Source organism: Benincasa hispida, chromosome 9 (genome assembly GCF_009727055.1).
Source record: "Benincasa hispida cultivar B227 chromosome 9, ASM972705v1, whole genome shotgun sequence".
Classification (NCBI taxonomy): domain Eukaryota; kingdom Viridiplantae; phylum Streptophyta; class Magnoliopsida; order Cucurbitales; family Cucurbitaceae; genus Benincasa; species Benincasa hispida.
This window is the reverse complement of record NC_052357.1, coordinates 79,611,751-79,683,839: the sequence shown is the minus strand read 5'-3', so window position 1 is coordinate 79,683,839 and position 72,089 is coordinate 79,611,751. Positions and strand designations below refer to the sequence as shown.

Below are 72,089 nucleotides of genomic sequence, written 5' to 3'. Positions count from 1 at the left end.
ATTTTATCAATTTCAAAATAAATTAATAAAATAGAATATATATATAATATATATATATATATACATATAATAACTACTTTATTATATATACACACTATATGTTATATCAAATATAACATATAGCCTATAATTGTATATTGCGTATATTGCATCAAATATAACATAAACTCTAGATTTTATTCTCTCTTAACTATACATGGCATTTAATATAAAGCACATTTATATTAAATCCACTCATATGAATCCCATCCATATAAATGATATTTGGATCATATCCAAATATTTAATTCCTCTCAATATAGATCATATTTATATTTAATTACATGAATCTCATTCATATAATTGGTATTTGAATCATATTCAAATTTCTCTCATATATAATGTATCAAATACATTATAATTAACTATATCATATATAATTAATTTGAACACTTCAAATTAATCCAAAGATTAAATCCCTGTTAAGTTACAGTAGAGACCTTATGGACCTGTAAATTGAAACTCTAACGGTACTCGGATAATTAATTAAACTCTTTAGTTAAATTACCCAATATCCGTTAACTTTCGATCACTCCACTAAAGACCGATAACTACACTCTTTGTATTATAGATAAATTTTTGTGTCCATTGGATATAACCAATCAACAGTGCGATAACCCTTCACAAATTGCTCGTAAGTATAGTTAGGCCAAAATACTATTTTTCCCGTGTAGTTACATCTAACTCCTTGAGTACTACTGATTTCTTTAATGAACAATAAGTCATAGTCCCACTATGAACAAGTTCTCTCAGGCCAGGAGAGGGTGTGGCCACTATATTCAAGACCCGAAATCAGCAATTAAGGGAGCAATTTATCTACTTGCCCCCACATCGGGGAAGAAGTGAATTCCGTCTTGTGTAGCTGAGTTCTCAGCTCCCCAATCAGATGAATCCCCAAAATGGTAGGCTTGTTAAGTTTACAATCTAGCCAATCTCACCTATACGAATTAAAGGACCGCCTTCATGAGCAGAAGTTCACAACTCACTCAGGATTCAAGTCATGTCACCTATGATCATTCTAGTGAAATTTAAGTCTCTATTATTAACGGCGTTATATAAAGAGACTAATCATTTTGTGGTCCGGTCTTATATAAACTATTTGTATAGGATACCCCCACTCGCATGTCTCCACATGAATGATTAGGATCAGATCATTTGTAGCAATTTACAACACTTGTAACACCTACAAAACGGGTCGTATCCATAGTGTCACTAGGATAAGGTACCCAACCTTATCCAACCTTATCCATTTACTACAAACCGTTTAGGTTATTATTGAAACAAGATCCACTTGTATGTCTCTACATACTTTTTTAAATTATATGAAATAACCTCGGATCTTAGTTTATTGGATTGATTATATGCTTATAAAATAATACTTATTTTATTAATAGCAATATGTTTATACAGAGTTTACAAATTACAAGATTACAAGGAGATTTAGGACACTATTCCCAACATTTATAACCTATAGGTTTTACCCCTTCAGGTTGATCTACAAGATCTCATACTGAATTGAAGTACATAAACTCCATTTCGAGATCCATCACTTTGATCCATTCATCTTTGTCAATATCCTTCATTTCCTTCTTGTAAGACAATGAATCCTCAACTTCTCCATCAGCTACCATAGCCAGGATTTCTGTTAAACCCATATAACGAATAGAGGGGTTCGCAGTCCTCCCACTACATGGAGGTTCCCTCAACACTTAAGGTATATTTGACCTACTAGATGTTCCTACTTCAACAACTCTTGTTGAGGTAATAGGTTATTCAACAACTCTTGTTGAAGATTCAGTAGTTTCTTTGGAAATTTCATTCAACATGATGTTACTACAAGGCTTGTGCTCTTATGTGGTCTTCTTCCAGAAAAGTAGTGGTTGTCGATACAAACACTTTGTTTTCTTTAGGATCATGGAAGAAACTACCTCCCGTCCCTTTGGGGCCTAAAAATAGGCATAATCTTAAACGTGGTTCCAATTTCTTAGGATTAGCCTCAAGCACGTGTGCTGGGCAACCCCAGATTCTGAAATGATATAAACTAACTTTACGTCCATTCCATAATTCAAAGGTGTTCTGGTAATACTTTTGAATGGAACGTAGTTCAGGATATACGTGGTGGTCTCTATTGCATAACCCCAAAACGAGTCAGGTAAAGAAGCGTAACTCATCATAGACCGAATCATGTACAACAGGATTCGATTTCTCCTTTCTGATACACCATTCTGCTGAGGTGTACTAGGTGATGAGAGTTGGGATACTACTTCATGTTCTATCAAATTGTTCTGGAATGTTAGATCCATAAACTCTCCACCTCGATTAAATCGAAATGTTTTAATCGTTCTGTTTAATGCATTTTCAAATTCAACCTTGAATTCTTTGAAATTTTTAAATGACTCAGACTTATGTTGCATTAAATAAACGTGCCCATATTTGGAATAACCATCAGTAAAGATGATGAAATATTCAAAGCCTCCTCTAGCTCTGACATTCATCGAACCACAAAGGTCTGAATGTACGAGCTCGAGAGGTTCTTTGGCCCTGACCTTTTCCAGTAAAAGGTCTTTTAGTCATTTTGCCTTCAAGGCATGACTCACATACAGGTAAAGAATCTTCTTCTAACTCGCTTAAAAGTCTGTTCTTTACCAATCTCTCAATCCTATTGAGATTTATGTGTCCTAACCTTAGGTGCCAAGGATGGGCATTTTCTTTAGAAGAAATTTTAAGTCTTTTATGTTGAGTTACTGCAGTCTTAAACATCTCAGTGTTATGGAGTTTCTTAGTTGCTAAGGGTCTTAGCATTTTCCAGTTCAGTTGAACAAATATTGACACCATTTTTAGAAATAAATACTTTATTAACTAAAAATTTGTACAATAAGATCGTTCTAAAAGGCACTTTACAGAAATTGTTCCTCTTCAAGCCAGGAACTATATATACATTTTCTAATAAAAGAGATTTATTCTGTAAAGTCAACTGGAGACCTCCCACTACCACAATCGAGATGATGTGCCCAGTTCCATTCCGCATCGTTATCTCACCAGCATCTAGTTGTCGCAAGGAACTAATTCCTTGAAATGAAGAACAAACATGATTAGTGGCGCCAGAGTCTATAATCCAGGCAGAATCATCATTCTCCACTAAGCAAGTTTCCAAAACAAGTAAATCAAAATTACCTTGCTTGGCCTTCTTCTTTTCTGCTAAGTATTTGGGACAGTTCCTTTTCCAATGACCATCCTGGTTGCAATGGAAACAGAATCTCTTTCCAGTCTTGGGTAGTCTTCTGCCTCCCCGTGCAGCAACTATGCAGTTAGTTTTTTCCTTCCACCTTTCTTCTTCTTCCACTTTTTAGTGTCGAGGGAAGAAGTTACAGACTTAGTTCCAGAGGTCAAACCTCTTTGGAACTTCTTGAAAGATGAAACAACATTTGCCTCACCTTTCTTATCCTTGTTTTTATGCAAGGTTTGGAAAGTCTGTAGTTCATTGAACGAGGTGGTCAGGTTGTAGTCAATCCTATTTATAATAGCATTGCTATGGAAGTGAAGGAAACTTTCAGATAAAGATTTCAATATGAAACTAACCTGACTGCCTTCATCGATGGAAGATCCATTCATCTCTGCCACGTTGAAGTGGACCATCATGTTGAGAACATGTTCTTATACAGATGCCCCTTCTGGCATATGGGCATTGAAGATGTGTTTTAGAGCGTCATGCCTGAGCTGTGCGGATGGCTGTCTGAACATTCCACTCGAGGACTCCATGATCTCACAGGCTGTGAGCATGGGCTCATGCTTCTTGGCCAAGACTTCAGTAAGACTAGCCAAGATATACGCCTGTCTCTTATACACATCTAGATGTGTATAAGAGACAGTGCCTGAGCTGTGCGGATGGCTGTCTGAACATTCCACTCGAGGACTCCATGATCTCACAGGCTGTGAGCATGGGCTCATGCTTCTTGGCCAAGACTTCAGTAAGACTAGCCAAGATATACGCTCGAGCCTCTTATACACATCTAGATGTGTATAAGAGACAGCTACAATTCTGCCCCCAACTGTAGGGAAAAACCGATTGGGACATGAAACTAAAGTAACTCTATCCATTACTGGAGTTTGAATAAAGCGTCATGCAAATACTGTCTCTTATACACATCTAGATGTGTATAAGAGACAGGTTCTGCTCCAATGAGACAACCGTAGGGAAAAACTGATTGGGACATGAAACTAAAGTAACTCTATCCATTTCTGGAGATTGAATAAAGCGTCATGCAAAACTGCCATCCTTTAGGGGGACACCCACGATGTCACGAGGTGATGCATGAAACTTTACTTCAACCAAATCAGAGAGATCGTAGGATGTGTTGTCACACGTCCCACTCCTACTTACTATAAACACTCTCTCCATTCACCTTGATATTGATCTACACAAATGCCACCGTAGGGGGGACACCCATGGTGCCCCGAGCCTAAGTGTAGATCTCACGGTGTGAACTTACAGGGAGAAACGTGTAGAGGATAAAATGAAGTATCATATACTCCATTTTCCTCCCACTAAGTGTTTTACTTAGGGTTATTTAACTTAAGAAAAACCCGACTATTGATTTTTAACTAAGTGAACGTTTAATTTGCTCAAAAAACAACATTTGACTTTGATGATTAAACAATTTTGATTGAAGTCTTATTAAACGGTTTAATAAACTTTAATCAAACTTGCATGCATGTAACAAATCTATTTAATTCACCTTTTCAGGTAGGTTCCTAGGTAGGGGTGCGACGTTTCTGTCATCTTAAGTACCCAGCCTAGACAAAACCCACCTTAGAAAAAAGGTCCCTTATAGATACATTTTATTACACTTTTAATCTTTTATTAAGAATCAATTTAGTCCTATTAAACCAATCAAAAGATTAAAGCTAGATTTCTAATCTTATTAGAAATGTGATTTTAGGTCTATCTCAATCATGTTTTAAAATATTTTTTTTAAAAAAATGATTATAACCTAAGGTTCGCATGCAACTCTTTATTATTGATTTTAATTCTAATTTCATTTAGTTATAATGATTATAAATAAATGAAACAATTAAAAATCAATCATTGCAACCTTGACATACTTTAGTTAATCATAACATTTATAAATTAACCTAAGGTAGTGTCATGCTTCATGCAATCTCAATTTCATTACTAATATATATAAGAATTATATATTATAAAGAAATAAAAGACATTAATAACATACTATAAAAAAACATTCGTTCATACTTTATATTATAACCCTTATAATATACATGATGCATGTAAATGTTACTAATGCATGCATGTATATAATATAACAATTATATTATATTATGCATGAGCATGCTATATAATTAAATCATGCTCATTCAAATATTATAACACTTATAATATAAAATGTTGTATGAAAATAAATTCATAACCTATGGTGGGATTTAATTCTATATGACATACAATATGACATATATAATAATAAAACATACATCACATGTATATTTAAAATAAAGTTAATGGTTCGGGATAGGACACTAATAAAGCAATTAAATAGCTAATTATTACATTAATAAAAAGTCATCCGGTTCGAAACAAGTGAACTGGGCCTTGAACCGCTCGAACCAAGCCAAAAACTGGTCTAACCAGCAACCAAACCACCCTCGAACTACTCGAACCAGGCGAACCACAAGCGAACGGGAGAAAAATCTCTGCCACGCAGCATCACGACACTAGGGCATAGCGTCACGACACTACTGTGCAGTCTACTATTGTACAAAAACGTTCTCCCTCGTGACGTCCAAAAACAACTCCGAATCGCTAGAAAACCACCAAGAAGCATCACAAACGACTCAAGACTAAAAAATTATAGACTATATAGCAATTATGCCCCAAAAACATGGGCCCTTACAAACATAAAAGTCATAAATCTATGCCTTATCCCGAAAACATCCATCAACAAACCACATACATAGAAAGCCATTCATCACATCAATATTACAAAGAATGCAAAATTAAAAAAAAAAAAAAAAAATCCCACCATCACTATAAAATCTAATTAAAAAAATGAAATTTTGGGATCAAGACCGTGCTTTGATATCAATTGAATGATCCAAAGTGAGAGGAACCTTGAGCGGAAGCGGGGTCGTCCCAAATTCTATTTGTTTTGAACAAAAATGATTTTACAAAAAAAAAAAAAAAAAACAAGAACAAGATCATGTATTTACAAAATTAATACAACATGCCACAAAAAGAAAAGGAAGGAAAATAATTTAGGGTTTCAGAAACCCTTACCTTTGAAGACTTTCTTCCAAGATATCTTTCGATCTCCAACCGGCACTACAGGGGTGGAAACAGTTCGGTTCGATTCGGTTTGGTGGTCAAATCAAATTGAACCAAATTTTCTAATATGTGAAACTGAATCAAATTGATTTATCAGTTCAAACCAAACCAAAACCAAACCACATATATGCGGTTCAGTTCGGTTTCAAATTTGATTTTGGTATTTTTGAAAAATCTATGTTATATTTTTTTTAATTAAAAGACAGTTCGATTCGGTTCGGTTTGTTCATTTAAATTAAAAACGGTTTGATTTTAAATTCGGTCTTACTCTTTTATATATATATATTAGTTAAAAACTGTTCGGTTCGGTTTCAAATTCGATTTTCGAAAATTAAACCGAACCAAATCGAATTAATTTGGTTTCAAAATTTCTTCAAACTGGTCCGAACCGCATTTTCGATTTCACTGAGTTTTTTGTTCGGTTCGATTCAGTTTTTAAAAACGGTTCGATTTTTGCAGTTTGAATGGCTACCCCTAGGCACTACCACGAATGCAACCTCGGTATCCTCTGGGATGAGGGATCCAGGAGTGGTAGGCTCTGGCTAATTTTGGGATTGAGGGAAGGAGAAGATGAAGAATTATAGAGAACCCTTCTTCTGTAAAACCACTCACACTTTCTATCTTGCAAGAAGAAGGAAAAAGAAAATCCTATTTTTTAATACAACCTCCTTCTGTCATGTAAGTGATAGAGAAAAAAATGGGTGAGGGAGTTACAACTCCCTCCCCATAATTAATTTTAAAAATAAATTAAATAATAATTTATTTAATATATATTCATATGACAACTACTTTATCATATGATATATATTAAACTATATTTTATATCAAATATAGCATATAAACTATAGTTTCAATATTGTATCATATACAATATAACCTATAGTTTCTTTTCTCTCACTTATGGCATTTAATATAAATCATATTTACATTGAGTTTCAATTATATGAATCTAATTCACATACTTAATATTTGAATCATATTCAAATATTTAATTCCTCTCAAGCATACTTTATAATGTATCAAATATATTATAGTAATTATATCATATATAATTAAATAAACTTAATTATATCACATATAATTAATTCTCTCAATTAATTTAAACAATTCAAACTAATCCAAAAATTGATCCTCATTAAATTTCGTTAAGTTACCGAAGGGACCTCATGGACCTGTAGCTTGAAGCTACAACGGTACGTGAATAATTAATTAAATTCTTTAATTAAATTATTCATCATCCGTTAACTGTCAGACACTCCACTAAAGACCGACAGCTGTATTCTTTGCAGTACAGATATATTTATGTGTTCATTGGATATAACCAATCAACAGTACGATGACCATTCTCAAATTGCTCGTAAGTACAGCTAGGTCAAAATTATCGTTTTGACCCTATAGTTACATCTAACCCCTTAAGTACTATTGATCCCTCTAATGAACAAAAAATCATAGTCCAACTATGACTAAATCCCTCTCGGGCCAAGAGAGGGTGTGACGCCATATTGTTCAAGCCCTGGAATCAGCCTTTAAGAGAGTAATTTATCTACTTGCCCCGACTTCGGGGAAGGAGTGAATTCCTTCTTGTGTAGCTATGTTCCCAGCTCCCCAATCAGAAAAATCCCCAAAATGGTAGACTTATTAAATCGATGATTTGGGCACTCTCACCTATACAAATCAAAGAACCACCCTCATTGGCAATAGTTCACCACTCACTCAAGATTCAGGTCATGTTACCTATGATCATCCTGATGAAATGTAAGTCTCTATTATGAACGGCGTTATATAATAAGACTAAACATTACATGGTCCGATCTTATACAAACTCATTTGTATAGAATATCCCCACTCACATATCTTCACATGAATGATCAGGATCAGATCATTTGTAGTACTTTACAATAATTGTAACATCTACAAAGTAGGTCATACTCATAGTTTCACCAGGATAAGATATTCGACCTTATCCATCCACTTTAAACCATTTAGGTTATCACTTAAAACATAATTCATCTGTAGGTCTCTACATAGATGTTTAAGCTACGAGATAACCTTGGAACTTAGTTTATTGGTTTGTGATTAATGCAACAAAATTCGGAATAAAAAATCATATATTTTATTAAATAAACAACGAGTTTGTACATTACATTTACAAACTATAGGAGCCTACAAGATTTAAGGCATCAACCCCAATACTTCAACCCAAATAACTCTTGTTAAGAAATGAACCCGAACCAATCCAATTGGTTCGTTTATTCAAAATTTTGCTCTAAAAAAAGTAAAATGTAAATACGTAAAAATATTATTTAATTATTTTCATATATGGAATTAAATTAAAAACTCAATTTTAATTTATATAATGAAAATTTTATTTTCAAAGTGCTAAAAAAACTATTTTTAAGAGTTGTTGGAGATTTATTCAAAAAATAATAAAATTAAATAAAATCGAAATCAATATATGTATATATAATTGTATTATAAGTAACAAAAAATATATATATTAAACTTAATAATAAGTTCGAGTTGGTTCGGGCTGATTTGGGCTATATTAGGTGAACCCATGAACCAACTCAATCCATAGAATTTTTATTTATTTGAACCCAACCCAATTCAAATGAATTGATAATTCAACCCAAACCGTACGGATTGAGTTGAGTTGATCGATTTTTTCGGACCATCGAATTTTTTGAACACCCCTAACTGGGGATGACTTAGATGAAGAAGAAAAAATATGCAAGAAATGAAGAAATAAAGGATGAATCGAATTCGTGGTTGATCTAGAGGGAGGCCTTTTGTCCTCTTGGAGGAATACCCCTCAACTTGACTACTTTCAATTTCATCTCAATCATGTATGTATCATCTTCCTACAAAAAATTTTACCATTATATTATATATACTTCTTTGCTAAAATAAACATAACTTAAATGTCATAAAATTTGTATTGTAAGCTTGAAGTTTGAAGTTCAGTTCTCTCTATACATTTCAAAAAAGAAAAAAAGGAAAAAGTTATATGCTTCTTTTTTTATAAGAATTAATTTTACAATACATGGTTTCTTTTATATGCTTCTAAATTAAATCAAAGAAATGTTTTTTCTATATTAGGACAATTAAATCAAGGAAAAATCATGAAACAAATAGACAGAGATAGTAGTCTATCGCGGTATATCACAGATAACAGTGATATTTTGCTATTATTTGTAAATATTTTCAACAGTTTTGTCATTTAAAATAATTTCCCAAAATTACCCTTTTAATTTTCAAATTTTCTGCATTAGATGTGTTTGGTCTTCATATTTTGAAAATAAAATCTTTCAGTTCTCGGATTTTTAAGAATGAGTTTAAGAGTCTCTCCATCTAATTAAATGAAAATGAACAAATGATTGGACATTTTAATTACCTGCATCGCTTGTTGACAAAAATTTTTCAAAAAAAAAATTTCAATAATAAACATTCAAATCAAATATCAGCCATTTTCATTTGATTTTAATGTTTATTTGACTTATTTTTAAGATCAAGCCATAAACCATCTCCCATGAGATAGGATGTTCAAACTCCTATAGAATCTCCATATTTTTATAAGATTTTCTCCTATATTTCTCGAGTAAAAGTTCAATTCCCCATTCACACATATAAAATTAGAAAAATATAGGTTAAATTACAAATTTAGTCCCTCAAAAGTCAAAACTCAAATCGAGTCACTAAACTCATAATTTTATTATTATTATTATTGTTGTTGTTGTTGTTGTTGTTGTTGTTGTTGTTGTTGTTTTGACAAAAACCTTAAGGTATAATTCCTAATTTTTCTAATATATTTTCCTTTATAATGAATATTATAATAATAAATATATGCCCATTGCTTAGTGTCCCAAAGTCCTTTGTCATCCTTCATGTTGTCCATATGCCTTGTAATTATTCATGCTTGGTATCTATGTAAATCCACATTCTACTTGTCACTTTGCCTATAAATAGTGGCATTTGGTGGATCTTAAAATCACACATACATGGGTGAGAATTCCACTTCAAATTTCCACTAATTTACATATTATCCAATTTTATAATTTTATTTATTTTATGTTTTTAGTTATTTTATTTTATATTATATTTCATATATTTAATATTATTATTTTATATTTTCTCCATATTCGTGTTCCTATTGTGCTCCTCAATTTCACAACACGTTATTAGCACAAACTCCTATCGTTTTTCCCGCTAAAGAAACATGGATCATTTTCATATGTTGGGTGATTCAAAAATAAGCAAAGAAGATCTATGTTTGATAGACAGTGCAACTACACACACAATACTTACAAATAAAAAATACTTTTCCAAATTGATAATGCTGAAAGCAAAAGTAAATATAATATCAGGTTCTGCAAACTTGATCGAAGGTTTTGGAAAAGCAAATATTATTTTACCTAGATGAACAAAATTTACAATTGACAATGCATTGTTCTCTAGTCAATTAAAAAAAAATCTTCTAAGTTTTAAAAATATACGTTGCAATGATTATCATATTGAAACTAGGAGTAAGAATAATGTGGAATATCTATATATATCATATCCACTGTCTCAAATGAAAAACGTATATTGAAAGAGTTGCCTACTTTATCTTCCAAATTATATTATACTCATATACGGCTAATTGAAATATATGAAACAATAAACCTGAAGTCCATGAATCCAGACATATTTACAATTTGACATGACCGATTGGGTCATCCAAGATCTATAATGATTAGGAGAATTATTGATAACTCAAATGGACATCCATTGAAGAGCCAGAAGATTCTTCAATCTAATGAATTATCATGTGATGCTTGCTCTCAAGGAAAATTAATAATTAGATCATCATCAGCTAAAGTGGGGACTGAATCACCTACATTTTTAGAACGAATTCATGGTGATATATGTGTGAACCTATTAACCCATCAAGTGGACCATTTAGATATTTTATGGTATTAATAGATACATCCAGTAGATGGTTACACATGTTCTTATTATCAAGTCGAAATCTTTCATTTTTAAGATTACTTGCTCAAATAATTAAGTTAAGAGCACAATTTCCTGATTATACAATTAAGACCATTCATCTTGATAATGCTGGTGAATTTACATCTGAGACTTTTGATAATTATTATATGTCAATTGGGATAAGTGTTGAACATCCTGTAGCTCATGTTCATACACAAAATGGTTTAGCAGAATCATTTATAAAATATTTACAATTAATTGCAAGACCATTACTTATGAGAGCTAAGCTTCCTTTATCTGTATAAGGACATGTTATTTTTCATACAGTGTCACTTATACGCATTAGGCCAGTAGTTTATCATAAGTACTTGTCATTACAATTAGCTTATGGTCATGAGCCAAATATTTCCCATATGAGAAATTTTAGATGTGCAGTATATGTTCCAATTGCTCCACCACAACGCACTAAGATTAGTCCTCAAAGGTATTTGGGTTGATGCCCTAAAGTCTCGTGTCCTGTAGTTTGTAAACAGTTTGTACGAACACTTGTGTTGTTAATATATGATATTTACTTCACATCTTGTATTTTGCTCGGTTAAATATTTTATTTACTTTACCACAAACCAATAAACATAAAATCCCTGGTCATCTGTATGTGACTCAAGCATGTATGTGGTGACATACAAGTGGATCATATCTTGAGTGATAACCAAAATGGTCTATAGTATATGGATAAATGAGAGAAACCTTATCCTGGCAACGCTACGGACACGGCCCGCTTTGTGGAATGGTCACAAGTATTGTGACTTGTCACAGATGGTTTGATCCTGATCATTCGTGTTAGGGACATGCGAGCGGGGGCATCCTATACAAAGAGTTTGTATAAGACCTGACCACGAAGTGTTAACGTTTCATTATATAACATCGTTCATGATAGAGACTTCACTTCACTTGGATGACCATAGGTAACATGACCTCAATCCTGAGTGAGTTGGGAACTATTGCCATTGAAGGCGGTCCTTTGATTTGTATGGGTGTGAGTGGCCAGGTCTCCGATTCAAACCTACCATTTTGGGGATTCGTCTGATTTGGGAACTGGGAACTCAACTACACAAGATGGAATTCACTCCTTCCCCGAGGCAGGGGTAAGTAGATAGATGGCTCCCTTAAGGGCTGATTCCGGGGCTTGAACGATGTGGTGCCACACACCTTCTCTTGGCCTGAGAGGTGTTCACACATAGTTGGACTATTTGTTTATTGTTCATTAGAGGATCAGTGGTACTTAAGAGAGTGAGATGTAACTATAGGGGCAAAACAGTAATTGGTCCAACTGTACTTACGAGCATCTGTGAAGGGTCATCGTACTCATGATTGGTTATATCCGATGGACACAGAAATATATCTGTGGTAAGAAGAGTTCAGTTGTTGGTCCTTAGTGGAATCACTAGCAGTTAACGAATGGTGGATCTCGTGGCTAAAGAGTTTAGTCAGCTATCACGTACCGTTAGAGCTTCGAGCCACAGGTCCATTAGGTCCCTGGGTAGCTTGGATAAAGTCGAGAACCAGTGTTTGGTTAATTTGAAATGTTCAAATTGACAAGAAGAAGTTCAATTATATATGATATATTGGATTGGTTAATTATATGTGATATAATTGGCTAAATGTATGAGATACATTATTTTGGAGGAAATTAAATATAAATATGATTTATATCAAGTAGAGGAGAAAATACTATGTAGATATGTATATCAAACTATAGGATATAAATATATATGATTATATTTATTAATTAATTAATTGATTAATTATATGATAATTAACCAATTTTTTCCACGTTCGGACCTGGGTAGTGGCATCGTTGGTTATGGTAACCGATGGGTTAAAATTAAAAAAGTTTTCATTTTGATGGTGCATTCATAATTTTCGACCGCCCAAAAAGATTTCGTGAAACGACGCCCGAGAGGCTATACGATAATTGTTTCTCTATCTAAATGATCGTCTACTATAACAGCAGAAATGCACGTTATTACAATGCTAAGTTATAAAACAATGCAGGATATGTGATGATAAAAATATACAATATTGCGTCCAAAAGCATTAAGTTCACAATATTGCGATCGCATGCGTCCATCGCATGAAAACAGTTAACTTATGCATTTTTCTACAGAAAATACGTTGACACACAGGCAAAAAATGTGATCCAAAGAAATCAACGGCCGAGCGCAGTAAGAGATTGCGTTAACGGAAGGCTATGCGATCATTTGGCTCACGATTATCTGCTCAAGAAAGGTTGCCGCGTAGAGCCAGCAAGCATCTAAGAGTGAAAAGCGTAATAAATCATGATGGGACAGAAAGCTGATGACGGTCAATTTCGAATTAAGTTGACAAGCCGTTAATGAACTACTGTAGCAAGTACACTCAACTTTTCGGTGACAAATATTCGGCGCATCAGACAAATAATTAATGTCATCCCATCAGTGCAATCATAAGAGAGAAGAAGTCTTTTACCCCGAAGCTCTATAAATACCAAAGGCTATCTTCAGTGAAGGAGTTCATTCAATTAGATAATTTTTCCTTAGATAGAAGTAGCCTTATTTATAGTTTTCTTATACCTAGAAGACGGAGCGAGAGAAGGGAAGAGATGCCGAAAGATCATCCTGGTCAGCTCGAGAGTGAACCCAGGAGGCGTGGAAAAATAGAGAGGGGACTGACTCTTGCGAGAGCAAGTTTATCTTTTGAGCAGAGTAGAGAAGAACAGTGTAAAAGCCTTGGGACGCAAAAAATTGCTACTAGGCTCTTTATTCTTATTTCGTATTGTCATTTTGTATTTCGACTATATATCTATAAAATGGAACTTGCTTATCTACATCTGTTCACTCGCTTTAAAGCACGCATGAGTAGCTAAATCTATCGAATGGATTGAGAAGAACTTAGCTAACATGACTTAGGATCTTCATTGCATGCGATCATCTTGTCTTATGTTGCGCCCAATACCCATTTAGAGATACTCGAGAGAGAGTCTAAAGAAAGAACCTAAGACTTTAAAGAGCTAGGTTAGAATCTAGACTCGAGAGAGCAAGATTAGATCTGCATAAGCAAGAGATAGGGACTTAAAGATAAGCTCTATTTGCCTACATGCATCGCATGCACCTTAGAGATAGGTTATGGTAATATGCGATCGCCTTGTATATGTGTGTGTCAATTATCATCGCATAGACAAGAATAAAGGCTTATGTGTAGGTCCTATAGACATCATCACATATATTGCATGCGTTCTAGAACTAGAAGCCGTAGCATTTGCGTTGAGAGATGATTTGCTATTGTATGTGTGTAGCATGATCGCATAACATGAACGCATCCTAGGAAGTGTTAGCTGAACCCCTTCTCAACCTGTTTCCCCGCATATTCATCGCATCTTCCGTAATATTAATTCTTTTCTTAACTCCACCGCATACATTTTATACTGTAAACAACAACCCAACAACTCTTTGATTTATTGGTTACCGCAAAGTCATCTAAAAATTATTGTCGCATATTGTTTTTCTTAGTCCATGAGTTCGACCCTGGGCTTACCAGGAAACTCAGTAAGATTTATACTTGGGTTCTGCTAAGAAAACTTATTGCACAACATATTTTCATCACTGCAATTCCTTTCATTATTTCACCGCATAAAATAACGCATCAAGTTTTTGGCGCCGTTGCCGGGGACTTCGACAATACAGTGTGCTAACGGCAATTTTTCTAATTTCTTTGCAGCTTTCAATCTCTGGCGTATTACGACCCAGAGATTGAAAGATCGTTCCGACAAAGATTGAGAGATAACCGCCAACAACAACAATAAGAGAAAGATAATATGGCGAAACAACCTGGAAATGGAGCACTAAATGAAAATAATGTCATGGCGAATCCCATTCTATTGGCGAACGACCGCAATAGGCCTATTCGGGACTATGCGTCGCCCAACCTCTACGATTTCTCCCCAGGAATCATGAGGCCCGCTCTTGATGGATCGAGATTTGAAATGAAACTGGTGATGTTGTAGATGATCCAGACTACTGGACAGTTTGGAGGAAGGCTTGGAGAGGACCCGCACGCCCACCTCCGGAGCTTCATAGAGATCTGCAACACTTTTTTGTTCCCTAATATCTCCACCAAGGAAGTTCGAATCACTTTATTTCCATTTTCGTTGTGTGACCAAGCACGAAAATGGGCGTACTCTTTCGAACTGAGGGAGATTACATCATGGGAGCAAGTAGTAGAGAAGTTTATGAAGAAATATTTCCCACCAACGGAGAATGCCAGGAGAAGAAAGTTAATAACCAATTTTGAACAGGACATGGACGAATCGCTCAGCGATGCTTGGGTGAGGTTTAAGAGGCTGGTAAAAGATTGCCCGCACAACCGATTACCAAACTGCTTATAGATGGAGATTTTTTATCAAAGATTAAACTTTGCTTCGCAGACCGCTGCCAATGCGGCAGCCGCTAGAGATCTATTAGATAAAACGTATGATGAGGCCAAGAACATCCTTGATCGCATTTCTAAAAATCACGAGGACTGGAGAGAGAGCGATCAAAGATTGAGAATAAAGGATCGTGATGCGAACAATGGTGCTATTGCATCCCTTCAAAGTCAAATGACTGCGATGATGAACTTGATACAGGGAATTGCAATCAATAGTCCATCAACGCATAGTGGGCAAGTGAACGCAATCAACCAGACTACCGCAAGGTGTGCTACTTGCGGTGAAGGACATGCAATGGAGGAATGCCTATAAAACCCACAGTCAATTTATTTTGTAAAGAATAACTCGTTTTCTAACACGTACAACCCTGGGTGGAGAAACCACCCCAACTTTGCGTGGAAAAATCAGCAGCAAAATTTTCAATCAGTGGCGCAAAAAGAAGGGCCACCCGGATTTTTCCCGCGAACCAAAAGTCAAACGAGTAATCAAGCCAGCAGTTCGCAGGTGCCGCAATCTTCCTCTTTGGAAAGTTTGTTGAAGAAATATATTGAAAAGAACAAAACTGTGCTTCATAACCAAGCGACATCCATCCGCAACCTGGAAATACATATAGGTCAGATTGCGGGCGAACTCAAGAACAGACCGCAAGGGGCCCTGCCGAGTTCAACAGAACTCTCACGCAACCCAGGGGGTACGGGTAAAGAGCAATGTCAAGTGGTGACATTGCGGAGTGGAAAGACTGTAGCAGGGAAGAATAAGGAGCCTAGCTGGACTACTCCAATTGCGCTGGAACCAGAGATTGCGGTGACTCGAGAAGAAGCAAGAGAAAAAGAGGCGATAGAGCCAGAGATTTCGTCCACCTCAGAGCCAAAAGAACAAGGGACCGTAAGAATACAACTGTCACCTTTCCCGCAGAGACTCAAAAAGAAGAAAAATGATGAGGTACAGTACCAACACTACATGAATATGTTAAAACAGTTGCATATTAATATTTCGTTCACTGAAGAAATGGAGGAGGTGCCTACATTTGCAAAGTTTCTAAAGGATATGGTGACAAAGAAGAGAGGCATTGGTAAGTTCGCCACGGTGGCTTTGACGTAGAGCTCAAAATCTATAATCCCACCAAAAATCTGCGACCCTGGGAGTTTCACTATACCTTGCTCCATTGGAGGATTGTACATTGGGCAAGCACTATGCAATCTTGGAGCCAGCATTAACTTGATGCCTCTGTCAATTTTCAAGCGGCTGAATGTGGGGCAACTTGTGGGCCAACTTGCGCTCACGACAGTATTAACTTTATGTGCATAACTATATGTGTTGAATGTATATCATTTGTATTTCGATCACGGTGAGATCGGAGCGATCTAAACACGCTCATGGAACTCTCGGTATGAGATCCTTTAAAAGGAGATTAGGAATATATGTTGGATACGATTCCCCATCAATTATTAAATATCTTGAGCCCCTAGCGGGTGATGTATTTACCGCACGATTTGTTGATTGTCATTTTAATAAGACAAATTTTTCAACATTAGGGAGAGGAATTAAGAAGTTGGAAAAAGAAATTACATGGAATGCATCGTTATTGTCTCATTTAGATCCCCGTACAGATCAATGTGAAATTGAAGTTCATAAAATAATTCATTTGCAAAATATAGCAAATCAATTACCATATGCATTTATAAATGCAAAGAAAGTAACTAGGTCACATATACCTGCTGCAAATATTCCATCGAAAATTGATATCTCAATACAACAAATTGTCACTAATGAGTCTAGAACACACCAGAAGCATGGTAGACCAGTAGGTTCCAAAGATAAAAAACCTCAAAAATGAAAAATAATTAATAGTGAAAAAAACTTGCCTGAGGATGTAAATACCCATAAAGAAATCCTCGACATGACTAGTGAGAAAGGTGAAATACCTAAAGATAATAATGAGATTTCAATAAACTATGTCATGACAAGAAAAAGATGGAATCGAATTAATGTAATTATTGACAACATTTTTGTGTATAATGTTGCTTTTGATATTATATCTGAAAATGAGGATCCTGAACTGAAATCTGTTGAAGAATGTCGACATAGAAAAGATTGGCTTCAGTGGAAAGAAGCAATCGAGGCAAAATTAAACTCACTTTCTATACGTCGGGTTTTTGAACCAGTAGTCTGAATACCAAAAGGTGTTAAACTTGTGGGATACAAATGGGTATTTGTGAGGAAAAGAAATGAAAATAATGAGGTCGCAAGATATAAAGCAAGACTAGTTGCACAAAGTTTTTCACAAAAACCTGGTATTGATTATGAGGAGACATATTCTCTAGTGGTGGATGCAATTACATTAAGATATTAAATTGGCTCAACTGTGTATAAAAGTCTGGATATGCATCTTATGGATGTAGTCACAACATATTTATATGGATCTCTTGATAATGATATTTATATGAGAATCTCAGAAGGATTTAAGGTACCTGAAACATATACATCAAATTCTCGGGAATGATATTCAATAAAGTTACATAGATCACTATATGGATTGAAACAATCAGGATGGATGTGGTACAATTGCCTGAGTGGATATTTATTAAAAGAATGATATCAAAATAATCCAATATGTCTGTGTGTTTTTATAAAGAAATCACAATCAGGATTTGCTATTATAACTATATATGTTGATGACTTGAATATAATTGGAACTCCTGAAGAGCTTTCAAAGGCAAGAGAAGATCTTAAGAAAGAATTTGAGATGAAAGATCTCGGAAAAACAAAATTTCTCCTTGGTTTGCAAATTGAGCATTTAGCAGATGGAATATTTATTCATCAGCCGGAAAAATTTTGAAAAGATTTTATATGGATAAAGCACATCCATTAAATATTTCAATAGAAGTTCGTTCATTGGATATAAAGAAAGATATATTTCGACCTCAAGAAGATAATGAAGAACTTCTTGGTCCTAAAGTACCATATCTTAATGCAATTGGTGCACTTATGTATCTTGCTAATAATATAAGATCAGATATTACATTTTCTGTAAATTTATTGGCTAGATATAGTTCTTTTCCCTATAAAAAGACATTGGAACATAATTAAGCATATACTCCGTTATCTCCAAGGAACAATCGATATGGATTTGTTTTATTCAAATAAATTAATTTTTTATCTAGTTGGTTATGCAGATTCTGGATATTTATCTGATGCACACAAAGTTAGATCTTAAACAGGTTATCTGTTCACATATGGAGGAACTACTATATCATGGCGATCGGTGAAACAGGCTATAACAGTCACTTCCTTAAATCATGCTGAAATTCTTGCAATTCATGAGGCTAATCGAGAATGTGTATGGCTACAGTCAATGACTCAGCACGTTCGTGAAACGTGTAGCTTGTCTTCTAATAAAAAGCTTCCAACAATATTATACGAAAACAACACAACTTGTATAGCCTAAATCAAGGGAGGATATATTAAAGGAGATAGAACAAAACATATTTCACTAAAATTTTTCTACACTCATGATCTTGAAGAAAATGATGACATCACTGTACAACAAATTTGTTCGAAGGATAACCTGGGAGACTTATTTACAAAGGCATTACCAACTGCAACTTTTGAAAAATTGGTGCACAACATTTGAATGTTGCAACTCTTAAGTGATGTTTTCATTAGGGGAGTAAATATATTGTATTCTTTTAGGAGTATTATATGAAATATGTAATCTTTTTCCTTCACTAGAGTTTTTTCCCATTGGATTTTTCCTAATAAGGTTTTAACGAGGCATGTTTCATATATATATATATATATATAAATGGGCATCTAAGGGGGTATTATGAATATTATAATAATAAATAGATGTTCATTGCTTAGTGTCTCAAAAGCCATGTGTCACCTTTTATGCTTGGTGTCCATGTAAATCCACATCCTACCTGTCACTTGTAATTATTCATGATCAGTGAATCTTAAAATCACACATACATTTGTGAGAATTTCACTTCAAAATTCTACTAATTTATGTTTTATCTAATTTTATAATTTTAGTTATTTTATGTTTTAATTATCTTATATTATATTATATTTTATATATTTAATATTATTATATTATATTTTCTTCATGATTTCAGAATATCCTTCAATGTAGTTTTCCATGGACACCAAGCATTAAGATATTTTATGTTTTAAACTCCTGTAAGACAAATAGGCACCGTTATGTTATAAAAGAAGACAAATAGGCACCGTTACGTACTGTTTACACGGCTCAGTTTCTTTCTTTGTTTTCTTTTTTTTTTTTCCCCCACCCAAATATATACTAATATAATATATGACTTTGCTACGATCCCCTGAAACCACTTGTCTTCCTGTGAGGCAAAAAAATTCGAAAAATATAATGATAATAAAACTGAAACGAATTCATTAAAATAATTAAAACCCTTTTAACAAGTGTTGCACGTCGTCCTCAATTGATTTTGACGAAAGGAAGCTGAATAAGAATAATGGCAGCAACAAACAAATCTGGTGTACAAATCTTTGGTCCAGATGGGCTTTCGTTGTTAACCATTTTGGCCATTTCTGTGTTCGTGAGTGCCCCACTGTTGAGCCTAGTTCATCGTTGAAGCTTTGACTGCAGTGACTCTGTTCCCCATTGCCCTTTACTTTTTGACATTTCTGGTTGTTATTCCGCTATTTTTTCTTTTTCCCACTTTCCCTCTCTTTGTTATAGTTGAAACGAAGTGGGTTTCTGTTCTTGCACATTTTTTCTGCTTGTTGGTGTGACTTTGCATTCAAGAAACTCTCTCTGTTTCTATTTTCTGTTTAAATTTACCTCTAACAATGTGGGTTTATGTGGGTTTTCTTTATTAAGCTCGATGAACTTGATTGTGTCTTGGTTTGCTCTCAATGACCCTTTTCTTTGATTTCATCTGTTCGGAACTAGCCTTCGACTGTGATGGATGTGAACAGCAATAGAGCTTTGAAAGTTGTTGGAGGAAGTTTGTCTCAGATGGAAAGTGAAAATGGAGGGCAAGTTGCGGTTAATATTAGCAGCGTTGAAAATGGCTATTCTGTACCGAAGCAAAACAGAGTCGATTCACAGACCAAAGAGCCGATTGATTCGAGCATTGGCTATAGCTACGATTCACAACTCGCTCCCACTGCGAATAAGCCACCGAAAATCCCCAGTTCAAAAGGAACCCTCACGCCCAGAAGATCTCTTAGAAGACCAATCCTCTCGAAATCCAAGTCCAGATTTGGGGAACAGCCAGGTTATATCGATTCAGACGTGTTTGAGGAGAATCATGTGTCGTTGAGAGAACAAATCGGTTCAACTTCATCCAGAAGCTCTACTGTCAATACGCCGAAGGCCCAACCTGAGGAAGAAGATGATGCTGGTATCTTCGAGATTGAGCAGTTGAATAATAAGCACAAGAAAGTGAAGGTGAAGACAGTGATTGAGTGGATTGGAGTTTTTTGCATTATTGGTTGCTTGGTGGCTAGTTTGACTGTTAACCCTTGGAAGAATCGCTTCCTTTGGGGTTTAAGGGTTTGGAAATGGCTTTTACTTGCTACTGTGATTTTGTGTGGAGTGATATTTACTCGTTGGGTTATGAATGTGATTGTATTTTTGATTGAGAGGAACTTTTTGCTTAAGAAAAAAGTGCTTTATTTTGTTCATGGGTTGAAGAAGAGTGTTCAAGTGACCCTTTGGTTGACATTGGTTCTCGTTACATGGGGATCATTATTCGATCAGAGAAACCATAAAATTTCGAGTAGGATCACTGCAAAGATTTTGGATTCTGTTACATGGACTCTTGTAAGCCTTCTTATAGGGGCGGTCCTGTTGTTGGTTAAAACATTGTTGCTGAAAATACTTGCCTCCAAGTTCCATATGAATCGATTTTTCGACAGAGTTCAGGAATCCATTTTCCTTCATTATGTTCTACAAACCCTCTCAAGGGGTGTATTTATAGGGGAGGCTGGAACTACTTCCAAATCCAGCAGTGGTAGATTGAGTTTGAAGAGTAAAAAATCAGACCGTAAAGAGGTGATTGACCTGGGAAAGATTCACCAGCTGAAGCGGGAGAAGGTTTCAGCTTGGACAATGAAGGTATTGGTTGATGCAGTTACTAGTTCGGAGATGTCAGTCTCACAAATACTCGATGAAAGCTACCAAGATGTCGCTGATGGTGAGATTGCAGACGAGATGGAAGTTGCCAAAGCTGCCGCCTACAAGATCTTCAACAATGTTGCTCTTCCTGGAAACAAGTCAGAAACTTTCCTTTTTGCTTATGATCTTTTGTTCATACTCATGTTAATATTTTACACTTTCCCTTTTGTTAGGTTCATAGAGGAAGAGGATCTTCTAAAATTCATGATCAAAGAAGAAGTTGATCTTGTGTTACCACACTTTGAGATAGATGATACAAGGAGGATTGACAAGAAAGCTTTAACAAATTGGGTGGTGAGACCTATGTCTATTATTTATCTTGTCATATTGAGTCATCAACAATCTTACTTGAACAAGATCTATTCTATAGGTTGTACAACTTTGTTCTTGAGTTCTAAAGTCATATTGAGTCATCAAGCCAATCATACACATTCAAACCGTTGCTTACTTAGGCCCCATTGACCGAATCTAAATAGAAACGAGATAGAATCAGAGTGATTCCTTTAAAATTAAGATTCGTTTCGGATTTTGTTGTAGGTTACACCAGTCTGGAATCATTCTTATATTCAACAACAATGAGAAGCGTTCTCATTTGGTAATCCTCCAATAAGCAAACAATTTTTTAGAATACAATAAACACACAGTGTGCTTACGGTTAAGATGGCTGAAAATACTTAATTGAAGACCTTTTCTGTGAAAACCCCTCGTGTTTATGGCCAATCATTTAGTTCCTTTCTTCCTTGTTTTCAATAGTTTTCTGAATTGCTTTTCGAGAGCCGAAGTGTGTGGATAATATTCTATGGCATGTACTAACTTCTTTTTATGTAGGTGAAGGTTTATCAAGGGAGGAAAACTCTAGCACATGCCTTGAAAGACACTAAAACAGCAGTGAAGCAATTGAATAATTTAGTAACGGCGCTTATTATAATCGTAACAGCTGTTATTTGGCTTCTGTTGATGGAAATTGCTACTACCAAAGTACTTGTCTTCCTTCTAACTCAGCTTGCAGTGGCAGCTTTCATGTTTGGAAACACTTGCAAGACTGCATTTGAAGCTCTAATCTTTGTGTTTGTTATGCATCCATTTGATGTCGGGGACCGTTGTGTTGTTGATGGCGTCCAGGTAAGCTTCTTAACTTGCACTCAGTAAAGTCTTATGTATCTTTCTGTGTTTAACTTGTGGCAATCTGCAGTTGTTGGTTGAAGAAATGAACATCTTGACAACAGTCTTCTTGAAACTCAACAATGAGAAGGTGTATTATCCCAACTCAGTTTTGGCAACAAAACCCATCACTAACTACTACAGAAGTCCAGACATGGGTGAAACCATCGAATTCTCAATCGGTTTCACAACACCATTGGAGAGGATTGGGGTCATGAAGGACAAAATAAAGAGGTGGGTGGAAGTGAAACAAACAATGAAGATTTTGAATGCTTCTTTACGAATATATAGATCATTTTGCAACTAACAAAAAATCATTGTTTTGCAATATATGTGATTCTTATCAATGGCTTCTTCAGGTATTTGGAGAAGAATTCACAACACTGGTATCCAAATCATAGTGTGGTGGTGCAGGAGATCGAAAACGTGAATAAGATCAAGATCGCTCTTTATACGAACCACACCATGAATTTTCAAGACTGGACTGAGAAGAACCGACGAAGAACCGAGCTCGTGATGGAGTTGAAGAGGATTTTTGAAGAACTGAAGATCAACTACAATCTTCTGCCTCAAACAGTTCATCTCATCCAAGTTGAGGGGCATCACTGAAGTCTACAGGAGATGGTTAGCTTTTGTTAGCTGCTTTGTTAACTTAATTAGAGACATTATGTAATATTAACTAAAAAGAATCCTATATTAGTATCAGTTTAGGCAAGCTACTTCTGGTTATTAATGGGGAAACACTGTCCATTAGAATTGGAAGATATAAGTTGTAGAACTGTTGTAGTAGGTTTAGCTACTGATCTTATTTAGCCATGTAATAATATTTAGAATTGGTGATTAATAGTATTTAGCCATGTTATTAATAAATATATAATTTTATCATGTGGAATATCTTTTTCATTTGTTTTAATTGAAAGGAATTGGTTAACACAAATTTTGCTGGGAAATATCTCCTTTAGAATAACTAGAATGCCATTGGAGCATTTACTATTTCAATTATCAACAAAGGGTAATGTTATTTGTCACATTTAAGGTAACTCATGGTATTAAGTTACTTTGTTTAACTTTATAATAATTAGAAAGTCTGAACATATTTTCTGTTAATTATTTGAGAAATAGTTTGTGGTAAGGGAAAATATTTTTCTAAAACATATTATTGTTATTTTAGAGAATGAATAAGAGACAAACTATCATCTCAAAAGTCGATGATTTGATCTCTACAACGCAATATTTGAACTAAAAAAATTATTAGTATTATTTTAAAGGGTTTGAAGAAAGTGATGAAAATAGGTGAAGAAATTGAAGGATGGGGAGCAACTTATTCTTGCCATCATCATCAAATATATAATATAATTCACTCAAAAGTTTAAAAGAAAATGATCATAAATAGCACGTTTAAGTTTTTACCTTACAAAACTAGTATCTTTTTTAAAATTCATAAAAATAATTTTTCTCGGTCGATTTCAGGTGAGATCAACCACGAGATTTTATGATAGTCTGTGTTTTTTTATGTTAATCTCGGACAAAATAACATCGAGATTTTATATATTTGAACTTTCTCAATGAAATTTCAGACATAATTAACACCGAAATTTATATATATGAGCTTTGTCGAAAGAATCTCGGGCAGAATTAACACTGAGATTTTATATATATCCCAAATTTTACCCAATTTTTTGAAAAATTTGATCTTTCTAAGATTTAAAAATGTTGAATCAATTTGAAAAATCTATTTTGATAATTGAAAAACTCATTTAAAATTTTAGAAATTCATATAATTAGAAAAACATAATTATATTAAATATTTTGAAAAATATTAGGTAATAATTTGAAATAATATTTAGTAAACAAAACCAAATTTAGAAGAAAAAAAATTGATAATAATATAAGATTTTAGGAATGTTACAAAAATTAGCAAACGTAATCAGACAAAATGTAGGCTCAAAACAATTGATAAGTTAGTAAAAATTGATTTTTTAAATAATTCGTGGTGGTCTATTTTGTCTAAAATGGATCGAGAAAAACTATTTTTACGAGTTTTTAAAAAACATACTAATTTTATAAGATGAAAACTTAAACGTGTTATTTTTAACAATTTGTTAGGGTTAAAATAGCCACTCAAGTAAAGAGTCATTTATTGATGTTGGAGGGAGATTTGGAAATTCTAAGATTGATCGTTTAGACATTTCGCTTAAGATAGGCTGGAACGATACCATCTTTTTTCTTGTTTCCATTTTATAATTAAAATAAACTCATATATTCATTTAGTAATAAATAATATTATGCAATTTATCGAACGGAAGTACCAAAATTCATTTAGTAATAAAATTCTAAGGAGAGTCACTGAAGAGGCAAGTATATCGAACGGAAGTATCATTTGATCAGGGAGATTGTGCATCGCGGTGATGTGATAGTCACGAAGATCGCATCGGAGCATAAAGTTGCTGATCCATTTACAAAGGCTCTCACGGCTAAAATCCATTTAAATCCTCTAATATATAATTTAATTTATCCTCAATTGAAATCTATATTAAATTTTTTTCTTCAACGGTGATCATCCTAAGTATATTAAATCTTATATAATTTAAATTACATTAAATTTATATATAAATGATTTGACGATATGAAAGTGACATTGGAATAATGCATCATTCTAATATATTCTCATACAAAAGTTTAGAAAAACAAACGTTGCTATTTAAATATTGTTGAATTTCCTTGCAAGCTTTCTTGCAAGACAAACCTATTTGTATGTCCATTTTCAAGCATCTACGAGTCCAAATATTTCAACCAAAATTTCATGAGACAATAATGTTAAAAATTCTCAAATTAAAGTACCAAAATTTTAAACCTAGGAGCAGGAAATTTCTTTTAATTATATTCTATCGATATTTAATGTTCTTGTTGAAAACATGACATCCCCACCAAGGCTGTAGCAAACAATATCTTTGGCATACACGATACAACAAAACAGAAATGCAAAAGTATGCTTATTATTTCTATCAATTATTTTAAGACATGCTCCTGCCTCATTAAATGAAATGAAATATACAAGTCCAAACGTGTTTCACACTATTATTTCTTTTGTGTTACATATTTTATATATACCGTCCATTGGCCTTAAATGAAATGTAAGTCTAAACATGTTTCGTACTATTATTTATTTAGTATATATTTAATATGCGCATTTATTATATCACCTACATTTCCTAAGTGTTTATCTACCCGTAAATGTAGTAAACCAATTATCTTTATGAAAAGTATGTCCCATTTATTTACGTTTGTTGTTGTTTACCTATCATCCATAATAATAATGAAATGTTAAATTCACTTCGAATTTTATAATCTAAAAACGCAATCAGATTGAGGAATTGAGGATATTAAATGTAATTGCGTTTGAAATTTACGTGGGACCCACCAACTGTTATCGTTAGTGTTAATATTACCGTTACAGATATCGTTACCACTACAATATTAAAATTATGAATTTGTCATATTTATTGTTTTTGTTACTATGACCGTTTCTCCTAGCACTAGACCTAGTAGTAACAATAACGATAACAATAACAATAACTATACATATGACATATTATGTCTAGCAATAATAGTAACAATAACGATAACAATAAAAATAAATTTAACAAATTCATAATTCTAAATAAACGAGATAAAAAACAATCCAATTATGTTTTGCGGTTTAGACTTATTACGATTAATCCATCAATGAAATTTCATTACGATTACACCACTTTCTATTAAAGTTGAGTAAACATGACCTAAGATGGGAAAAGATACAAACAACGGGGGAATATCTAGGTATTTATAATATTCTCTCTCTAAAAACTACATTTGTGAAATATATTTTTTTTTTTTATTTTGTAATTTAGAAGAAGAGAATAAAGAATAAAGTTATCATTTAAAGGGAAGCTTAGCTTTCTAATGCGATCACAATGGAAGGTAATTGAGATCCGATCCATCCATTAGAAATCTGAATGATATAGACATACTAAGCTTGAATGATTAATGGGAGTTCTGCAGAGTGGGCATTCAGGTTTTTCATTGCACCATTCCATGATGCAGTTCCTGTTCATATTATCAATTTTGTATATTTTATTATTATTTATAAATAAATAAATAAAAGGAATTAGTGAGGGTGAAAGAGAAAGTACCAGCAGAATACATGGCCACAAGTTGTGGCAGTTGGGTGTTGGCGATTACTTAGACACAGGGTGCATTTGCTTATTCCACTGCCTGTATTAGACTGCAAAATAAAGCAGCATATCTTTTCAATATATTCTCTTTTCTTTTTGTATGAGTTTCAACTATACAAACTACTCAGTTTTAATCTGAAACGAAATAGGTTGGTTTGATCAACTTTAAAATGTAACTATTATATTCCTAAAATTTCCGAACTTTAAATATGTCAAATAGACCCTTCAACTTTTCATTTTGTGTTTAATAGGTCTTTAGCATATTAGTTTAAATTTTTAAAATGATAAATATGTCAATGATCTATTAGACACAAAATTACTCGTGACTTTTAGACAATAAAGCAATTGTTTCTAGATTTATTAGAAACTTTCTGAAGTTTAAGAAGGTATTAGACATAAATTTAAATGTTCGGAGACCTATTAGACACTTTTACTATTGCCATAAATCCCATTATCTTCCACTACTCCAGTACTCCTTGCATCTCGACGTGCATTTATTTCCCATAATGATTCACTCTAATTTAACCTTTTATTTTTCGGTAACTTATTTCTCATCCCCTCTGTTTTTCTATGTACAAAGTACTGCAAAATGAAGAAAAATTGAATATCCATGTCAGCGCAATTGAATCATAGTACCTCAGAGTGTGAAGGATCAGAGACCCAGTTTCCAGAGTCACCGTCGACCGATATTAAATTACCTTCCTCATTTAAGACAGGCAGACCACGACCTATCATAAGTAGACAGAATTAAATACCCATGTCCATGAAATTATTACAAGTTTGGGGGGAAAAACGAGTCGAATAATAATAATATAGGAATGGAGACAGGAACAATTTAACTTGGATCAAATATATTCATGCATTTGTTATTCTAATCTAAACGAAATGAATGAACATTGATGTATGAAATTCAAAAAATGGTTGTACAATCCATGGTATTACAATAAGCATCTCCAGATGTTTATAAGGGAAGAGTTAAGAAAATTGGAGCCCAAATCGGCAAAGACCCAATACATAATAACTGTAAAAGATGAATAACTGCTGTGTGGGTTGTTTTCGTGGGTGGTTTTTCTTTTGGCAGAACACAGTAAGTAAAAGAAAAATAGCAGAAGGCGCAAGTTTTCTCTGCCGTGAGTGTTATTTGTTGCAGAAGATGAAAACCTCAAGCCTTTGAGGTGTTTTTAGGTGATATTTGTGTGTTTGTTTTTTCTTCAATTGAAGAGTTTGAATGTTATTGTAAGAGTGGTTCATGAGTAATTTATATTAGAGAGAAAATGGAGAGAAATTATTCTTTGAGCATTGTAAATTCTTGGGTTCTTCTCTCATTCATCTTTTGTGGAACCTGCAACGGTAGCAGAGAACTGGATGTAACCCACTGGGTGAACTAGTATAAATTGGTGTCATCTCTCTTCCCTTAAACTCGATTTAGGATTGTTTTCTTGTTTGAAGCTTAAATTATTTTATCTATTGTTTGTTTATTTTGCTGTATATTGGAATTCGAATCTGATTTGGGATCATTAGATAATATATATTGTCTAAATTGGATAGCTTAATTTTGAATTGATATAGTATTATTTCCATCAACTAATTGATAAGAAAAACGAAGCTCCACATATCTCCACAATGGTACTATCTACTTTGGGCATAAACCCTCATGGCCTTGCTTTTAGAACTACCCAAAAGGCCTGATATCAATAGAAATAATTGTCCTTACTTATATATCCATGATCATTCCCTTCCATAACTAATGTGGGATTTTGTTTGCACTCCTAAGAGGAAGCATATGAGTATGAAGCAAAAAAATGAGAATTTTTACACCAGGAAATAGCATAATAAATGATAATGTAAAAAATGTCTCAAACAGATGATTCTTGTCCATGAAGACTCTTTGGTTTCTTTCCTTCCATAAACCCTAAAGGAAAGCACAGCTTAACCTTTTTTTAATAAGAAACAATTTCATTGATTGAATGAAATATCCAAAGATATCTAAAGGTACATAAGGAGCCCAATAGAAGGATATACAAAAGGTATTTCCAATAAAAGTAAGAAAAGAAAAATTATGACTATGTATAGCCAATATAAAAACAAAAAAAAAAGCATCATGAATGATAGTATCAATAATGTCCTTAGTTGTCTTGTTCTTATCCTGGAAGATTCTTTAAGTCCTTTCATCCTATATCACAAATAATGCAATACCACAAATGTTCTTTGTCAGCTTTGAAAGGTGTCCAACAAATCAATAAGTGAAGCCAATTCTGAGTATCATTTGGGCAAGCAAATGACCAGTTGAAGGCGTAAAAAGATTCTGATCAAATCCCTCTAGATGTGGGGCAATCAAAGAAGACATGTTGGATAGTTTCATTGTTGAATTGGCAAAGGTTGCACCAAAAGGGAGATTGGTTGATCCACGGCCAACGTTTTCATAACCTGTCCATAGTGTTTGTAACCTGTCCATAGTGTTGAGACAGGAATTTGAGATTTCCCAAATGAGGAATTTCACTCTTTTTGGACAGGGGCAACTCCAAAGTTTTTTGTTACAAAACAGCCGCTAATGTGTGTCTATTGGAGGAGAGGAAAGTATTTAAAGACTTTGTATTGAAGCCATTAGAATCAAGCTTCCTTCTCCATTTGTCCCTTCGGTCAGTGAGGTTCAGATTAGGAAGGAGATGGGAAAATTCTGCCCATTCCAAGATCTCATCATCTTGGAGGTGTCTCCTAAAATTTAGGGACTAATTGCATTGATCGGCACTCCAAACCTCCTCAATAGAAGCATTTTTCGAGCCCGCCAGCCGAAAGAGCTTGGGAAATTTCTGTTAAAAAGTGTAGTCTGCAATCCAAGAATCATGCCAAAAACCTGTAGATGATCCATTCCCGATGACACAGTGAATATACCCATAAACAAGATCTTTTTGTAGCAGACCATACTTCCACGGACTTCTAGCGAAAGTGTGTTTATATTCAGTTGCCATAAGGTCATAATATTGCGAACCATACTTGGCTCTGATCAGTATCCTCCACAGAGCCTCTTTCTCTAAATGAAAATGCCAAATCCATTTTGCAATGAGAGCCTTGTTTTGCTGTTTATTGTCTGTGATCCCCAACCCTCCTTCATCCAAGGGTTTCTTCAATTTGTTCCACTTCAATATATGGGAAAGCTTGCTACACTTCAAAATGGGAAAGCTTGCTCTCTCTATGACCGGACCACAAGAAATTTCTAAACCTCCTTTCAATGCCATCAATTATTTTGCCGGGAGCTCGATAAAGAGAAAAAGTAGATAGGTTGATTGGACAATGTGGCTAAGGAAAGCACAACTTATATGGAGCCACAAAAGAACTTTGACATTCTTGAAAGAGTGACCCAAGAGAATGGAGCTAAGGTGTGTAGTAACATCTCTTGGAAGCACCAAAGTCCATTTGAAAGCTCCACAAAGTTTACTCCATCAGTTTCGGGCAAATGTGCAAAGGAGAAAAAGGTGGTTACGAGATTCATCATTAGTCCTGCACATTATACACTATCTAGGAGATAAGGCCATATTTGGCATACGCTTTTGGAGGGCATCTTTAATGTTTATGGCCTTGTGAGCCAATTCCCAAAGGAATGTTTGATCTTCTTGAGGAATTTGTCTTTCCATATGCCTATAGCCAGAATAGACTCCAAAAAACTTGTTCCATCACCCATAACGCCTAAGAGAGATTTGGTGAAGAAGTGTCCATCAGGATTGAGAGGGCATTTCCAAGCATCTTCCAGTTGAGTGATAATGATTGGGCCCAAAACCATGCTTTGATCTCAGCCCATTCCAAAGCCTCATCATCTTTCAAATGCCTCACCAAATTGAGGTTCCAAAAGCCCCAACTTGCAATCCAAGTATCTTTGGCAGTGGCAGATTCTCGTCTAGAACTAATCTATATAGCTGGGTGTAACGCATGGACAATGGTTGGTTGGAGATCCATGGATCGATTCAGAAGTGTGGAGGCTCCATGGCCAATATGGTGCTACACTCTGCTAGTGATGTTTTTTAAAAAGATCGAGAATTTAAAGTTTTCCTTCTAATCTCCCAATTTCATTCTTGCCCCTCTTTATATAATTTTATAGCTCCACCCTGATAAGATACTACTACTCTCGAGGCTCAGCCCCAACCAGATTATATGACATCTACCATGAATTTCTCCAGTGACCCATCCCCACATACAGAGGGGACAAAAGAATATAAGCAAGATAGTGCCATGGAAAATTAACATACGAATATTTCAATAATAAATTGTATAACGTCAAGAGCCTGGTACCTGATGAACTAGGATTTGCTCCAAACGATGTCGGGTTGATTGAACTGGAGACAGATGATAAACTACTACGTCTTAAGCCTTCGGCAGCGATGATGCAAAGTTGAATCAGTAAAAACACTCCAAGTATTTGGTATCTAAGTCAAAATCAATTGGGAGAAAGTGAATGCTTCTGACATATGCATATCCATATTTTAAATATTTGATGCTAAACGCAAATTGCATTTTGAAACAAGTAACAAACATGACAAGTCATGAATAAGGGGAGAGATGGAAAAGTTAATGAAGAAGAGCAAAGCAACTGATATGAACTGTACTGGGCATCAAATTGTTATTTATGTTTTATTTAATAATTTTGATGTAATTTTAGTATTTTTCCAATTTTATCCATTTTATGACATATAAAGTAGGGGTATTTTTGTAATTTTGTTATGAATTAGGAGGAAAAATACAGAGTAGAGAAAGAAAAATAGCACATGCAAGGTTTACGTGGAAAACCCTAATCAGGAAGAAAAAACCACGGGAAGAAGAAATTTTTATTATATGACTGATACACAGAATACACAGTTGACTGCCAGTTTAAATAGAAAAAGAGAAACCCCAGGGTACAAGTATAAAGACAAAAATGCCTCTAGAGTAAAAAACCCTAATTTCAACACTCTCCCTCAAGTTGGGGCGTAAATGTCAATAAGACCCAACTTGCTCACACACGAGTCAAACAACTGTCTGGGCAGTCCCTTTGTTAGGACATCTGCAATTTGTTGGTTGGAAGGAATATAAGGAACACAAATGTTGCCACTATCAAGTCTTTCCTTGATGAAATGCCGATCAATCTCCACATGCTTTGTTCTATCATGTTAAACTGGGTTATTTGCTATGCTTATTGCGGCTTTGTTATCACAATAAAGTGTCACTGGACCAGTATGATCTTGGTCAAGGTCTCTTAAAACTTTTTCAAGCCAAATTTCTTCACAGATTCCCAGGCTCATGACCCTATACTCAGCCTCGGCACTACTTCTGGCAACAACACCTTGTTTTTTTGCTCCTCCATGTAACAAGGTTACCCCACACAAAGGTACAATACCCTGATGTCGACTTTCTATCTACTACAGACCCTGCCCAATCTACATTTGTGTATGCCTCGATGCATCGCCTTTCAGTTTTCCTGAACATCAAGCCTTTCCCTGGAGAAGTTTTCAGATATATAAAAATGCGTTCCACTGCCCTCGTATGTTCTTCGTATGGAGACTGCATAAACTGACTTACCATACTCACAGTATATAAAATGTCGAGCCTAGTATGGGAGAGATATATTAATTTTCCAATAAGCCGCTGATATCTTTCTTTGCTAACTGGAACATCTTCACTCATATCACTTAACTTTGCATTCGCTTCTATAGGAGTGTCAACTAGTTTGCAACCTGTCATACCTGTTTCCTTAAACAAGTCCAGAGTATAAAATTGAAATCCCTTCTTTCGATCGAGCTACTTCCATTCCAAGGAAGTACCTTAGTCTTCCAAGGTCCTTGATTTCAAATCCTCAGCCATCTTCGCCTTTAATCAGTCAACCTCTGAGGTATCATCTCCTGAAATGACAATGTCAGCAACATAAACAATCAAAATTGCAATCTTCCAGGACACTGACCTTTTAATGAAGAGAGTATGATCTAAATGACCCTAACTATACCCTTGTGACTTTACAAACGTAGTAAACCTACCAAACCAAGCCCTTGGGGACTGTTTTAACCCATACAAGGACTTCCTTAGTCTGCAAACCCGGTGGTTAAACTATTTCTCGAATCCTAGGAGAGGACTCAAGTAGACTTCTTCCTCCAACTCTCCGTTGAGAAAGGCATTCTTCACATCAAGCTGGTGAATGGACCAATCTTTATTAACACAACTGAAAGCAGAACCCATACTATGTTTAGCTTTGCGACTGGTGAAAAAGCCTCAGAATAATCAACCCCGAAAGTCTAAGTAAAGCCCCTGGCAACTAATCTGGCCTTGTATCTATCAACTGTTCCATCGGGCCTATACTTTATTGTAAACACCCATTTACATCTGACTGCTTTATGACCATTTGAAAGAGTGACTTGGGCCCACGTATGATTTTTCTCGAGAGCCCCCATTTCTTCCATGACTGCGGCTTTCCATTCAGGGCTTTCTACTACTGTGTGTATACTGTTTGGTATCACCACTGTGTCTAGATTTGTAGTGAGAGCCTTGAACTCAGGAGACGGGTTGTTGTAGGACAAGTAACTCTGCAGTGGATATTTTGTACATGATCTGGTACCTTTCCTTAGGACAATCGGGAGGTCAAGGGATGCATCTCTGTCTTTACTTTCTTCGGACTTCATACTNATATTTTGTACATGATCTGGTACCTTTCCTTAGGACAATCGGGAGGTCAAGGGATGCATCTCTGTCTTTACTTTCTTCGGACTTCATACTGCACTCACCCTCCTGCTCAAACGTCTCATGTTCTGTCATTTTCCCACTTTCAACGGTGTTGAAAGCAGGAGTGGGAGACATTTCTTTTCCAGGTTCAATAACATTCTTTGCTGGAACAAACAATCATCATTTTCTACCTCGATTACATCTTTGCTGTCATTGTCTTCCCTGTTGTTGCTCTCAACATTTTCAACACAAGCATCAATTTTATCACATTTATTATCATGATCAAGGATAGGACTATTAGTACCTGGAACTGATCTCCGTTCTGACTCATGGACTGGAGCCGGAGAAATAACAGGCGGCGCTATTTCCTTCCTGAGATTCCTCCTATAGTATGTGATCCATGGGACTTTCGGGAGAATGGATTCATTGGTACTGATATCAAGGATGGGTTCAGGCAAGACAGATAGACTCGGACCCCAATTGGTTTCTTCACTAGTATTTTCCCCCTAAAGAGTCATTGGGAAAGAATGAATGATCTTCAAAGAATGTCACATCCATGGAGACAAAGTATTTTCTTGAAGAGGGATGATAACACTTGTACCCACACTGATGAAGTGGGACCCCACAAAGACACATTTCTGAGCCCTAGGGGTAAACTTGGTTCGGTTAGGGCCATGAGTATAGACAAACACAACACAACCAAAAACTCAGAGGGGTACATCAGAAAGAAGTCGAGTATTTGGGTAGGACTCTTTGAAGGAATCTAAGGGGGTTTGGAATTTTAAAGCCTGGGACGGCATTCAATTTATTAGATGGGCTGCTGTCAAGATAGCATCACCCCATAAATAAGAAGGGAAGTTGACAACATAAGGGATCGAGCAACTTCGACTAGGTGACGGTTTTTCCGTTCGGCCACTTCATTTTATTGAGGGTTGTACGCACAGGAACTCTGATGGACTATTCCTTTTGAGATTAGGAACTCTCTTAAGGAATTATTAAGGTATTCCCGACCATTATCACTCTGGAGAATAGCGATTTTGGCATTGAACTAGGTTTCTATAGAATTGTAGAATTGTTGAAAGACCGATGTAACTTCAGATTTGTCTGTCAGAAGGAAAACCCAGGTTAGCCTAGTATGATCGTCAATGAAGGTTACAAACCAACGCTTCCTAGTGATGGTAGTAACAGGTGACAGACCCCAGACATCGCTATGGAATAAAGTGAATGGTTTAGAAGGCTTATAAGGCTGAGACTTGAAAGAAACACGAGGTTGTTTGGTTTGGACACATACATCGCATTTTAACTTAGAAATATTAATATTATGAAAAAAATGAGGAAAAAAATAAGTCATATATTGAAAATTAAGATGACCCAGGCGATAGTGCCATAACATATAGTCAGTTTCAAAAACCGAAAAATGAGATGAAAACAAACTAGCCCTATAACATATCCTAAATGAGGCTTCTTCAGTGAGGAAATAGAGTCCCCTGTCATGTCGGGCAGTGCCAATCGTCATCCCCGAGTTCAAATCCTGAAAAACATCAGCATCAGGTGAGAAGATAACACGACATTTCAAATCTCTCGTACTTTTACTAATATATAAAAGATTGTAAGAAACTTTTGGCACATGCAACACATCTGGGAGGATTAAGCCCACAAAGGGCGACACCCGTCCTTTTCCAGCAACGGGGGCAAAGGACCCATCGGTAATCCTGATCCTTTCATTTCCAGCACTAGGTTGATAAGAGAGAAATTGATCGGAGGAACCAGTCAAGTGGTCTATGGCCCCTGAATTTAATATCCATTATTTATTACCAGTTATACTCACAAGGCGAAAGGAGTGGAAATTACCTGATTGGGCGATTGCACTTACTCCAACTGTAATGGAAGTGCTCTGAGTGGTTTCCTGATTCTGAGGCTGTGTATCTCCAGTTACTGATTCACCTACTAGTGCCCGACTTGACTGTCGTTTCTTACCATTCGGCGGACGACCATGGAGCTTCCAGCACTGATCTTTCGTGTGTCAGGGTTTCTTGCAATGTTCACACACTGGGGTCGGCTTACTGTTCTGTTTATCATGGACAGGGCCTGATGTTTTGAAAGCAGCGGAATTTGTTGGTGTCACAAGTGTATTGTTCATGGCCCTCAACCTATCTTCCTCTAGGCGAACTTCAGAACAGACTTCCATTAAGGATGGTATAGGCCCAGTCCCCAATATACGACTAGCATCAAATTTAGAGTTTAGTCCGGCAAGAAAGTCATACACGCGGTCGGTTTCCTCAGACTGATAATGTAAAATTCTTCACATGAATAGTTCCAAATCATTTCACGGCACAAATTCATCTCTTGCCACAGGAGAGAGTTTATTAAAGTAAGTTGTAACATCCATTGTCCCTTGTTTGCACTCATGGACTTGCTTACGTAGGGTATATAAACGAGAGGCATTCTGTCTCCTGGAGTAGAGTTTTTGGACTGTCTCCCAAATATCACAAGCTGTGGCTACATATAATAAAGGTTTTCCAACCTGAGGTTCCATACTTCCAATTAGAATCGATCTCAACAAGGAATCCTCTCCTTTCCAAATTCGTTCTTGGGGGTCACCCGTCCTTCGTTTTGGTATTTCACCTATCAGATACCCAAATTTGTGACAACCCTCAAGGGTCATTTTAATGGATTGGGACCAAGAGAAATAAATATCGCCATTCAACTTTTTACTAGAAGAGTTGTCTATAGCTCCATAACATAAATTTGAGAAGTAGGGAACGAAGTTACCGAATTTCCAGGATAGATTGGTTGATTTTGGTTTAGATCTAGTTGGACATTGGATGTCGATCCCAGGGCTTCCCCAATAGCAGTTATCTGCTGCTGGAACATCTCGTTCTGTTGTTTAATCTGCAACTGCAACTGAGTAAACTGACCTTGGATTATACTCCCTTGGTCTTGGTAGTAAGATGATGATTCTCCCCCTCCAAACTCACCCATGACCGACGAAGACTACCCCAACCTATTGCTCATATCCGGTTGAAGTATAGAATCCCGAAAGCCACTGATCTGATCTATTCTCGGCTGAATCGGCTGGTAAAACACATAGCGGCTGATCCCTTCGATCGTGGCTCCCTTGTTTGGTTGTGGCTGAGAAAACCCAAAAAAGTTTCCGTCGATTTGAGGGCTCGACTGAAGGCGACTGTTCTGCGACTGAGGGGGGAAGATCAGACGGGTCGACTGTTTTGCGGCTGAAGGGCGGGTCGATTGGCTACGGTTGGGTTGCGAGGGTTGGGCCGCGCTGACTGCGACTGCCGCGATGGGCTTCGGCGGCTGGGTCTGATCGCCGATCTGTAGGTCGAGTCGGTTGGTCGTCCCGACTTCGAACGAAGCAGTTGGAAGGTCTGCTGGCTGGTCGGCTCAGATCGACTGGTCGGAGCGGGTTGGATGATCGTCACGCTGAAGATGGGGAAGAATAGATTGAAAATATCTGTCAATGGCGTTTTGGATAACACTAGTTATATTTGGGCTATTGGTTTGGGATTCTCCTATTGGGTTTTCCTCAATAGCGGTCAGGGTTTCGTCTCCATGCTCTGATACCATGATGAAAAATACAAAGTAGAGAAAGAAAAATAGCACACGCAAAGTTTACGTGGAAAACCCTAATCAGGGAGAAAAAACCACGGGAAGAAGGAATTTTATTATATGACTGATACACAGAATACACAGTGACCACCAGTTTAAATAGAAAAAAGGGAAACCCTAGGGTACAAGTATAAAGACAAAAATGCCCCTAGAGTAAAAAACCCTAATTTCAACAAACTATGATGGGCCATTAGGGGTTTGTTTGGGAGTCTATTAAAGACTTGCCTATAGGTTGTCCTAATCATTTGAGTTTTATGATGAATTGAGTTTTGGCCATTGTGCTTCTTTCAAGTTTAGCCAAAAGAGCTTCAATTTTGCAATTCATGCATTGAGTTGCATGTCAAGAACATTCAAGTGGGATTGATCATCCTATCTTGTGGAGCGTTCGAATCTTGGGCCAAGGAATTTGTATTTTGTCGATATTTGATCTTAGGGAGGTCCATGTCTAACCCAATCCTTAGGATTGAATTCGAATCGATTAGGTTGTTTTAGTGATTGAGAATTAGGGGCTTTCATGCAAAAGGGTTTGTAATTTCAATTCACTAGGTTTTCGTATCAGCACCAGTGCAGGGAAGGGCAACAAACAAACATTGTCAGCTAAAAGAAGGTGAAAGGAGAAAAATGAGAGAGAATTAAGATCTAAACATAATATTTGGACTCAAATATCTCAGAATTACTATGAACTCTTTTTTTTGGGGATAGAAAACTAGTTTTAGTGAACAAACTCAAGATAATAACAGACTGCTACTCAAGAAAACTCCGAATGAAATTCAGAAACATAAATTTGAAAGCATGAGTCAGTTTGTGTTCAAAACCTGGGTCTTTGATTAGATGGCTTTCCAATGAACACATAGCGAATGCCTGCAGCTCGTTTGGATATATGATAATACAATCCTGCAAATTAAAATTCCAATATTAGCCCCAAAAAAATCCTCAAAACTGTTTACATGAACATCAATAATAGTATCTGAATCTCTACAACTAGGAATCACCTTCAAAATAGAAAAACATGAGGTTTGTACGAAGAGCCAATTGCAAAAATTCACGAACTAGAGGCAAAACCTGTGAGGCATTATAAGACTATTATAATTAAAATAAAAAGATGTGAGGGGACAAACAAGTAAAGAAAAGAAAAGGCAAGTCAAGTCAAGGAAATAAACCAGATCTAAACAATGAACTTTAAATTCTTTGATTTCATTCCTAGAATTAATTCTAAAGAACAAGAAATAAACAATGATATAGTTAACATACTATCCAAATAAATATTTCGGAATATAACTCAAAACTGACAAAAACACTAAATTGTCATATCCTACATTAATTTCAACAACCCCAAAATATCGAAACGAATAGATACTAGCTTCAAATTTACAGACTCCATGAGCAACATATGATGAAAAGTGTACCGAAGGCCAGCATCGAACTGTCTGCAGCCATAATCGATTAATTTTTGCCCTCAATCTCATTACGTAAGAAGCAGACCCTGGGGTTGAAGAAGGTTGAAATTCCATGGTTACTAAAGACTGAGAAGATGCATCTCCTGATGCATTTTCTCCATAGAACTCGTCAGACAGTGAATCAGCAAGCATGATGCCACGAGAAGCTACTCTAGAGCTGAAAAGCAAAAAATTATTGTAAGTACATCAAGTGGACCTTGCGGCATCAGAGATCACTAAAGGCAAACATAGTTACAAGTTACAACGGAAAATCAGGGATATTTGTGGTAGGTAATGAACCTAATTCTTTCAGCAATATACGGGACTGCTGTCTGGTATACAATGAAAAGAGCACGTCTTGCTGGATTTGGAGGAAGTCCATAAGGTCCAGAAACCTAGAAAAATAATTCAAAAAAACAAATATATATGTATATAAAAACCCGGTAAGTAGTAAATTTACTTAAATCGATATAAAATAAAATCGTTAGCTACAATTTAGTCAGAAACTCTATGCAGAAAAAATGTTATTAAAATATACATATACATCCTAGTTGTAATTTGCTTGAGATAAGCTATACCAAATACCCATGCATAATTATAGGAGTCAAAACTTTATCCACCTGATTGATATCACAATACTCTTCACCAAGTGTTTGCTGTCCCGAGCCAGTTGTTAACACATAATACAACATCTGTCCTAGAAGCTTTGTCTGCAAAGGAAAAAGGAAATAGGGATTTCAACATCCTTTTAAAATTGCCGATAAAGTTATTTTATCGTAATGCAGGAGCAAGAAAAATTCCCAAAATTTCCTGAACTCTTCTGCAGTAAAATGAAATAAGGAAAACAACCAGGTCTGAAGGACCTCGATAATTCTTCAAACATAGAAACTGAATGTGCTCTACAACTAACACCAGTTCCTTTTCCATTGTTTCAGCATCACTCACCACCAAATATATCTTATAATTGTAACTACTGTTGATAGTAGTAAGTCTTACCCTTCAAAGCTAACTTTCGAAAATACAATACTACAGAAATTGAAAGGAAACAAATCTAGAACTTACCTCACTCTGATATGCCACGGCAAGCCGAGCGCCTATAATGAAGAGAAAACAAAGGTAAAACAAATTAAAACCAAACTAAACTCGTCCTTAATTTATAACATAGAACTTAACTATGCATAAAAAATTAATATATATTACTTCACACTATTAAACTAAATGCCAGTCCTTAATTCCAAAGAAACTACACCTAACTTATCTCTACTACAACAACAACCCAAAAAAAAAAAAAAAAAGGTTATCAATTAGAAAGTAGAATAAACAAAAGATAACCGAGAATCCGAAAACACATAATTAATAATTGGCTAAGCTAAACAACAAATAGAAAGCAGAAGTTTCAATTTCGATTTTGATATCCAATTACCGAGAAAACTTAACAATCAAATTGGAAAGGAAACAACGGAGGTAAAGGTTGAACTGGCGAGAGCTAGAGTGTGCGTAACAGACCAAAGAGGTGGCGGAAAGCGTCGCGACAAGCATCATAGACAAACGAGGCGTACTGATCGTCCTTTTCTGCTGCTCGCATAATCTCCGGCTGAGCGGCAAGAGGAAAGCGGTGAGGTCCGGGCGGGTGGGAATGGGAGGGACCTGCTTCTGAGCTGGGACCTGAGTCCCCTGATAGAGAAGCCTCCATTTCTGTAGCCATAGCCAGTAACTGGACTCGTAAATGGCGTTCTACAAGATCATGATTCCAGCTCCCTCTTCCCGAGAGAGGCACTGAAACGGAAGAGCAAGAAGTAGTCAAAGCATGGGTTGAATGAATTTTTTAAGTCGGGTTGGGAAGATTATTAATAAATGACAATAGTCGGTCCCTAACCCTTAAAGGGAACAACGAGAATCGCCATTGTTGTATTCTACTAAGTTGATTTTATAATTGCAGAAGGAACACACAAAGAAATCGATGGATGAAAAACTGGAAAACATGAGCAAACCTGAAATGTCGATTTGGGAAGAAGAAGAAGATGCCGCCGGTGGTGAAGGGCGGCTTAAAGTTAAGACCGCCGATTGAAGGTTTTTTTAAAAAAAAAAAAAAATTAGAGAATAGAGAATAGAAATTAAGCAATTGTAAATAAATCGAAGGGAAAAAAGTAATGGCCATGCAGGTTTCGAACCTGCGAATTCAATACAAAACGGAAGCCAGTTCTGTAACGACGTCGTTTCCTTAATAAAAATAGGAAAGAAAAGATAAAAAACGCCGTTGCCGGGGATCGAACCCGGGTCACCCGCGTGACAGGCAGGAATACTATTATTATATTAGTATGTTTTGTATGAATAATTCTGAAAGATAATGTTTTCCGCTTGTGTTTTGACCTATGAATTGTATATAAAATTGTTGACGTGATTTATTAAATTTGATTTTTTAATTATGTCAATGTTATTGATTCCTTTATTAATATACAAACTAGGTATATTAAATTAATACATATCAACATTTATATTCAGTATAAAAGATATATGCCAAAATGAGTAATATTCAACTGTGTTAGCATCCAGGAGATTTGTTGAATCTTGTTTTATCAAATAAATAAAATATATATAAAAAGAAACATATATTTAGGTATAAAAAGATAAGATGTTTCATCTAAACTCTTTAGATAAATTAACACAATTGAATAAAAAGAAATTGAACAAATTCAAGATCATTAATGGTATAGTATATAGTTTAGACCGTTAAAATATTCTCACTTACTTTTAATGCTGTCTCTTATACACATCTAGATGTGTATAAGAGACAGGCGTATAGAGATCACCCTCTTATGTCGCTCCATGCAAGATCTGTTTTTACTCTCCAAGTTTGGTTCTCTTTTCCCCTCAAAATAACCTTCAAAAGCTTTTGCCACTAAATTTGAATATAGAAAATTGTTTGACTATTAATGTGTTGGTTAAATAAACAAATTTAAACATAAGTAAAATTTGGAGAATAGAGTTAGAAAAAAAAATCATAAATAAAATGAAAAAAATATAGGTATAGATTGAAAGGAAGAAGGTGACAACATGTATGATTATAATTCACAGATGTGTCATGAATTTTTGTTACATTAGATTTTTTTTTACATATACACATATACAATTTTCTTTTTATCTATGAATTCAACGACAAAATCCACTCAAATTATTTTAAATCTCATCAATAAATTTAGTGATAAAAACAAACTTACAATTCGCGTTTAATTATTTTAAAAGTTAACCCTAAAAATATTGTTTTTAGAATTTTTAATAAACTCGTGTTTAATTATAATTTGACGAACACTCTTTCCTTTGAATTATTTCTTAACCACATAATCATTGAAATTTGATATTTTTCATGTCTTGGAAATTTTTTATGTAGCCTAATGTTTTAGGTACATATTAAATAGAAATTACGAAAATTCTATAGCCCCCATAATTTTATAAGCTCGTAACAATGCAAATATTCTGCGATAGCATTCGTTTGGTGGAAAAACATCTTCTTATCTACCACACCCAAGACACTGGAAGCTGAAGATTCAGAAGGCCACCTACACCGTCACCGGAAGAGTAACAAAAACCACCATGGCGGCGGCTGCAGTACCGTCTACCACCACCACCACCACCATCCACATTCGTCGGAGCAACTTCCTATCTCCGACTGCAAAAACCACCGCCATATCCTTCAACCCCATCACTTCCCACCCAAAGCCGCTCAAGTTCATCATCAGAAACTACAACGAATCATCAGCGGAGACCGCCACAACGGAGACGACGACTGAACCGGAGGCAGAAAGCTCACTCAAAGCCTCCGATGAATCGCCGTCTCTGATTTCGGCTCTCAACGTCGAACGAGCCCTCCGTGGAATTCGTAATGTTATCATCCCTAATCTCTCTGCCCATTTTTCCAGATTTTTCAAGTTCGCTTAAATTTCTATGAAACTTCGTTCTGGTAATGCAGCAATTACAGATGTGAATCACTACGGAAGACTCGGACTCCGAAGAGGATGTCCATATGATCAGGTAATTTAATTGAATTTAATCAATTTGCTAAAATAGAAACCCTAATTCCGCGACAGTCATCCTTGATCTTCATCAGCCCTAATTCGTTACAGGTTCCGATTGCGTATAACATCAAGGTTGAAGAACTAAAGAGTCAGGGATTAGAGGAAGAAGAACTCAACCAAAAACTCGAACTCCTAAAAGTCAGTAGAAACCAAAACAAAAAAGCCCTAAATTATGTTACGAGATTGGATTGTAATTTGTAAGTAATTTTGAAGAATAATTACAGGAATCGTACATGATATTATCATCTGTTGAAGAGAGAAGAATGTACGATTGGAGCTTGGCCAGAATCGGAGAGCCAGACAAATATTCATGGCCTTTCGAGGCGGATATAACTCAGATTCAAACTCAATTGCCGCCGCCGAAGGTAATCTCCATTTGCCCCATTTTTTTCCACAATATCACCGTAGGGAATTTGTAAAAACAACATTGATGTTGGATTAGCAGGAACCAGAAGACGAAGGACCGACGAGATTGGTGGGTTACTTCTTCTTGGGGTGGTTCGTTCTGTCCGCCGTGTTGTCTATTGCTCTGAATCTCTAGAAATCGCCATTAAAGGCGTCTGTAAATTAAGAAGAGAGCTTTGCCTTGAGAAGAAAGAACACGAGAATGAAGAGCCCAGCCCGCCAATTATTTGAAGGAAATCGGAATTTGGGCCCTTTAATGTGGGCCTTTATAAGATGGGCCTTCTGAACTGTAAGTTACATTTGTCCACGTGGAGCCCAAATTTCTAGCCCATAATGTTTCTTATCCATAGATACTCTTTGGAAAAATGATTTTATATAAATAGTTGTTTCTTGATGAATCCTTCTGTGTCGATGATTACTTACTACTGTAGTTTCGGATAAAAGTAAAGGAAATTTGGGATTTGTTGCTTCATTTTTACTATAATTATGAATGTAACATTTTCTTTTTCTATGTTTACTTGACATTGCGAGGGTGTCATAATTTGAAGTGATAGACATTTATTTATATATATTTTACTCGTTAAGCTAAAGATTTATTACAAATAATCATAATGATTATTGGTATACATAGTTGGAATGATCTCTCCTTGACATGTCAAGTGGTTGCTATGGTAGAACTAATATGTGTCGTTTTTGTACGAGCCTAGTGATTCTTCACTCGACCTTTAAGTAACCTTCTCTTTGACTTCGATTTAAACTCCAACTTGTCTTAAACTGGCTTACTCGATAATTAGTTGCATGGCCTTGTGAGCAAAACCTTGAAACTCAAGCTTTCTTGGAAGGTTTGAGGCGATCTGGATGGAGTGGTCCGATCATAACTCCTCGCTTTGAGTGGAAAATAAAATTGTTCATGCTACTACAGTTTTGGCTTCCTCTAGAGATTGTTCTTTAATTTGGAAAGAGATTGTTTCAAATAGTATTCTCCCCCTTATTCTCAATAAGGAATGTCGAGAGCAGTGGTTTGTGGCTGTTGTTTGTTTAACTTATTATGTTCTCTTGTCTCAAAAAATAATAAAAAACAACCACTTTGAATTATCAACTTTGAACATTGTTTGAGACTAAAGAATTAGGGAGAAAAATAGAGTTCATCAAAATTCCTTCCTCTTACTATTCGTCATTACAATTGATCTCAATCGTTTCTTTTACCAGTTACATCGTTGCTAAAGTTGTTTACTAATACAGTAAGGTCAAACAACGAAAACTCAAACATTTGGAATAGTACTATTTGTTTTAATTCCAAACTAATTCAATTATAAGAATCAGTTTGATATGATTTTTCAAATAGTGAAAATACGTTTTTAGCCCATGAATCACAAATTCTTTAAAAAGAAAATAATAAACCATGATATTTAACGATCACAAAGTCTAAATATTGTCCATTTGGAGAATAAGTTCATATGACTTTGCTTTTGATTTTACTTAAATGTTTCATACCAATAGAGATAATCTTAAATGTCTATATATATACGATCGATAAATATAGGAGTTTGGTCACATTTTCGAGATTTAAAAATATGAATATTAAAAGTGATATTCACAGAAGGGTTTGTAGAGGTGTTGGTTAGTGGGTTTGAAGATGGAAAAAGAATCTTCTAAGTTGAGACAGAACAAGTGTGTGTGTAAGTTCTTCCAACCTATCATAGTTTTTTTTACTTACCTGGTTTAAGGTTAGCTGTCTTCTTCAATGCCTCAGGCTCCACACAACATGTCTCTACCATTTCTAGTATTACTCCACTTTTCTTTTTTTCTCTCTCTATTTAACATGTGAATTGCATTTTCAATTATCATTTCTCCATCTCTCTTTCTTACCATTTTACTTTTTGCCTAAACTCATTAAAACAAATAATAAATGCCGGTTTCACACCGAATTTGGAACTTAGAATAATGTGATGGTGATCTAAAATTATGTGGTAATTCAAAACTTCATTATAAATCACTATGCATTGTTTCAGATTTTAATTTCATTTGAATTTCTAAAGAATTTATACTCAAATAGTAATCTTGGGAATGTTTATGAAAAATAAGAATAGTAGTGTACCATAACTTTTGAAAGAATAAGTGTACTTTTGACATTATGACATAATTCATGAGTTATAAATATAAATATATATAACTTGATCTTTACTTTTTGTATTTTGTTATATCAATAATGATCGCTTACCTCATCATTGATTACTCTTCATCATCATTCACAGTACTTGGTTGAAAATGTCAATTGACTGATTGAGTTTCTAATGCGTCGTTTTGCTTGGGTGTTTAAAATGCACATAAAAAAATTAAGTGGTTGTTTGAACCCCTAACTTCAAGCAAGTGGAGTGAGCTATTACATTGTTTACAATTTGCTGCTCCGAGTAAATAGTATACACTTCAAACAGATACTATTATAACTCACATTAAGATAGTCTACATTCAAATACAAACTATTATAACTCATTCATCATAATAACTAACTCAACGTCCCAATCGCTTCCTAAATATACTTCAATTTATCAACTTAAGCTTTTAGATTCGAGGTAAACATTTTGACAATTATTGTTTATCGACACGTGGAGCACCCATTTCGCGACACAAAATTGAGACTTTTTTTCTTTTCTTTTGAATAAATTGATTAAAAAGAAACTGTAAAAAGATACCTTTGTTTCCGTTGATCTGTTAAAAGTTAAAAAGTGAAATGAAGGTAAACTTGTGGTGTGTTGACAAGTGGATGTTGGGCCAAATTTGAGCTAATGATTGGGCCCATATAGTCCAAAAATAAAAAGAATTAAAATGTAACATCCTTTGAAAATATTATGCAAAAATCTTATAATATTATTAAAGGGAAAAAAAGTCTAAGATTGATATAATGCCTCCTCCAAAGTAATCATTTTAGCCTATTGTTCAATTCCCATTTTGAATCTTAAAAGGAACAGGGCATTGATATTGTTTGAAATCTGCTGCAAAATAGGTGGTTTTTGTTTATGGAGAGGCAAATTAGTCAAATTTGATTGATTTTACTTTGATTTTTAAATACCTAATTTCAACCGAATCGCTTATTTTTAAATTATTAACTTCTAATCAAAGAAATAGAAACCTAACCAACTAACGCAAAATAATATGTTTTTTTTCTACACAATTATAGAGTTAAATACAAATATAAAAGAAAAATCAATTCTTATAAATATTCGTATTTACGAAGGGTTATTCTTTTTGAATATGTTAAACTTAGATTTTGTCCGAATCATTAAAAAAATATATTTGAATAATAGAATATTGAAATAGAAATATTAATGTGACAAAATATCGAAACAACATGTAATAGAATGACACCTAATGAATCTCGAGAGGTACTAATCATTTGATTTATTCCTTTTATTCATAATGACTTCTATTAATAATAGTCAAAGGCAACTCCCATCCATTTTACTTAGAAAAACAAATTGAGATCACAAATCAATCATGGGTCCCATGCAATCCTAATAATCAATTGCTAATTTGATTGATAAGAAACCCATCATATGGTAAAATTCCAATGGAACTGACCAAACTTTACACAATCAAATGGACCATATCTCTCTTGGATCAAACCATATCCTTCTTTATTACACCAAATTTCAAACAAAATTTTCTTCAAATATCATCCACTAATTAATAATATATATATAAAAAATAAAAATAAATAGTGTAATTAGAGTTTCAATTGGAATATTTTTGTTTTATTCGTTGCCTTTGAATTCCGTACTTCTTTTTAATTTTAATTAAAATTTTAGTATAAGGTTAGTTTTGATCTAAAACACTAACAAAAGGGGTTGGAATAAGAGTGAGCAAAATTGAAAGAATCTTAAGCAAATCGTAGAATAAGAATAAGATTTTTAGGGAGAAAAGAGGATTAGGCAGAAAGAATCGGATGAGTTTTGTCTTTTTATTTTTTAATTAAAATAACATGAAAAATGAGATCAATAATTATGATCGGAATTCGATTTAGAAAACAAATAATAATAAATAAATAAATAAATAAATAAATAAATAAAAGAATTCGAATTTGGTAAGTGTAGATATAATGGGTTTTTTTTTTTTTTTTTTGGGACATAAAGTTTAGATACAATGTTGGGAAAAGGAAACGTGATCTTATTATTCTCTAATCTTCATGATGAACATTTTTATATGGTCACGTGCATTTAATATTCCTTACAAAATGGAAATTCCAAACTACTTTTTATTTTTTTTTATTATTCTTTTTAGAATATCTTTACGGTAGAAAGTGTTACGGAAATTGTCAACATAAGTATAATTTAACTGACCAAATTCAATTTAACTGAAGATTAGCATGATTTTCCTCTCTAAAAGTTTGAGGTTTGATTCCCAATTCTGTAATTATACTAAGAAAAAAAATATAGTTTGACCCTAACAAAATGTTTTAATGTCCAAAGTTAAATGGAATTTCTAAATTTGGAATTACCTTTTTAGCCACTAAAAATGTTGTTTTAGCCCATTTAAGTATAACTCAATTAATCAAAATATATTCTTTTACTAAAATGTCAAATGTAGATTTTTTTTTTTTTAAAGCCATGTCAAAGGTTGATATGTTGAAAATTAAAAAAGAGAAGATGAAATGACCTAACACTTAGACTTTGCAAATTAAATTGTTGGTCTTATTGACATTAACATTGAATAGTCGAAGAAAAAATCTTAACGCACTATTCAAAAAGTTATAATGATAATAATGATGATGATGATAATGATAATAATAATAATAATAATAATAATAANATAATAATAATAATAATAATAATAATAATAATAATAATAATAATAATAATAATAATAATTTATTATGTTTTTTAGTTCGACAACTCGTAAAAATAAAAATTTGAATTTTTGACCCTTTAATCATGAGACATAACTCAACTAGCTAAATCTACGTACATATTTATAATAAAAAATCTTAGATTGTATAATAGGGGTAATGACCCAAAGTCACATCTACCAACTCATAAAAATAAAAATAAAAGTAGTTACGCACATATATTAATATACAACACAAGCAGGAATAGACAATCTTTTCAAATAGTTCGATGTATTGTAGTTGTACCGACTTTGTACACCCCTCCCCCATACAAATCTAACCTATAAATCAAAGTTTCTCTTGACCTATCTCTTTTAATTTCCCTTTTTTCATTCCTACACTCATTTTTCTCTGGTGTTCGGATCTCGTACGTATTCGTTGTCATCACGAATTCGTCGTGGCTTGGTTTCTAGCTCGCTTATCATGGTCTGGTCTCGCTTTTCGAGTTGACCTACATAAGAGATCCTTGCTCCAGTATGACATCGAGCGTACCACACTTTGATGCCTAAATTAGTACATAAAGTGTATAGTTCAAGTAAACATACAAGAAGTAAGATCATGACTCTCATTTAAAGATTATTTAATCCCCTATTGAGGTAGTCGAATAAAGCTATTTATAATGTTTTTCCTATGAATATGATAATTGTATATGGGTACGTGTAACTTTAGAAATGTCAAGGTTGTGTATGACACTAGAATTGCATTCGGTTATTTCATAATTGGTATATATTTATCGACTTGATCGGTTGACCTAAATGCCAAGGCTTTGATTCTTTTTTTCCTCTTGGAATGCATATTCTCCCACGTCTCCTTTTGATTGCCTTTGAGTCCGAGCCTATGTGTAGACTTTAGACCTTGCATCGGGCCACCTTCAACATTATATGTTACACGTAGCTCTTTTTTACTTTTTTTTTTCTTTCTTTGCAATCTTCTTCAATGTCTTATTATTACGAGAATATGTATACATAATACACACACATATGTAGTACGTCCTTTTCAAGTCCTATTCAAAAGGGCACGCTTTTAATTAATAATGCAACTCATGTAATGTCATGCTAGTTAATAAGGATGGATCTACATTCAAGACGTGGGTCATTCTCTTGTATTTTGTATTTTATATTTTATTTCTCTTATTCGTCATCCACATTGAATATGTGGGGTAACCTTTGTTTTTAGTAATTTTATGATTTCGCCCCTAGGAAGGGGAATTAACTTAATATGCAAGTTTTATTGGTATTTGAGTGAAAGTTGTTTATTTATTTATTCTATTTTTTGAGAAATCCGTGATATTCCTTTTTTTTTTTTTCTCCCCTTTTGCATGAAAAGCAAATAAGGTGTTAAAGGGAGAGCTGTCAACCTAAAAAGATTTTCCTTTTTATAATTTTTTTTTTTTTACTACTTTCTTGATGTGAGATTACTAATTTATTAGGTATAAATTACCTTTTTAACTGTTTGAGAGAAAAAGTTAACGAGAGAGAGAGAGAGAGAATATATTTTTTAAAAAAAGAAAAAAAGTTATTTTAAAATTTATTTTTAATGTTTTGGCAACTTTTATAAAGGTGTAATGCATGCCTCGGATTCTTACGTGGGATTGGGGTTATGTTGCAAAAAAAGAAATAAAAATTAATAAAAAGTAGGGGGGAAAAGGAAGAAAAAAAAAAGAAGAAATGAAAGGATATGTTGGTAAAAACAACACAAGTGGACATGGAAATACTAGTTTTGGCTGTTCTCTCATCTTTTGTATGTGGCATTTTCCACCCAAATGCTGCAGCCATGCCCTACTTTTATTCCCACTTTTGTCCTCTCACTATTTTCCCCTTCCTTTTGTTTTTAAATATATATTTACATATACTTCCAATTGAATATCATATATAAATACTTATCATATCCTCATACATCACAAATATATTTTTTTTCTTTTTTTTTTTTCTAATATTCTCTCTCTTTACCCTCCTATTTCCTTTTAAATTTCATGACGTATTATTCTTATTTCTCATTTTTTAATTAACATTTTTAAGTGAGAATTAGTTGAAGTCTAAATGAAAGAGTTCATTGGATATGGATGTGCTTTTCGTGCAATATTAGTGCATAATCCCTTTGAAGGAAGAGTAGGAAGAAAAATATAATATAGTGTGTTGTATTGATAGGAGTGACAATGGTGTTATGTATATAATTGCTAAAACAATTGAACAATCATAACATGTCAGCTTGATCTCGTGACAAATGGCTCGTTAGATATAGATGAATGTTTTAGTGCATAAAATTTTGACTCGTCTATAATGTTGAGTGCATGTTTGGTATTGATTTTCGAAATTGTTAAAATCTATTTTGTCGTATTTTTAATTTTCTTAAAACACGTATTTAATTACTTGAATTAATTTAATATTTAATTTTATACTGTTAAATATATTTTTTGCATTATCGAAATCAATTTTAAATTATTAAAACCGTGTTTTAGAATGATTTTTGTTAGTGAAAAAAATTAAATGAAAGAAACATAAGGTTTTGAGAAAGCTAACATTGCTAGATTTATGAATTGGAGTATCCTTTCTCACCTTTAGTTATGGGTTTGAGCCCCAGGGTGTACTCAGGTTTTAGAGGGATGAGTACATAGGCAAAGGTGGGTTTTAGAGAAGGTACCCATGTTTGATCGAGCAAGGCGTGTGTGTGGGAAATATTTTTTAAAAAATATTTTTATTTTTTTATTATTTAAAAATAAAAAAACTGTCTTCTGTCTTCAGTCTCCTTCCCGTGTGCTTATTATGCGTGGCTTTCGTGCACGTTCTGTGGTAGCGTGCGTTCCTCTCCCCATCAGTTTTGTGCAGTCGTTGGCCTCCACAGCCTATAAATTAAGTAGAGTTCCTTCACATTTTCACATGACAACAAATTTCTTCTTATCTTCTCTGCTTACAGATGTTTTCCCCATTATTTTCTCGAGTTTTACGATTTCCAAGAATATTATATTGATCTGAAGGGTGTGAGTTTTTCAATTTGTTTGAGTACAACTTTGATCAAGATAGATTTATTTCTTTTTTAGTTGTTTTATCCTGGGGATGATGTGCCAATTCTACAGAATTTCTTGTACGTTTGTGCAGAGCCATGAAATCAACCCTTAAGGGAGCAATTTATTTACTTACCCCGACGTTAGGGAATGAGTGAATTTTGTCTTGTGTACATGTGTTCTCAACTCCCCAATCAGATGAATCTCCAAAATCCTAGACTTATTGAATCGACGATCTGGCCATTCTCACCCATACAAATCAAATGATCACCTTCATAGTCAATTCACAACTCACTCATGATTCAAGTCATGTCATTATCACCTATGGTCATCCTGGTGAAATGTAAGTCTCTACTATTAACGGTGTTATATAATGAGACTAGTCATTTCGTAGTCCGGTTCTATACAAACTCGTTTATACATTGTATAGAACACCCCCGCTCATCTGTCTCCACATTAATGATTAGGATCATATCATTTGTAATACTTTACAACAATTGTAACATCGATAAAGCGGGTCGTACTCGTAGTATCACCAGGATAAGGTATCCAGCCTTATCCATCTACTACAGACCATTTAGGTTATCACTTAAACATTATCCATCTTTATGTTTCTTCATACATTTTAAGTATAGATGATAACTTTGGATGTTAGTTTATTAGTTTGTGGTTTTAATGCTACTAAATTTCAAATAACATCTCATTTTATTAAATAAATAAAATGTTTGTCCAATACAATTAAAAACTATAGGACATTACGAGATTTAAGGCATCAACCCCAACAACCCTGTCTCTTGTAGATGTCGACTTATGGTAAGAAGCTACAAATGATGAGGTAGACACTCTTGAATCAAATAGAGCTTAGCACTTAGTAGACCTACCCTCAAGTTTCAAGGGAATAAGGTGCAAATGGATCCTAAAGAAGAAGCGTGGACCTGATGGAACAGTTGACAAGTTCAAAGCCAAATTAGTAGCAAAGGGTTTTAGACAAAGAGAAAACATAAGCTTCTTTGATACTTTCTCCCTTGTCATAAGAATTACCTCAATCTGTGTATTATTTTCTCTCGCTACCATATATAACCTTCACTACAAGAAAAATGAGCTCCCTCGATGTCTAAATCGATCGTTGGGAGCTCGTCCTGTCTCCCGACGCCGTAAAGAACCATCATGAGTTCCCAAGAAACTCCTGACGAGTAAAATAGGCATCGGGACCTAACCGTCGAAACTCTCGAAGCCCGTCGGGCGGTGTTGGGAGATGGGATCTGGTTGGTAAAAACTAAATCCCTTCTTCCCCAAATTATAACATAACCCCCCCTCCCCCCTCCTTTTTCCTTCTTCCTCGACGTTCCCTCTCCTCTGCCAGTCTCCCTTGTCACCGTTCCCTCTCCCTTGCATTTCGCTCAACACCCATTTCTCCCCTCTTTCAACCCGCGTGCATCTCCTTCAAGCCGCCGCCGCCTCTGTCCAGCCACTGCCTCCCTCCTTCAACCGCCACCTGCCGGTAATCTTCCGCCAATAATCTTCCCCCTTTATTTTCTTTTATTTTGTATATTAATTCAAACCATTGTTTTTAATTTCTAGCATGTTATTATGGATTGAGTTTTTTTTTTTTTTTTTTGTGGTTGTTATTGGGAATTGTTTTTAATTTAAGCCATGGATTGTGGATGTATTGTGGATTGCGTTTTTTTTTTCCCATTTAATTCTCAGGATTATGGATTACTTAATTTACATCAATATATGTGACAATTTCAGCAATTTGGTGGATTATTGTGAATTGTGGATTATGAATGTTATAATTTATGCAATTTTGTAGATTATGGATGTTACAATTTATTTAATGTTGGTCTTAGTTTAGGGGAACAAATCAATAGCATTAGGTGCAAAAAAAATCAAATCACCTATTATAAATTATTTAAAATTTTAAATTCTCCAAACAAACTTAGAGTTTTGTATTAAATTAATCAAAATTCATGTTTAATAAAGACTTTGTACTTTGTCCTCAAATCCAGGTTATTGTTTTGGATTACAGGTTGGTCAGAAAATATTTATTTTTAAGGATGAATAAAGAATAGACTAAACTAAGGAATAAATTATCAGTGGAGTATAGAGAAGGAGTATCCCAATTTTTAGATATGGCGAAGTTTTATGTTAATGATTCCGGACAAATAAGATGTCCATGCAAGAATTGTATGAATTCAATTTGGAAAAAAATAGATATCGTGGAATGACATCTATTAACATATGTAATATCTCCCTCATAGTGTGAATGAGTATATCATGAAGAGCCAGTAAACTTATCTAGAGGTTTTGAAAGTCATACAACTCATTCAATACAGAATGTTGAAGTAGATAGTATAGAGGGTAATGTTATCGAAGAAAATAAGATGTTGAATCTTATAAACGATTTACAAGTTCTAATTGAAAACGAAAATGCAAACGAAGAAAAGGATTGAGAATGAAATGTCCTTTAATGGTCAAGAAAGAGATACCACAAACTTATTCGAGAATTTAATGACCAAAGCACGTAATGGATTATACCCTGGTTCTTCGTAATTTTCGTCTTTGAACTTTTTAGTGAAGTTGATGCATATCAAAGTTCTCAGTGGCTGAAGTAACAAATCGTCTGACATGTTGCTGGAATTGTTAAAAGCAGCATTTCCAGCTGGTACCGCTATACTTACTTCTTTTAATGAAGCCAAGCGAAAATTGTGTGATTTAGGTCTATTCATGCGTGCAAATATGATTGTGTATTGTATTGGAAAGAGTTTATAGAATTGGCTAAGAGTCAATTGTTGGTAAGTAATTATAAGTTTATTCTTTAAGATTCAATTGTAGACTAAGAGTCATGAACATCATCTATGTTAATTCTTCCTTCATTCTTTTGTAGCCTCATTTCGAACTTGATCTGTCAAGTCATTGACTTAACCATTTTATAGAACATCAAATGCAAAACTTCTTCAAAAAATTTAAAGCAGATTTGCATAGATATTACAGGAAATGTGAAGATCCTCAACAAGCACGTGCCAACTTGCCTAGCTGGCTTAAAAATAGCCCAGAATATTGATATTTTTTGTGTGACCGCTTTGAGAGTGAAACGTTTTAGGTTAATATAAATTAGGACGTGTATCATTTACTACATTTACTATTATAGTTTTTTTGTTTTTTTTAAATGTAGGAAATGTTTGAAACGAATAGGAAGAATAGAGAGAAATTACTGTTCGACCACGTAGGCGGATCAAAGTCATTCATGCAAATTCAAGCTGAGTTGCAAAGAAAGGTCGAGAAATAGGACGTGTTGACCTATTTAGGGAAACACACTCTAAAGGTGGCAAGTTCGTGAACAAGTAGCTGAAAATACACATATAACATTTTTTGCTTTACTATCATGTTTTTTTTTTTTTTTTTCCTAACTTCATTCGCTTGTACTTACACATTTAATTAATATGTCTAGAATTGAATGTTGGAATTACAATCCAACCCCATTCTAGAAGGTTCTCAACCACTAACAGGGGATGAAATCTGTGAGACGGTTTTGGGTAGATGACCCGAATATTCAAAAGGCATAGGTTGGGGCTCTAAACCTAAGTCAATAAAGGGTAGTAGCATCTCATCGAGTTCGTCATCTATTTAAGGAACGGAAAGGGGAATGGAGAAATTGAGAGCCAATTTCGAACGGTCTTAGTCGAGAATTTAGGAACTTGAAGACGTTCACAGAAACAAATGAAAGAGAATCATGCAAGACAAATTGAAGAAATGAAAAAAATGATTGAAGACATGATACGATCACAGAGGGAAGACCCATCGAATTAGGTATGATTACTACATTATTTAGTTGTCTAATATGTTGTTATCCTGCGGTTATGGTAGCAAAGTAGTTATGTCTTAAGTAGCTTTATGATAGATAATTGTTAGCTATTCTGCAGTTATGGTAGCCAAACAACTGGATTTTGATATGCTTTTTGTCGTTTTGTGTGTTTTTTGATGTGTTATCCTGCAGTTATGAAATTTGTGTGTGTGTGTGTGTTTTTTTTTTTTTTTTTTTTTTTTTAATGTTTTGGAGGTTTCATATTTGTCGTGGGGGGTGGGTAACGTTTGATTATACTCGTTTTATCATTAAACTTGGAGTTATTGTGTGTTTATGAATGTTTATGAAGTTCTAATATGTTTGTGAATTTTTTGTTTATGAAGTTTGAACGTGTTGTGGATATTTAAAGATGATGACATTTGAATGTTTTTGTTTTATTGTAGAATGTTGTTCGGAGATGAGATTGGACGATTGTTCAAGATGTTGTGTTTTAGACGTGTTCTAGACGTTGTTTTCATTTTATTTCTTCTATGTATTTGTGAAAACAATTTTTTTTTATTTAGTATCAACTTTGTTTTATTTTAGGATATTGTAATTTTTGATTTATTTGTTATAGTATGGACTTCGTTTTCGTTGTTTTATTTATTATGTGAATCTGTTTAGTTGGTTAATTATGTTTTATAGGTGATTCAAATTAAATTTTAAAAACTTACAAACTATAAATTAAAAATATTTGAAAGACAATTTTCAACTAATGAAGAAACTCCCCACGCATATATTACTGCGTTGGGAGTTCTTGTAACTCCTGACGCATAAAACAAATCATCAAGAGTTCGAGCACTCCCGACGCATGAAACAAACCGTCTGGAGTTTGAGAACTCCCGACACATAGAACAAGGCGTCTGGAGTTAGTCAAGGAACTCCTGACGCCCTATATATGCGTCGGGAGTTCCTCGACTAACTTCTGACGCCTTCCTTTAACTCCCAACGGGTTTTTACCTATCAAACTCCCAACGACCCATTATTTATCGAGAGAGGCTCTCCCGACGCATTTTTCACCCTTTCCCAGCGAATTGTGACGCCGGGAGAAGTTTGATTTCTTGTAGTGCTTGTGGTACATCATATGGATATAAAGATCGCTTTCCTAAATGATGAACTTGAAAAAGAGATTTACATGGAACAACCTGAAATGGCTTCATAGTCCACAACCAAGAAAACAAGGTTTGCAAGTTAGATAAATCTTTTTATGGCCTAAAACAAGCTCTTAAACAGTTGCATGAAAATTTTGATAACCTAATCATGTTTAAAGGTTTCAAAATCAATGAAAGTGACAAATGCATCTACTACAAGGTTGAAGACGATCTTATGATTGTATGTAGATTATTTGTTAATCTTTGGATCGAACTTACATGTTATAGATGATGTGAAATCCATGTTGAGTGCAAACTTCGATATGAAAGACTTAGGAGAAGCGAGTGTTATCTTAGGCGTAAAAGTGACTAAGTCTGAAAAAGGGAATTTCTTTGGATCAATCTCACTATGTATGAAATATTCTAAATAAATATAATTACTTCGAATGTAAACCAACATGTACTCCTTATGACCCTAGTGTTAAGTTGTTCAAGAACACTTGTGACAGTATTAATCAAATTGAGTATGCGAGCATCATAAGCAGTCTCAAATACATCGTTGACTGCACTAGGTCTGATATAGCTTATGCTGTAGGATTACTTTACAGGTTTACAAGCAGACCTAGCATAGAGCATTGAAATGTAATGCTATAAAAAGTGTTATGAGATACTTGAAGAAAACTCAAAGCCTATGATTTGATTATCATAAGTTTCTCGCTATTCTGGAACTCCCTTTTGGATAATTCAAAGGCTATTAGTGGCTATGTCTTTAATATAGCAGGCGGAATTGTCTCTTGGAAGTCCAAGAAACACACTATTTTAGCATAATCTACGATGGAGTCATAAATGATAGTACTTGCAACAGTTAATGAATAAGCGAGCTAGCTTAGAAGTCTGCTATAAGAGATTTCCCTATGGGAAAAGTCGGTATCAACAATATTGATCCACTGCGATAGTACGACAAAAATTGAAAAAATTCATAACCTTTACTACAATGGAAAGAAACGACAAATACGTCGAAAGCACGATACCATTAGAGAGTTTCTCACTACTAATGCAGTTAGAGTGGATCATATACGAACTGATGAAAACTTGGCAAATTTTTTAAGAAATGATTAGTCAGAGATAAGGATTTCAAAACCTCAGAAATGATGAGACTCGTGCATATGGAGAGATGAATCATCTGTGAGGAAACCCCGACCTGTAGATTGGAGATCCCAAAAAGCAAGTTCAACAGGTAATAACTAATCACAAGTGACATAGACTGAATCATGCTAAAACGAATGTAGAGTTCCCTTCCTATGATTTAGAGTCTAAGCATGATATTCTAAAGCGTAAGAAAGGTTAAACTTAGTTCTTAATGAGATCTATACTTGATATCAAATGGGGTACCTAGCTACAGGAATACTCTCGATGGACTCACTTGTGTGAATGTGGAAGCGAGGGTCGTTTCCTATGGAATTTTAGGAAAATTTTCTAGTGCGTTCACTAAACTGGGATACACATGCTAGACTTTAAAGCACAGACTTTCGAACTACACCTTAGTAATATTGTGTGTGAGATATTGTTAGAGATATAGTACAAAACCAAGAGTTACTCTAGTATATTTTGAATCATTTACACTATGTAAAAGTTTAAGTCACTAGACATCTTTCCATATGCACAGTATTTTTACAGACCGATGTTGCTCGATGAAAAAAATGTTTTCTTGTATTCTAAACAGTTTTTCAAGTTGTGCATATTTACAGACTGATGTTGCTCGATGAAAAAATGCTTTCTTGTATTCTAAACAGTTTTTCAAGTGGGGGATTGTTGATGAAAAGCTTAAATAAAAGAAAGATAAGGTTTTGATAAATCCTACATTGCTAGATTTTCGAATTTGGGTCTCTTTTATAAACATTCACCTTTAGTCATGGGTTTAGGCCCCGAAGGGTACCCATGTTTTAGAGGGGGTGAGAAGATAGGCAAAGGTGGGTTTGGTGGACATCCCATACGCGCGTGCCGCCGCCACCATCCGTCCGATCGGTTGTTAGATCAAGCGGACGAGACGAGGCGAGCATCTGTGAGAAATATTTTTATTAAAAATATTTTTATTTTTTTTATTTGATTGTTTATTATTTAAAAATAAAGAAAATGTCTTCAGCCTTTTTATTCATGCACGTTCAGTGGTTGAGTGCGTTCCTCTCCCCATCAATTTTGTGCAACCATTAGCCTCCAGAGCCTATAAATTGAGTAGAGTTCCTTCACATTTTCACACAACAACAATTTTCTTCTTCTCTTATATACTTATAAACATTCATTCTACTATTTTCTCGATTTTTACGATTTTCAAGCCATTTATATTGATTCGAGGAGTGAGTTTTTTGATCGGTTCAAATGCAGCTCCGACCGAGACAGGTTTATTTATTATGGGTTGTTTTATCCTAGGGACGACGTGTCAGTTATGTAGAACTGCTTTCACATTTGAGAAGAGCCACGAAACATCTTTAATAGAGCAAGACCCGTGACTCGACTTGTAACAAGTTTCTTTCTTGCAGGTTCTATTTTCTTACAGCTATCGTTCGTGACCATTCGTAGCTGTCATCTTCTATCTATCGGAGGGTTGCTGTTATAACAATTTTGAAAATGAAAAAAAATTGATTTTGACTATCCTTAGACTTCTAAAACAATGCACACCCTTTATTTAGTCCAATTGCAATATATGATTTTTGAAAAACTGAAAGAAAAAAGAGTAATTTCATTAGTTAAATGGAGTATCGATCAACTGACATATATTATGTATTAGTAACAAAAAAAATATTTGATGATATAGTAAAAAAAATAGATGACCCTATTCGATTATCATTCTCAATGTTAGATGCTCGATTCTTAGTTATACATTTGATAAATAATAAATAATTATTATAATTATAATAATAATAATCAGTTGGAGTGACACTGTCAAGTGACCTACGCCACTCACGGCCGTCCTAAAGCTGCCCTTGACTTTCCATTTATCTATGACAAATCAACGGCTCGTATTGACCAGCTACATCCGTTGATCTTGGTTACTTTAATTTTTTTTTTTTCTTTAAAGCGTTTGACTTCAGAATTATTTTCATTTTTTCCATCATGCTCACACCTTTGTTCTTCGAATTTTTATTTGATGCACTCTCCTTCGTTGACTTTCTCCATAACCTTTGACTTCCTATAATTTAACTTAATTATAAAATTAATGGCTCTAGCCACCTGAATCCTTTGATTAATACAAAAGATTCATCTCTCTCATCCCTCTACAAATATATTTTATATTAGTTTATAAATTTAACAATAGGTAATTGACATACATTCTAAAAAAATTCTACGAAAATATAATAATTAGAAATAGTGATAATAACTTAAATAAAATAACGTTAAAAAAAACTTCATAAACTAATGGGATATATAAAAGTTTTAAAACTAAAACAAAACGAGCATAAAAAATAAAATTTTAAAAAAAAAAATTTGTGTCACTCCAAGATTGGCCATACTGATACAGCTCATTGGAAATGTACAAAATTCATTTTTATTTTGGAATATTTAGAAATTATTGATTAATTTGCGCCACATAATTTCTATAGATATTGCGAGAAAGATCGAACACAAACAACCTGATGATAGAAAGATAGATCAGATGCTCAATGCTTGAACAATAAATTATCAAAATATTCAGTTTTTTTAATAATAAAAAATAAAGTTAAGGATTTTTATGTTTTTTTAAATCTCCATTTATTTCTTAACATTTTGATATTAATATAAAACTATAATTGATGTCAACATTCAATGAATAAGATTAAAATTCCAAAAGTCCGAAGGAAAAAAGAAATTGTGAAATGCCAAAAAAAAAAAATCTTTAATTTATGAAAAATTATCGAAGAGAGCACGTTCAAATTTTTACTTTATAAAACTAGCATTTTTTTAAAAAAATCGTAAAAACAGTTTTTCTCAGTCCATTTCAGTCAAGATTGACCACGAGATTTTAGTTAAAAAATCACTTTTTTCTAGCCTGTAGATTGTTCGAGGCTTTCTCAGTACATCTCATCATATTATACACCAAGATTATGTGCATGTTAGTGCTAGTCTCGAGCAAAGTAACACCGAAATTCTATATATTTGAGCTTTCTCGGTGAAATTTCGTATAGAATTAACACCGATATTCTATATATATCCCAAATCTTACCAAATATTTCAAAAAAAGTTGATATTTTCCAAAATTTAAAAATATTTAATCGTTTTGGAAAATCTAATTCAATAATTGGAAAACACATTTGGAATTTTGAAAATTCATAAAATTGTGAAAACATAGATTATGCTAATGATTTGAAAATCTATGTAATAATTTGATATAATATTTAGTAAACATAACAGAATTTGAGAAATGTTGCAAATAATATAAGATTTGGGAATATTACGGAAAAAAAAATTAGCAAATCTTGATATATAATGGGGCTAGATGTACCGAGAAGGCTCAAAACAATCGATATGTTGGAAAAAAATTGATTTTTTAACTAATTCTCAATGGTCGATCTCTCCCGAGATGAACCGAGAAAAACTATTTTTACAAGTTTTCAAAAAATATGCTAGTTTTGTAAGGTAAAAATCTAAACGTGCCATTTTTTCACAATATCCCTTAATTTATCACAGAGATGACAATTTAATGAGAGAGAAAGCGATCTGTACCCTGATATGTATGTTGTATCAATTAAAATTGTAAATTAATAATTATGGTTGTTTGAATATTAAACTTTCATAAATAAAGCATTTTAGTTTAGACTACTCATTAGTTATTTTCAAATATAACTTAGTTTATACCACACTAAAAGAATATGTGTATCAATGTAATATTTTCAGCTCATTTAAAACCATTATCCTATAATTAATTTCAAGAACATTACTCATCTTCTAAAATCAGTTTAGTTCTTCTTTAAATAAGTTGAGAAAAATAGAAAAATTTAGTTACAAATTCGCTCATATCAATGAAAAGTTTCTATTATTAACTTGATTTCAACCTTTCCTCTTAACATTGTGTTGTCCCCTTCATTTAAATAAATTTTATATACATACCAAGATTATGCGTTGACTATAATTTTAAAACAAAATCTTCATGTAGGTCATCGTGAAAGTTTTTAGTTTAAATTAACAAAATTATTCATCTGAAGTTCTAACTGACTCGACCCCTATATTTTAGAGGTATGACTTTTTTTCACCAAAATATAAATAAAACGAGTTTAAAATATGATATCTATAACGTATAAATTATAATGTGTGTATGACTAAATAATAGAGATGTTCAGATAACTCGAACAACTCGGACTATCAAACACAAAATGTAAAGATTGGATTAATTTTGTTATTAGGTTGAATTGGGTTAAATTTTTTCTATTTTTATTGGGTTGTGTTGGTTTATGGGTTGGCTTAAAAAAATTAGGTTGACCCTACCCGACCCATATTATATATATATTTTTTGTTTAAAGTTTGATTACTTTTTATGGATTAATTTGTGAATTTTTAATATTTTTTTAATTATTATGATATTTATCTTTGTTTTTGTAATAAATATCGTAGACATTTGATATTTAGCATTTGAATTTTCTAATAATTTAGTTATTAGTCACATGTTGTATATAAATTTATATATTTTTAATTAAAAAGAAAAATATATATAATCCGACAATTCAACTCAACCCGAATTCTAAGGGTTGGTTTGGACTTGATTTGGGTCACTTGGTTGTCAATCCAACCAATTTCGATTGTTGAGTTGGTCCTAAAAATACCTTCAATACAATCTAACCAAATCCATATATATCCCTACTTAATAATTTAAAATAATGAAAAGTATCGTAGGCATATCAACTCCAAGGCCGTCCTTGTAGGGGACCGCTAATTGGGATAGGTTTTAAAAATAGAGTTTAGATGTCAACTCTTCCGAATAAGCAACCTAAATGAAACTCTATTTACATTTGGGCTCAAATTAAAAAGGATTTAAAAATATTATTTTAGTTATTATATTATTCTTGTTATACATTTTGGTATTTATACTTTTAAATTGCTTATTTTGATCCTTATATTTTTAATTTTAGTTCATTTTGGTTCACTCTTGTTCTTATACTCTTAAAAAATTGTCATTTTTGTCCATTCATTTTCACTTTTAAAGGATAAAATTATTACTTTTTTAAAAGTTCAATTACCAAAATGAACAAAAAATACAACGATCAAAATGAACATTTTGAGAGTAGAGAAACCAAATAAACAAAAATAAAAAATATAGGAACCAAAATAGTATTTAAACTTCAAAGAAAAAACAAATTTTGAAAAGAAAAACTCTATTTACATAAAAATCACCCCATTTCACAATTATTGTTTGTTTTTCCCTTCTTCGATAATAATATAAATATAATTTAATTAACCATATTTTATAAGCTCTAATATTTATATACTTTTTTTTTTTCCATTTCACCTCTAATTTTCAAAATGTTCAGTTTAATTTATTGTTTTCCAATATTTTCTAATTTACACCCTCACACTGTGATATAAAATTAATTGCGATGTACGATCGAAATTTACGTGACATAATACTTAGTATATTCGTGAAAGTTCTTTAAAAAAAACTATGACAGAAAAAGACATTATTTTAATCCAAATACTTTTAATATAATTTTTATGTGATTTTCAAGTTTCAAAATTCTTTTATTTTACTATTGAATTTTTATTGATGCACATTTTTGTATTTGACCATAACTCTTAAATAGTTAATTGATTTAAATTAACTAAGGCGTTTGAAAAATTAATGAAACCTAACTTAATTATAATCAGATGATTGTTTTCATTTAATTATTACATTATATATGAAATATGTAAACTTAATATAAATTAGACTCATAAGTTGTGTAATGGTGGTAACTTTTTCAAATGCAATACATTAAGTTGTGTAATGGTGGTAACTTTCAGATGAAGGAATTACAGTCTCTAATTCATATATTCCAACATTTTTAAAATTTGTATGATTTTTCCCTCTAAATTTCCTTTAACAACCAAATATTTAATTAGGAAATTGATTTAAAAAAAAAAAAAAAACATTCAAATTGAATGGACTTAACATACATTTATCTAAATATATTTTTAGAGAACAATAACATAAGTTTTTATATAAATAATAATAATAGTAAGCTTACCTGTTGACGTTGAAATGTTATCTTCAATTTTTTTAATTGGGATTTAATTATTTTTTAATGACTCGGAACTATAATTTATCTGAAATGTGTTGGGCATGCAATCTTACGAATGTTTTTATGTTCAAATTGCAAAAATGGGCATGATATTTACTGTGGATTTTGGCAATATTTGAAATTATTAATTAAATTAAGTGATCCCAACACGAAATTTAAAAGGAAGAGAAAAAAGAAAAGGTCCCATAAATTGATTTTTTTAAGGAGATGGGACGAATGAGTAAATTAAACATATTAAATAAATTGATTGCTAGACAATTGTATAGTTGAAAGGTCGTATTTGCATTGATGTAATAATAACAATAAATTTAATGATATACTTTAAATTTGGGATTGTTTTCAAATATAGAAAAAAGATATAATTAAATATTATCAATTTAAAATAAAAAAAATAATTTTAATAATTTGATGACTTAAAATAATTTTTCGTCTACTAGTAAAAGGAAATTTTGGGGGAAAAAATGAAGAGCCAAAAGCCAATTCAATGACCTTTGGAAGAAAAAAAAAAAAAAAGCGTACGTGTTGTTTGTTCATTGGTAAAATCCAATAATGTCGACATGACCAAATCCAAAGTATAAAATAAAAAGAAAACAGAAAAGATAAAACTATTGCTCATGGAAAACAATCTTTATTTATTTATATACAATTTAATAGTTTTTTTTTTTTTTTAATTATCGAGGTTTAGATTCTCGTACTCTCCCTGATTATTATACTTAAGATATACTTAAGAAAGAATACTGATCATAAATCCAAATACTTAAACAAATCAATATATGATTGTTTAAAAAATAAGTAGTTTGATTATATACATCTATGATTTACTGAACTAAACAATATTAAAATATAATTTTGGTATCGGTACTTGGAAATCTATTAACTTTTAGTTGATATACTTTTAATAAATCTTAAATTAGGTCTCTAAAATTTAATTTGTACCAAAGTTGGTCAAATAATAATAATAACAATTTTCATGTACGAAAATATGATACGTAAATGTGGTTTTAAAAGATATAGTAAAAATGGCAATATAGTAGAAAATTTAAAATAAACAACAAACCAGTTGTGGAGACTAAATTTAAAATTCATTGAACATATGTATCATAAAATTGAACAACATTCAAAATCAAAATAAAGGGACTATAATGATATTTTAAACTATATAAAAAAAACATACAAATCAACCCAAAAATCACAAAAAAAAAAAAAAAAAGTCAAATAAAACTCTGCGAATGGAATATCCAAGTTTTGAAAATTGATTAGATAAAAAGATCAGAACTCATCATAAAAATATTAAAATTCTAATGTGGAACTAAGTTTACTCGATCATAATTAACATCTAGTCTTTATTTTAAGGTTGGAATATTGTCAATATATATTGCTAACGTACTAAAAGGGAAAAAATATACACAATAAAATCCATAGAAAAAAAATCCAATGAAACGATAATGTTTAACACCCACGAAATAGGTTTATAGTTCATGAAATTTGAATTAAAATTACCATATTATCCATTTAAATGCATTAATTAGTTAAATTTCGGGGGGTGGGGGGGGGAGGGAAAAAAAAAAAAAATCCTCTTCCTCCGACGGCGATGATGATTGCTTACCTGGAACCGTTTCTACAGGACACCGATTCCCGCCGGCCACACGACGGCTCCTCTCTATGCGAAGCTTTAGAGCTTCAACTACAAGGCGGCGTCAGTACCGACTCACGGGACACCGGTTTAGCCGGTAAGGATTTCGGTGGGCTACATTCCATAACGCCGTTGGCTTTGATAACTCCAGCTGGTGCCGATGACGTGGCGAAAGTAGTGAAATCAGCCGTACAATCGTCTAATCTGACGGTAGCAGCAAGGGGTAACGGCCACTCAATCAACGGCCAGGCGATGGCGTATGGAGGGTTAGTTATGGACATGCGTGCCATGGAGGATCATTTCCGGGTCGTCACGATTAACGGATTGTCCTATGCCGACGTGTCAGGAGGGGCATTATGGGAAGACGTCTTGAAACGCTGCGTTTCAAGTTACGGATTGGCTCCTAGGTCATGGACGGATTACCTTAGCTTAACGGTCGGCGGGACACTGTCCAACGCCGGCGTTAGTGGCCAGGCTTTCCGGTACGGCCCACAAATATCCAACGTGGCTGAATTAGAAGTTGTGACTGGTAAAGGCGATATATTAATTTGTTCAGAAAATGAAAATTCGGAATTATTTTTTAGTGTTCTTGGTGGTTTGGGTCAGTTTGGGATTATCACAAGAGCTCGTGTTTTGCTTCAGCCAGCTCCGGATATGGTAATAATCCTATTATTTCCATTAATTTCGGGTTAATTTCATATTATAACCTGCATGAGTCACAGGTTTACGTTAATTACGTAATTAATGTTTAATTTTTTAATTAGGTGAGATGGATTAGATTGGTTTATGACGAATTCGAAAGGTTCGCTCACGATGCCGAATCCTTAATACGGCGGCCGGAAGGCGACTCGTTTGATTACGTGGAAGGCTTCGTTTTTTCCAACAACGATGACCCATTAACTGGAAGACCGACAGTACCGTTAGACTCCAATACCGTCTTCGACTCATCTTATTTAGGGGAAACCGCCGGTTCGGTTCTCTACTGCCTTGAAGTCGCCGTCCACTACCGGAACAACGACCAAGTCTCAACCGTCGACACGGTAAAAAGAAAGAAAAAAAAACTAGTAATTAATATTCTATTCATATTATTATGTTAATGAAGATTAGAACATTTGTGACCGTCCGATCTCGCGACGATCTGTGGGGTCGGGTATGTAAATATTTATAGAGACACACACACGTATAATTGTCGTAAAAAAAATGACTGAGTTTTTGACCTTAGTAAGGAAGTGGAATTTGACCCATTGAAATAGGGGTTAGTGGGTCCTACCGTGAGAAGAGGTGGAATTTTATTATATTATATTAATTTAATTTAAATTCCAGCGGCGGAGAGTGAAAAGGTCAAAACAAGTTATAGTAGCTCTCAGTCATACGTGTACGAAAATTAGGGGGGTCTCTTTGGTGGGGGGAAATGGCTATATAGCCTTATACATAAAGTTTTATAATTTTCATTTTCTTCTTCATAGTCATCATTATCCAAACCATAAACCGACGACCTTTTTAATATGTATTATTATTTTTAATTTAATATTGTGAGGCTGTTATTTAGTTTGGAAAAAAAAACATGAAAACTGACAATACGATATAATGTATCTTCCATTGGATTTTCTGACACTGGGTAGCTCCCATAACTGCCCAGAGTATCTATTCCTAATTACGAGGATAGCACTGTTTCTTAATTCTAAGGTTATTAAAATTTTCTAGTATTTGGAGTGGGGGTATTTTGGTAATTAAAGTGGAGATATTGGGGGTAGAATTGTAAAATGGGAGGGAAGGGAGTGTTTCGTAAAAACACTGATCATTTGAGATTTTGCTGACACAATGGTCCCCATAAGTTGCTACAAGTGGCCAAAAAGCCATCATTTTCTGGAATCTGTAAATCATGAGTGGTATACTGGTATGTCCTTTTGCTTTGAAACGAAATGACGGAAATGCCCCTTCCCATGTATTTTGGGTTTTTTTTTTTTTTTTATTATTTGTCAGGATGTTCAGAGGTTGCTGAGTGGGCTTGGGTATGTAAAGGCGCTGAGATTCCAGGTGGACCTCAGTTACATACAATTTTTGTCACGCGTGAAGCGTGCGGAAGAGGAGGCAATTGCCAACGGCGTTTGGGATGCTCCTCATCCTTGGCTTAATCTCTTCGTGTCAAAATCTGACATCGCTGATTTTGATCGTGTGGTCTTCAAGTCCCTCCTCAAAAATGGGGTCGGTGGGCCCATGCTCGTCTACCCTCTACTGCGTAGCAGGTAAGTACTGTCTCCTTTATTTCTAAATTTTACTTTTTTAAAAATACATTTTTGATCCTTGTTCTTTTTTAAAAAAATAAAAAAACTGGTTGAATTCTAATTTATGTATCAAAATGTTTTACTTTTAGTTCTTAACTTAATTTTATTTCAATTAGTTCATAAATAGGGTGCTTGGTTAATTGAAATTCTTCTAATTCTTGAAATTAATGAATAATTTTTTATGTTAAAGATTGAAAGTGAATATTTAGTAAATAATCAAGTTAAATATAAATTTAAAAATTTAAAAACTAAATTAAAATAAAATTCAAATTTTAAGATAAAATCTTTGAGTCTTGTAGACGAAATAAAAACTAAATGGAAACCTAAATTAAAAAGGTATTTTCTTCTGTAAAATTTGAAGAAAACAAATAAAATTGTACGATGGGTTTGTTGTCTGGTCTGGATGTCAAAGCATGCTTGCTGCCACGTAAGAGTTAGGGAAATGTTCCAAGCTGGATTTATAGCTAAACGACGACGTTTTTATTCACGAATTCCATCTGTCATAGACACGTGTTGTGCACATGGGCTGAGAGGGAGAGGGATGGGAGTGGAGCCCAAAACGGTCACGTTTTGGCTTAAACCTTAAGTCACCTGAGCCCTTCAATCTGATTTGATGAACATTTTAGATTGGGTGGTTAAGATTTGAGTTACGCCAAAATTCAAACATCTCTATCATGCACGTGGGACCCTAGTTCTCACACGTATGCTATTCTTAGCAACCATTCTCTACAAACATTCTTATTAACGTTGTTTGTTAATTTTTAATTTTTTATTTTTCAAAAAAAGGCAGGATAAGATAATTATAATAATAATAATAATACATTAATACCAATAATAATAATAATGTATATTTAAAAAATTGGGACAAAGATATTGTGGGTCCCATGTTTTTGGAGTGTAAAAAATTGAAGAAAAATTTGGAAATTGACTGACCTTATTGGGGTGCTCATATAAAGGACTTGCCTTTATAGGTGATGGAGTGTAGGGAAAGGGGTAAATTGGTCAATGAGAATATTACTTTTTGAGGAAAAAAAATGGGATTTTATTTTTCTCTTTTTCTTTTTCTTGAGATATGTAACTTTCACGATGGCCAATGGATAAAACAAAAGCAAGGCAACTTTCAAAGTCAGTATATTTGCCATTCGTGAAACGACAAGGTTTTTTATTCGCCAACCTGGATTTTACACCAAATTCTCCTAAATGCCCCTCCCCACTTGGTCCACCTTATTTCATCTCTCTCACGAGTTTTAAAGTTGATTGATGATTTAACAATGTTTGCAGGTGGGATTCCCGAACATCGGTGGTGCTACCAGAAGGAGAAGTGTTGTACCTAGTGGCGTTACTACGATTCACTCCCCCAAACCCAAAATCGACATTGGTTGATAAATTAGTGGAACAAAATCGAGAAATTATCAATATATGCAATGCGAATTGCATCGACTTCAAACTCTACTTACCACACTACCATTCAGAAAAGGAGTGGAAGCTTCACTTTGGGAATCAATGGAGTAGATTTGTTGAGAGAAAAGCCTCGTTTGACCCAATGGCCATCCTTGCTCCAGGTCAAAAGATCTTCACCAGAATTCTACGTAATCAATAAGTCCATTTTTTTATCCAAAAAACTCCAATTTTTTTTAATAAAAAAAAAATTGATATTGTTAGCTACAAAAGCAAAACTCAACCCACAATTTCTTATAGTGGAGAGTACGAAACCTTATATGTTGTTATCACTCGTAAAACACAAATATTAGTACAATGTAAAGGACAATAGTAATTTTTTTAAAAAAGAAAAAAAAACTTTTTGGAGCCAAAAAAAAAAAAACTACAAAACTTGATCATTTGGGTTTATAGAAAAGCAATAAATGATTTTCTTTTCTTTTTTTTTTTTTTTTTTTTTTTTTTTTTTTTGTTTGTTTAAAGATGCAAAGTGATTTGACTTGGATAACATGCTTCCTTTGTGAAAAAATTGACTTAAAAGACAATGAGTGTCGTGGATATTGTATCATTTTGAAGTGATGTCGAGAGCCCATTGGCTCAAAGTGTCTACCAATGCAATTGAAAGGCAGGTGCCACCATGGCCACAATTTTGTATGTGTGCATGTTTGTCCTCTTAACTCTGCTGACTAGAAAGCTTGAACCATATGCATTACCTGTCTCTTCTTCAAAAAGTTGATGTATTAGATTGGGTTCCATGAGTTGGATTTTGATTAAGATTACATCTCTTTTTCAAATCAACTAAATATATGAAAAGATTGCAAAAACAATACCCTTAAATTATGGTGCCTGTTCAATTGTACTTTCTTCGATAATTATAATACCCTTATACATAGTTCTTCATTTAAGATAATCACAAGTTTAACATGAGATTATAACACTATAGTAGACAAATTATTATTATTATTATTATTAAAAAGAAAAGAAAAGAAAAGAAAAGAACCAAACAGTGTGGATCGGTTCGGTCGGGTCGGTTCGGGTGGATGAAGGAGACAAGAAGGGGCTGCTTTTTAGGGTATGCAATTTAGGTAAGAGGGGAAATTGGTTGGAGTTTTGAATATGAAAAGCATAGAGAGGGATAAAAGGTAAATGGGAATGGGGTCAAAAAGTTGGCTTTAGGAGGCAATTATAAGATCATGATTTCTTGTAAGGTGCACCCAACCAATCACAACTCCATGCAATTTCAAAACAAATTATAATATAATTTATTTTTTATATATAATCCTTTTTCGATTCTTGAGTCATGCACGAACGTCTTTGAACCCTTATGTTCAAACCCATTTTTAACTCCAAGTTTTTAGATATCTCTCTTATTTTATTTTATTTTTTTTCTAGAAAGATGAGGGGAGAAAAAAGAGGAGCTTTTTGAGGTTCTATTTAAATTTCCATGTGCATATAGAAAAAGAGCAATTTTTATTATTATTATTATTTATAATATTCGAGAGTGTGAGAATTGAATTTAAGTTTATGTTAGTCTAGTTATTGGTGAGCTCTTTGAATTCGTAATGACCTCAAAAGCTGTCACTTTTTTTTATTATTATTATTCCTAATTTGAAATTGACTGAATTATGAGGTCCATGGAGTGAGTTTTGGGCCGAGTTTAATATTATTGGGCTTAAGCTCGAAAATATCACTAGGCCCAATTTCCTAAAGACATCCTGTGTATGATTTCCATGTAAGTCCAGTTATTGAATCATACGCCCATTCTAGCCTTCGACTTGGGCCGGACCGCAGATTGTTGTTATGGTCTTCGATAAAAGGGGATTCTACACTTGCATGGTTTAAAATATTATTTTAGTCTCGTACTTTTAATAGATTTTAAACATACGTTGATAAAGTTAGTAATCTCAGATTTGATTAAATAATAATGATTTTTAGACAAAAAAAAAAATATAATATGTAAATATGTTTTCAAAACTTTTTTACGATAATAATAATAATCGAAAAAACGGTAAACTAATCCTTTAAACTAAATTAAGGTTTATTGAAAGTACGAGTACTAAATTGAGCATCTAAGGACTGCAACGTGACTAGTTTAAAAGTACGTGGACCAAAACAATATTTTAACTCATTTATTTAATACAAAAGTTAAAATATTGTTTTATGTCTTGTACTTTGATTCGTTCCACTTTACACACTGTCAACCGTTGAATTTTAGTCTTTGTTCTTTCAGAAATCTTGAATTCAACCATTCAAAGGTAGTTTTTGTCGAAATTGATTAGATAATAATGATAATTTTAATATAAGAAATACAACGTGCGAATGTATTTACAAATCTATTGAAAATCGTAAACTTTGAACATAAGTTGAGCGTTAATTGATAAGTAATACTCCCTTGAGACATGAGGTTTAAATTAAGTCTCATGCAACTATTTGATTATTAAAGAAAATTGTATTGAAAATACAAAAACTAGAGATTCACGTCAGAGTGGACTAAAATGAAATGAAATATAATTCAATCGGGAAATCATCACACCAACATCGAGAAACGAACTTGTTCATTGTTGAGCGAGCTACTCTATCAAACACTAAATCACGAGATCATCAAATGTGTCGAAATTGAATCTCACTGTACTATAGTTTAACTATGATCGGGTTATTCAGTTTCATTAATAAAGGCAAATGCGTTATTGTAGCAGCTTGATTGAGATATTTGTCCTTACTAAATTTTTCTAATATCTCCGTTTGAATACTCGATATATTTATTTATGGTATTTGTCTGCACTCTTTTAAAAATCCAATATTTTCATTGTTAGTCCAGATTGTTGACATTTATAATAAGGTCTACCACTGTTGTAGCTTTTTTTCCCTGATTATCTAATTATCATTAATAATACTATATTATTATTATTGCCTTTAAAAAATAATTTTAGTTTTTATGGGCAATATAAATCATGAAATACATGCAATAAAAGTAAATTCTCCATCTCCTATTAACATTTTCCGAAATCATATCAAAACGAACAGTTTATTATTATTATTATTATTATTATGTTTTTTTAAAATACACATATCGAGATTAAAAAATTTGAAGTTTTGTTTGGATGTTGATTTT

The 72,089-nt window shown here is 33.8% G+C and overlaps 4 protein-coding genes and 1 long non-coding RNA gene across 7 annotated transcripts; 3 read left to right on the top strand and 2 right to left on the bottom strand.

Moving 5' to 3' along the window:
• The first annotated feature begins 20,254 nt into the window (after positions 1-20,254).
• LOC120086970 (mechanosensitive ion channel protein 10-like) lies at positions 20,255-23,971 on the top strand. Of its 3 annotated transcripts, XM_039043800.1 has the most exons (6): positions 20,255-20,471; positions 20,737-22,064; positions 22,140-22,260; positions 22,795-23,088; positions 23,159-23,361; positions 23,487-23,971. In XM_039043800.1, the coding sequence occupies exons 2-6, from the start codon at positions 20,749-20,751 to the stop codon at positions 23,734-23,736; spliced, it is 2,184 nt and encodes a 727-aa protein (XP_038899728.1). In that variant the 5' UTR covers positions 20,255-20,471; positions 20,737-20,748; the 3' UTR covers positions 23,737-23,971. The 3 variants fall into 3 exon arrangements, with proteins under 3 accessions (XP_038899728.1, XP_038899729.1, XP_038899727.1); XM_039043801.1 differs by lacking the exon at positions 20,255-20,471 and having other exon boundaries at positions 20,478-22,064; positions 22,801-23,088; XM_039043799.1 differs by lacking the exon at positions 20,255-20,471 and having other exon boundaries at positions 20,478-22,064.
• A 2,829-nt stretch (positions 23,972-26,800) lies between these two features.
• On the bottom strand, positions 26,801-41,236 carry LOC120086397 (peroxisome biogenesis factor 10). The gene is made up of 12 exons (XM_039043028.1): positions 41,074-41,236; positions 40,589-40,858; positions 40,145-40,176; positions 39,703-39,792; positions 39,383-39,477; positions 39,053-39,260; positions 38,639-38,708; positions 38,462-38,540; positions 31,626-31,759; positions 27,978-28,069; positions 27,300-27,391; positions 26,801-27,213 (listed from the first exon to the last, which is right to left on the bottom strand). Exons 2-12 carry the CDS (start codon positions 40,785-40,787, stop codon positions 27,111-27,113), a joined length of 1,194 nt encoding a protein of 397 aa, XP_038898956.1. The 5' UTR covers positions 40,788-40,858; positions 41,074-41,236; the 3' UTR covers positions 26,801-27,110.
• On the bottom strand, positions 32,138-33,976 carry LOC120086398. Its single transcript, XR_005484201.1, has 2 exons — positions 33,341-33,976; positions 32,138-33,208 (listed from the first exon to the last, which is right to left on the bottom strand). It is a non-coding gene; the product is annotated as an uncharacterized LOC120086398 (long non-coding RNA).
• Positions 41,237-42,518: 1,282 nt separating the features above from the next.
• On the top strand, positions 42,519-44,077 carry LOC120086231 (NAD(P)H-quinone oxidoreductase subunit U, chloroplastic). The gene is made up of 5 exons (XM_039042777.1): positions 42,519-42,959; positions 43,050-43,111; positions 43,204-43,293; positions 43,380-43,520; positions 43,601-44,077. The coding sequence occupies exons 1-5, from the start codon at positions 42,674-42,676 to the stop codon at positions 43,694-43,696; spliced, it is 675 nt and encodes a 224-aa protein (XP_038898705.1). The 5' UTR covers positions 42,519-42,673; the 3' UTR covers positions 43,697-44,077.
• A 21,107-nt stretch (positions 44,078-65,184) lies between these two features.
• On the top strand, positions 65,185-69,814 carry LOC120086338 (cytokinin dehydrogenase 7). Its single transcript, XM_039042943.1, has 4 exons — positions 65,185-65,912; positions 66,020-66,295; positions 67,239-67,501; positions 68,822-69,814. The coding sequence occupies exons 1-4, from the start codon at positions 65,214-65,216 to the stop codon at positions 69,138-69,140; spliced, it is 1,557 nt and encodes a 518-aa protein (XP_038898871.1). The 5' UTR covers positions 65,185-65,213; the 3' UTR covers positions 69,141-69,814.
• Positions 69,815-72,089: the final 2,275 nt, after the last annotated feature.

Coding starts and splice junctions, on each gene's coding strand:
- LOC120086970 (XM_039043800.1), top strand. CDS start 20,749: ATGGATGTGAACAGCAATAGAGCTTTGAAAGTTGTTGGAGGAAGTTTG. Junction 22,065..22,139: donor GTTGCTCTTCCTGGAAACAA/GTCAGAAACTTT, acceptor CCCTTTTGTTAG/GTTCATAGAGGAAGAGGATC. Junction 23,362..23,486: donor ATGAAGGACAAAATAAAGAG/GTGGGTGGAAGT, acceptor TGGCTTCTTCAG/GTATTTGGAGAAGAATTCAC.
- LOC120086397 (XM_039043028.1), bottom strand. CDS start 40,787: ATGGCTACAGAAATGGAGGCTTCTCTATCAGGGGACTCAGGTCCCAGC. Junction 39,478..39,702: donor AGTATTGTGATATCAATCAG/GTGGATAAAGTT, acceptor TTATTTTTCTAG/GTTTCTGGACCTTATGGACT. Junction 27,392..27,977: donor CTGATCCTTCACACTCTGAG/GTACTATGATTC, acceptor TTTATTTTGCAG/TCTAATACAGGCAGTGGAAT.
- LOC120086231 (XM_039042777.1), top strand. CDS start 42,674: ATGGCGGCGGCTGCAGTACCGTCTACCACCACCACCACCACCATCCAC. Junction 43,112..43,203: donor GAGGATGTCCATATGATCAG/GTAATTTAATTG, acceptor AATTCGTTACAG/GTTCCGATTGCGTATAACAT. Junction 43,294..43,379: donor AAAAACTCGAACTCCTAAAA/GTCAGTAGAAAC, acceptor GAATAATTACAG/GAATCGTACATGATATTATC.
- LOC120086338 (XM_039042943.1), top strand. CDS start 65,214: ATGATGATTGCTTACCTGGAACCGTTTCTACAGGACACCGATTCCCGC. Junction 66,296..67,238: donor AAGTCTCAACCGTCGACACG/GTAAAAAGAAAG, acceptor ATTATTTGTCAG/GATGTTCAGAGGTTGCTGAG. Junction 67,502..68,821: donor TACCCTCTACTGCGTAGCAG/GTAAGTACTGTC, acceptor CAATGTTTGCAG/GTGGGATTCCCGAACATCGG.